The sequence below is a fragment of the Myripristis murdjan genome, chromosome 13 (genome assembly GCF_902150065.1).
Source record: "Myripristis murdjan chromosome 13, fMyrMur1.1, whole genome shotgun sequence".
In the NCBI taxonomy this organism is placed as follows: domain Eukaryota; kingdom Metazoa; phylum Chordata; class Actinopteri; order Holocentriformes; family Holocentridae; genus Myripristis; species Myripristis murdjan.
This window is the reverse complement of record NC_043992.1, coordinates 39,025,891-39,097,258: the sequence shown is the minus strand read 5'-3', so window position 1 is coordinate 39,097,258 and position 71,368 is coordinate 39,025,891. Positions and strand designations below refer to the sequence as shown.

The following is a 71,368-nucleotide window of genomic DNA, read 5'->3' as shown; positions in this document are numbered from 1 at the left end:
TAAGACCACAGAAGTGCGACCTAAATAGGGGCACCTCACCAAGAAGACGTAGACAAGAAACCACAGAACTGTCTGCAAAGATGAGATTGGTACATGGAGCACAAGTATGCACTTGTTGTCATAGTTACTGAGGTACGTCAATGAGGGTGTAACAAGGTGTATAAATGTGTTCACTGAAGACAGAGGTCTTCAGTGAGAGGAAGCTGATCATTGTATTAAGCTGCTCACTCCTTGCAAGTAAAAGAAATATTACTCATCAAGCTGGGTGTCCATCTCATTGATTTAAACTACAAAGGGTCTCGAGAAGTTTCGTAACAATTATGGCTGTCAATAACTGTGATACTGATACTGATGGATGTTATGATAACACCCATCAGTATGACAGTTTCATTCATCCTCTTTGTCAATATGAAACATAGCACCATGGCAGCTCTGTCCGTTATAACTCATTAGTGCACTTCTGCAGGTATTATTTGGCATTCTGTACACCATTTAACTCTTTATTTAATCATTTAACTGTGCAATAATTTATACCTGTAAATAGTTTGTTTACTATTGTGATCAAAAACATTGATCTGAAGCTTCTGAGGCTGTTCTGTAAATACCAGTTAAGCCCCACCCATTTCCGGTCAAATCACACAAACATCTGGTTTAAGCCCCACCCACTTCCGCTTCCGACCTCGCCCTCTCCAAGTACGGATACGGATATGGATAATGTAGATGGTTAAACAGATACAGATACAGATAGTGGTGTACTCGCTCATCCCATATATATATATACTTTATATATTCCCTGCAGCCTTTTCTCCATTCCCTGGGAATGTCTTTGTCATACATGATGTTGCTAACGTAACATATTAACATGTTGTGTAATACTGTCTTTGGCCCTCCTTACTGTTGGTTGCTTATCATTTTGTTGGCCTATAGGAATTAGATTTTTGTTGTTGTTGTTGTTCTTACTATTACACTCATTATAGATTGCTCTGGTCACGTGTGTCAAATTGTAAAATGTAAATGTGCTTAGATACAAAACACCTAACCGATTCCACGCATAGTAAGGATTAACATAAACACTATTAACATCAACACTTAACACCAGGTAAACTGTAAAAAGGAATAGGCAGACAACAAAATATCAGTTTAGTGAATCTTTTATTACAAATCACTGGCATTGGTAAATAAAAACAATCTTCTGATATTGCAAATGAATACAGATGCTCATAAAATGCTCAACTAATATGGAAATAGTTTGCACATCACAAACTGTGCAAATTTCCTTCCATCATAGTTCTTCCTGACAGTGAATATCCTTACACAGCTTAGATTGGCTTCATGCACAGGAAAAGGTTAGATTTGATACAAGCTTCTCATTGTGTCACTTTCAAAAAATGAGACATAATTTCACCAATTCATGGCACTCTCTGAGGCTCACAATGCAGAACGATTACCTTGGACAGAGTAAAATAATTTACAATCTTTTTCAGAAGAATTTGCCTCTCAAACATAGGCTCGGCTGCTGACTGCAGACTTGGGCTGGGAGTACTTGACCGGGTAGTCGTCGTCTTTGGGCGGGCAGGAGCTGCAGAGGAGGCCGCCACCCAAGATGAGAAGGCCTGCAGTGCCCCAGCCGATGTACAGCGCCGCTCCCAGCTCCCTTCTCTGGGTGTTGGTGAGGATGGGATTGTTGAAGTCCCTGCTGATTGTGTTGGCTGCACAGCAGACAGGGATGAGGATGAGGACACCAGCACAGATGAAGATGATTCCAGCTGCGATGGCCACCCTGGCTTTGGCGCGCTCTTCCTCCACAAAGTTGGTACACTTGCCCCCAGCGATGCCCAGGAGAATCCCAAAGGCGGACACTATGATTGCGATGACTACCAGAGCTCGGGCAGCCTGCAGGTCTTGGGGCAGTGCCAGCACAGGGTCATAGATCTTGCAGTGCATCTGGCCTGTACTCTGTACCACGCAGTTCATCCACAAACCTTCCCAGATGACTTGGGCTGCCACAATGTTGGCCCCAATGAAGGCTGTGACTTTCCACATGGGCAGAGCACACACAATGATAGTCCCCAGGAAGCCAATGGTGGCCAAGGCAAAGCCCAGCATCTGTCGTCCCATTGACACCATGTTGAAGTCTTGTTTTGGTCACTTGTGGTTGCAGTAGTAAAGAAGCAAAAATGAAGCTGAAGGTCTCAGAATCAGCTCAGCTGTAAAAGTGGGTAATGACAGTGTCACATATGCTCCAGTTATAAACCTTTCTTTTTTAAGGGGTGGAGTCAGCGTCCTCTCTCTGACCAGAAACTAGTACACAGGGTAATTTTCCAGTAAATTTCTGTCCTGTCAACACTGTCAGAAAATCTGATATAAATGCGTACTTATAAATATCTGACTGTGACAAAAACCTGGGACACATTTTTGGCGAGCACCAATTTAAAGTAAATCTAATTAAAAATCAATGGATTTTAATTTTAAATGCTCTTTTCAATTCACTCTTTCATCTCATATATTTATTATGCATTTTAAATATTTTTTCACTGTTTCACATTAAATTCAAATGATAACATCTTGTCAGAGGACACATGCTTTTATGGGTTCTGGCCTTATACATAATCAAATAATTAATACAATTATAAACAAACATATGAAAAATGTGTTATATTTGTGCAGAACATCCTCAGATGATCAACCCTGATTATTTAAAAGAACTAAATGTAGGGAATTGGCACTATTCTTAGTGGGACATGTTTTTGCCAAAGTCTTAAGAATCAGTGAAGTGTATTCAACAGTGTCTCAGTGAACTGATCATTCACTGACTGGGCCAGTTGCTTGGGACGTATGTGCCATACAAACTGACTGGCTGTTGTAAAAAGGGGTAGATATTCGGCAGTGTCTCAGTATTGAATAACATACAATTGGCAACCTAATGGTGGTAACAAGATTGTCTGGCTGTGGAAACCTAACGGTGACAACTGAAACAGTTTTCTTGCTGACTGGACTAGTTGCTCGGAACGTATGCGTCATACAAACTGGTTGGCTGCTGAAGGGGAATAGAAAATTAGAAAATGGGAAGTAACTGTTGTAAATCAGAACCTGAAAGCAGTGGGGATGCAAAATATATGCAACAAAAAGATCCAAAGAACATACAAAATCTAAAAATATGGAGGAAAAAGTTTGGATTTAATGGCAAACTAGCACCAGAAACATGTTCAAAACTTGTGAAAGACAGAAAAGGTCAGACAGGGAAAATGAAAGCTAAATGATAAATATAGCCTGCCCCAGGCTAGAGAATGGTTAGCAGAAACTAATAGAAGAAAAAAGAAAACAGAAACCCTAGTAAAGACTGACAGCAGTTAGTTACAGAGTTATAAAACTTATTTATGTAATTATTAATTTATTATTTTTGTTTATTATATTTATTATTCAGTTGCTGTTTTGGACGGAAAAAGACAACGGCATCACTGACAAATAGACAAAACCTTATGACAATAAAACATGAAGTAGTGCAAAAGAGAAAAATACAGCAAAAACACAAACCTAACGAAATAGAGAAAGGGACAGGCTTTTCTCCTCAGTGATGAAGGAGCTAGAAGAAGAACACAAAGGCAAAGGAAGGGGGGCATTTAGAGGCAAGGGTTGAAGATGTGTAGGAAGAGGAGGAGCAAGCAGAGATGAAGTATGCTATGTGTGTGGAAAGCAAGGACATTGGGCCAGAGATTGCAGACAGAAGAAAAGTAGGCCACAGGTAGAAGAAGAAGATGCATAATGAGTCAGAGCAGGTGCAAAAGAGGTTGAAGGGAAAGAGGGAGTTGAAAAAGGACCTGAGGAAGAGGAAGTGTTAAACTTAACCGAAGTGGAGCTCATGTTGCTAAATGAAGAGCAACCAGAAATTCAGATTCAGATAACTTCATTTTTCTCATACAGGCAATTCAGTTGACCGCTTCCAGTTCAATAAATGAAAGAACAACAAATCCAACAATCATTCATTAGACATACAACTCTTAACACTCAACTTTCAATTGTCAGTGAATCAGTTGAAGTAAAGGTTTCCCAGCAGCGATACCTTATACATATGCAAATCTGTGAGAATAAGTATTCGAACAAGAAAAAAACAAAATAAAATAAATAGGATATAAATAAATAAATAAAGCGACAAAGCACAAACCTACTCATTAAAATTGGCATTCATCAGCCTGATAACTGAAGGGAAGTCAGTACTGCCAAGTAACCTTTTTAGATATGCTGCAATATTAAGCCATGGGCTGAGCCATGTCTCAACAGGAGCCAGGTATGGTAACAGTCATACAAAAAGTATTCATGGCATATGGCTTCTAAAAATGTTTTGTTTGGCCTGCCCTACCTTTGCAAAACATAACCCCCAAGGGAACGTGCGGCCCAAAAGAGGGCAATTTCCAAAGCCCCAATATCCATTCCAACATATATGCATGGACTTCATTGAGCTAAACAAATGCGAAGGAAAGAGATATTGTCTAGTCATCACTGACATGTTTACCAAATGGGTAGAAGTATTCCCAACGATAGCCCCAGATGCACAAACAGTAGCAAAAGCACTGGTAAAAGAAGTAATTCCACGATTTGGCATCCCTGAGAGAATCTACAGTGACAATGGGAGCGTTTTTTTTTTTTACAAAATCATATCACTGATAGCCCAGAATTTAAGAATCTGCCTGTAGAACCACTGTGCATATCACCCCCAGCCCACAGGCTTAGTGGAAAGATACAATGGCATCCTAAAAAGTAAACTAAAGAAAACTATGGAGGAAACTGTAAGAAACTGGATATATTGTCTACCGCTAGTGACCCTCAATATGAGAATAACGCCAACAGCAAAAGGATTGACACAGTTTGAGATGTTATATGGCAGACCCTATATTATACCCCAACTCAGACCCTATATTATACCCCAACTAAAACTTTTTAGTAGAATAGAATCATCTTGCAAACCAAAACACTGTAATCCCCTCGCTCTGGCTCAAGGCCACAGCAATCCGACACTGGAGTGTATGTACTTGGTGCATACGAAAGTGGTAAGGATCCGCTTGGTCAGTTCATAATTGTTCATAATGTTGTCAAGAAGGCCACAACGACCTCACGAGTTCAAATGACCAATGGCACTGAACCTTTAGTTCCCCAATTTGTGAAGTATCTAACAAACCTCACTTATGAGGACAAAGTGGCAATAGAAACTGCTCAGAGCAGGATATTACAGTTTTTTTCGATTGCTTACACACTAAGAACATACTCTTAAACCAATGTGACAAAACTTGAAGTCATTGGAACTAAACCTTAAACACAGCGTGGCCATACCTTAGACACATGTGCTGCTTTAAACTGTGTTTGCAATTCTGCAACACACTTCCTCCTGAACACTAGGCACTATTTCCTAAAGAAGACACCTCGCTCAAAAATGAAAGCATGTGGTTACAACTGGGAAAACACTTATGTTCAAAATATAAAACACATCAGGTTATAAGAAAACCTGAGACACACACATGAAAGCACTTACTTAGAAAACTGAACACCAATCATTCAGGGCCTAAGCTCTACAAACAGACCCCAGGTCAGCCATGTTGAGTACTTTGCGTGGAAGCGGTGAGAGAAAGAGGCACAGGAAGACATCGTATGCGATGTGGATGAGATTTTGTAGCTGTACGTACTTTGATTTTGTTGTACTGTTTTATTTTTGCTTTACATATTATGTATGTATGTTTATTTATGTTTGTCAACTCACAAACCCTGGTTTCAAAACAGTAAATCCATCGGCCTAATGAGAGGCGCTCTGCCCAAAATAACACATTTTGTTTGCAAAAGACTCTTACCATGACAAAACATTTCAAACATGCAGCAAAATCACATTTTGTCACCGTCCAATACAACTAATCCACTCACTCACTCACTTCATACTCAACACCAAAATGCAACACAGCCTTTTCAGTCTGAGCAGGTTCAACCTTACTTTTTCCTGCGTGTACGGTAGTCATATTTTTTTGACGATTTACATAGTAACATATTGTAAAGCAAGTAGCAAAAGCCAATATTTCCCTCAAACAACTCAACTTCTGTCCAAATGAGTAGATTCCTTCAGTCAGCTCTACTGTACTGTAACACAGCTGACAGCAGAATACAAAATACAGCTATCAGTTTGAACAAGGTTCTCCTGTGAGCTGCACATTCAAATGTGAACTTACAGTAAAGAACTGCATCCAAACTCAGAAAGACTTTGAAGTGAAATTTTACTGTGTTGATGGAAAAACTGAAATACTGTAATCCACATACAGTATTACACAGAAAAACTCAAAGGAGTTGAAAAAATACAGAATACAATTTATAGGCCCTTTTTTTGTATGTGCACACTGACTGATTGGTGATTGGTGGAAAGGGCAGTGATGCAGGTGAACTAGTGATTTCATAGAGATGCAGGTGCAAAAGAGCGTGAAAAATGTGTGAATCCAATGAAAAGGTATGAACACATTTGCAAAAGAAAACCTCTGCTGTGGTTTGGAGGTGAAGATGACGACAAAGTGGATCCCAGTTTCATTAGACTGGAAAAAGTGATTGAAAAAACTGTACTGTAAAGTACAATATACTGTATACTGTATACAGTTGACAGAGTTTACACCTTTCTTATTTATTTTTATTTTTTTGGTTATTTTGGAAACAGCTGTTACTGTGAAAAGATGCTTAATTTCTGTTTTGAGCTTTGCAGAATTCTTTTTGAAGAAATAAATGAAAAGCAGTAAAAACTGCAGTGTTTTGTGTTAAGTATGTTATTGTGTTGCTTGCTGCTGTGAAAGTGTGTTCATATTATAGAAGATAGATAGATAGATAGATAGATTATAGAGTTGCATTTTGACAAAGGATTTTTAAGTTTTGATGACAGAGTTTCAGTTTGCCATAAATGTGTATGGTTTATTTCCAGGTGTTGTGTCTTATTTGCGTTGTGTTTAGAGTTTTGGCACAGTGAGCAAAACATCTGCAAAATGAGTTCAAGCAATCAAAAAAAACTGTAGTTTCAATGGATCATTAATAATAGGGGCACTGCAAAAGATAAGATAAGATAAGATAAGATATACTTTATTGTCCCACAAAGGGAAATTTGTCTTGGGCAAAAGTGCACTTATTCCACATCAACATTTAAAACACAGACAGACAACACACAATAGCAGCATACAGTACAGGCCAAAAGTTTGGACACACCTTCTCATTCAATGCGTTTTCTTTATTTTCATGACTATTTACATTGTAGATTCTCAATGAAGGCATCAAAACTATGAATGAACACATGTGGAGTTATGTACTTAACAAAAAAAGGTGAAATAACTGAAAACATGTTTTATATTCTAGTTTCTTCAAAATAGCCACCCTTTGCTCTGATTACTGCTTTGCACACTCTTGGCATTCTCTCAATGAGCTTCATGATGTTGTCACCTGAAATGGTTTTCACTTCACAGGTGTGCCTTATCAGGGTTAATTAGTGGAATTTCTTGCTTTATCAATGGGGTTGGGACCATCAGTTGTGTTGTGCAGAAGTCAGGTTACTACACAGCCGACAGCCCTATTGGACAACTGTTAAAATTCATATTATGGCAAGAACCAATCAGCTAACTAAAGAAAAACGAGTGGCCATCATTACTTTAAGAAATGAAGGTCAGTCAGTCCGGAAAATTGCAAAAACTTTAAAAGTGTCCCCAAGTGGAGTGGCAAAAACCATCAAGCGCTACAACGAAACTGGCACACATGAGGACCGACCCAGGAAAGGAAGACCAAGAGTCACCTCTGCTTCTGAGGACAAGTTCATCCGAGTCACCAGCCTCAGAAATCGCAAGTTAACAGCAGCTCAGATCAGAGAGCAGATAAATGCCACACAGAGTTCTAGCAGCAGACCCATCTCTAGAACAACTGTTAAGAGGAGACTGCGCCAATCAGGCCTTCATGGTCAAATAGCTGCTAGGAAACCACTGCTAAGGAGAGGCAACAAGCAGAAGAGATTTGTTTGGGCCAAGAAACACAAGGAATGGACATTAGACCAGTGGAAATCTGTGCTTTGGTCTGATGAGTCCAAATTTGAGATCTTTGGTTCCAACCGCCGTGTCTTTGTGAGTGTTGCCAGTAAAAATCACTCCTAAAACCTCTTTTAGACCACATGTTAGACAATATCCCCTAAGACCAGATGCAGAAAAGGGCATAGAACCTACAATTATGGCCCTGATATAAGGAGGAGTTATAGTTCCTTGTCCAGATTCACCTGTAAATACCCCACTGTTTCCAGTAAGTAAGGCAGCTCCCTCGATTGGCTGGCGAATGGTGCAAGATTTGCAAGCAGTGAACGACGCCGTAGTACAGAGAGCTCCTATTGTTCCTGATCCACATACACTACTGAATGATTTGTGACCAAAAGATCAGATATTCTCAGTAATTGACATATCTAATGCCTTTTTCTCAATCCCAGTACATCCTGATAGTCAGTTTTGGTTTGCCTTTACATTTAAAGGACAAAGGTGGACGTTTACCCATCTAGCCCAGGGCTACTGTGAATCCCTGACTATATTTTCTCAATGCATGGCTTCCAACTTAGCCAAATTTAACCCTCCCAGAGGCAGTCAACTTTTGTTATATGTAGATGATATCCTAGTAGCCTCCAAAATAAAAGAAGACTGTCAGATAAATACTAAAGCGTTACTGGCATTTTTGGTATCAAATTGCAGAGGTGGCAAAAGTACTGACATTCTGTACTTAAGTAGAAATAAAGATACTTGTGTGAGAAAAGACTCTGGTAAAAGTAAAGTACCAATTCAACTTCTTTACTCAAGTAAAAGTAAGAAAGTACAGGCTCTGAAATTTACTTAAGTACAAAAGTAAAAAGTAAAAATGATTTTTTTTTTTTTTTTTTTAACATTAATGATACATATACCTTTTTGATAACTTTTTGACGAAAAAAAAGTTCAGGGCACACAAAACAGGAACATTTCCTCTTTTATTAACAACCTGCAAAGTGCAGAGAGAATGAAAATCACGCAACATTCTAGTTTTGCTGCAAGCCCAGTTTCACACAATAATCAAGACTGAACTGACCAGAGGTCTTGAATGAGTACCTTGATAACAGCTTTGGTACTCTCAATACTTAATATACTTAACGTATATGACTTTTAACAGATTTTTTCTTGCTTCTCCAACTCTGTTTTGTTGTCGGCTAACGTTATCTTCCCTGGCAACTGTCTTCCTCCATGGCTCCAGATTTCTCTCTATATATGGAAAGTTTCTCTGCCTTTTGTTCTCGTACGGTGCTGGTGCAGGTGTTGTAATGTTTTTCTTGGTGGTAACGAGCCCGCCCGCACAACAAATGATGTCTTTCCTGGGAATGACAAATTTCTGCAGATCTTGGGTACCAGGATATGCAGAAAGGGTTAAGCCTCTATCTGATTTAATCTATGATGTTCCTAAAACTATGCAACAATCATTGACATGGAACGTTGAGGCAGAGAAAGCTTTTGATAAGATTATACAATTGCTAGTAGGAGGTGCAGTTTTGGCACTGCCTGATTACAAGAAACACTTCACCCAGATGGTAAATTGCAAAAATGGGCACATAACTTCGGTTCTGTTACAACCGTGTGGAGATAAATTAAGACCCCTAGCCTACTCATCCTCTAAATTAGATGCAGTTGCTTTGGCGCTACCGCCATGGGTGCAGGCCGTCGTCGCTGCATCCATGGCAATACAGGCTTCTGCTACTGTAGTACTTTTTCATCCGTTGACCTTGAAGGTTCCGCACGCCGTCGCAATGCTGTTATTACAAAATAAGATGTCGTTCCTCTCCCCTGCTTTCCATTTGTCATGCATGACCACCCTGTTATCACAGCCACATTTAACAATAGAACGCTGTAACACACTCAATGCAGCGACACTGTTACCAACGGCCTCAGACGGCGATCCACATAACTGTCTGGAAGAGGCCTGCAAAACTAATTTACCACGACCTGATTTAACAGATACTCCTATTCCACATGCAATTACATATTATGTTGATGGCTCCTCTAAGAAAAACCCTGATGGAACGAATGCTACGGGTTTTGCTGTAGTAGATGACCATAAAACTATTGTCTGGCAAACTCCCCAGTAATATGTCTGCTCAAGGGGCTGAAATTGTTGCCCTGACTGAAGCATGTAAATTGGCCGAGGGGAACGTGGTTAACATCTATACTGATAGCTAATATACTTTCTCCAGTCTGCACGTATTTGCCCAACAATGGCACAATAGAGGTATGGTCACCTCTACGGGCAAACCTGTCAACCATGTAGCCCTTTTAACTGCTCTGTTGAAAGCAGTTCAATTGCCCAAGAGACTTGCGGTTTGCAAATGTGCTGCACATACAAGAGGAACTGATACTATCCCACTAAGCGACGCCCGGGCTGATGAAGTGGCAAAACATGCTGCTGTGGCAGGCCAGAAACATTTTGCTCTCAGACGATGCCCCCATAGATTACACAATTTTACAAGACATGGAAAAAAGGTTTCCCATCATCTGAATGATCTGGACGGCTTTCTCTTGGGGCCACTCTGAAAGACGGTATCTATTATTCCCCGGAAGGAAAACCCATCTTACCAAGGAGTCTTTACAGATGGGCATGCATTTTGAGCCATGGGCCTTGCCATTGCTTAACAGGAGGGATGAATAGCCTAATATTACACCACTTTACAGCATATGGATTTACAAATTATTCACAAAACTTTGTTTTGAGGTGAGAGATATGTGCAAAATATAATAGTCAAGGACGTCTTAATGTCACACCGGTTCCATGATTCAACACTGCTACCCCCAATTTGTGTGCATAGACCCCACTTTGTAGGGGACCTTTACCTAGAAAATTCGACTAGGTGCCGGGTCACCCTAATGGCTGCTTGTGACAACAGCAGCGGATGCCCAGGTAACGAGACGCAGTGGATGAACAGACAAGCCAGCATTGTTCCTGATTTGATTAATGCAAATTTAACAGTAATAAGTGAGACGCTTAATGTCTCCCTAATTGGCACCAATGACATGACCAATGTGACTACGCGTGTACCAGGAGAACAGGGATACGCATGCCCTAGTTCCATGGTCTGGACGTGTGGACACAGGTCTTACCTATATTTACCAACCGGCTGGTCTGGCACCTGTTACCTCTCTTACCTGGTTCCATCTGTTCGCATGTATTCGCAAATTGAACATCATCATCGCCCCACAACAAGTCTGAAACGGACAAGACGGGGACAGCGTATCTCAGACGTCAAAGGAGTCCTGGGAACTATATTCCCTAATTACGGTGTGGCCAACGTAGCACACAGACTAAATGAAGTAGCATGGGAATTAGAAAACCTAACTGCACTGGTAGACAGTACTGTTGAAAGTCTCACTCCAGAGCTTAAGGCTCTCCACATGCTGGCTCTGCTAAACAGAATGGCCCTAGACCTACTGCTGGCTGAGAAGGGTGGTGTGTAAGACACGTATGAAATCCTTAGATAGTGATGAACGCCCATTTAACCTGTGGAGCTGGTTGACATCAGGCTCACTTGGTTTTGTGATAATGAAGTTCCTGTCTCCTGTATTGGCCTTGCTTGTTCTGTTTTTCTTCTGTGTTGTCTGTCTCTTCCCCTGTCTACAGGCTCTGGTTCGCCGGCTGGTGAATGGAATGGTTCGAGACACCCTGTACGCTGAACATGGCAAATTGGATGCTAACTTGCTTATTGGTGAAGAGGACAAGGAAGCCACCGTGTGATCTTGACAGATATTCAACCCTGTATGATGTAGTTACAGAAAATCGAAAGAAGTTGTAACATACTGATAAAGACATGTGGTTGATAACGATAGATCATTGAATGCATATGCAATGTAAATAATGATAAACAGGAGGGAAATGTTCTAAAAATGTCATATGTAGGTACAGAATAGCTGTGCACTGTTGTATAAGCAGAAGAGGATGTGTAGTAAGAGATAAGACCACAGAAGTGCGACCTAAATAGGGGCACCTCACCAAGAAGACGTAGACAAGAAACCACAGAACTGTCTGCAAAGATGAGATTGGTACATGGAGCACAAGTATGCACTTGTTGTCATAGTTACTGAGGTACGTCAATGAGGGTGTAACAAGGTGTATAAATGTGTTCACTGAAGACAGAGGTCTTCAGTGAGAGGAAGCTGATCATTGTATTAAGCTGCTCACTCCTTGCAAGTAAAAGAAATATTACTCATCAAGCTGGGTGTCCGTCTCATTGATTTAAACTACAAAGGGTCTCGAGAAGTTTCGTAACAATTATGGCTGTCAATAACTGTGATACTGATACTGATGGATGTTATGATAACACCCATCAGTATGACAGTTTCATTCATCCTCTTTGTCAATATGAAACATAGCACCATGGCAGCTCTGTCCGTTATAACTCATTAGTGCACTTCTGCAGGTATTATTTGGCATTCTGTACACCATTTAACTCTTTATTTAATCATTTAACTGTGCAATAATTTATACCTGTAAATAGTTTGTTTACTATTGTGATCAAAAACATTGATCTGAAGCTTCTGAGGCTGTTCTGTAAATACCAGTTAAGCCCCACCCATTTCCGGTCAAATCACACAAACATCTGGTTTAAGCCCCACCCACTTCCGCTTCCGACCTCGCCCTCTCCAAGTACGGATACGGATATGGATAATGTAGATGGTTAAACAGATACAGATACAGATAGTGGTGTACTCGCTCATCCCAAATATATATATACTTTATATATTCCATGCAGCCTTTTCTCCATTCCCTGGGAATGTCTTTGTCATACATGATTTTGCTAACATAACATATTAACATGTTGTGTAATACTGTCTTTGGCCCTCCTTACTGTTGGTTGCTTATCATTTTGTTGGCCTACAGGAATTAGATTTTTGTTGTTGTTGTTGTTCTTACTATTACACTCATTATAGATTGCTCTGGTCACGTGTGTCAAATTGTAAAATGTAAATGTGCTTAGATACAAAACACCTAACCGATTCCACGCATAGTAAGGATTAACATAAACACTATTAACATCAACACTTAACACCAGGTAAACTGTAAAAAGGAATAGGCAGACAACAAAATATCAGTTTAGTGAATCTTTTATTACAAATCACTGGCATTGGTAAATAAAAACAATCTTCTGATATTGCAAATGAATACAGATGCTCATAAAATGCTCAACTAATATGGAAATAGTTTGCACATCACAAACTGTGCAAATTTCCTTCCATCATAGTTCTTCCTGACGGTGAATATCCTTACACAGCTTAGATTGGCTTCATGCACAGAAAAAGGTTAGATTTGATACAAGCTTCTCATTGTGTCACTTTCAAAAAATGAGACATAATTTCACCAAATCATTGCACTCTCTGAGGCTCACAATGCAGAACGATTACTTTGGACAGTCTTTTTCAGAAGAATTTGCCTCTCAAACATAGGCTCGGCTGCTGACTGCAGACTTGGGCTGGGAGTACTTCACTGGGTAGTCGTCGTCTTTGGGCGGGCAGGAGCTGCAGAGGAGGCCGCCACCCAAGATGAGAAGGCCTGCAGTGCCCCAGCCGATGTACAGCGCCGCTCCCAGCTCCCTTCTCTGGGTGTTGATGAGGAAGGGATTGTTGAAGTCCCCGATGATCGTGTTGGCTGTCCAGCAGACAGGGATGAGGATGAGGACACCAGCACAGATGAAGACAATTCCAGCTGCGATGGCCACCCTGGCTTTGGCGCGCTCTTCCTTCACAAAGTTGGTACACTTGCCCCCAGCGATGCCCAGGAGAATCCCAAAGGCGGACACTATGATTGCGATGACTACCAGAGCTCGGGCAGCCTCCAGGTCTTGGGACAGTGCCAGCATAGAGTCATAGGTCTTGCACTGCATCTGGCCTGTACTCTGTGTCACGCAGCTCTTCCACAAGCCTTCCCAGGTGCTTAGGGCTGTCACAATGGTGAATCCATTGAAGGTTGTGACTTTCCACATGGGCAGAGCACACACAATGATAGTGCCCAGGAAGCCGATGATAGCCAAGGCAAAGCCCAGCATCTGTCGTCCCATTGACACCATGGTGAAATCTTGTTTTGGTCACTTGTAGTTGCAGTAGTAAAGAAGCAAAAATGAAGCTGAAGGTCTCAGAATCAGCTCAGCTGTAAAAGTGGGTAATGACAGTGTCACATATGCTCCAGTTATAAACCTTTCTTTTTTAAGGGGTGGAGACAGCGTCCTCTCTCTGACCAGAAACTAGTACACAGGGTAATTTTCCAGTAATTTACTGTCCTGTCATACTATATGTCAACAATGTCAGACAGAGAATCTGATTTAAATGCGTTTTTATAAATATCTGACTGTGACAAAAACCTGGGACGCATTTTTGGCGAGCGCGAATTTAAAGTAAATCTAATTAAAAATCAGTGGATTTTAATTTTAAATGCTCTTTTCAATTCCCTCTTTCATCTCATATATTTATTAGGAATTTTTAATATTTTTTCACAGTTTCATATTAAATTGAAATGATAACATCTTGTCAGAGGACACATGCTTTTATGGGTACACACCTCATACATAATTAAATAATTAATATAATTATAAACAAACATATGAAAAATGTGTTATATTTGTGCAGAACATCCTCAGATGATCAACCCTGATTATTTAAAAGAACAAAATGTAAGGAATTGGCACTGTTCTTAGTGGGACATGTTTTCGGCAAAGTCTCAAGAATCAGTGAAGTGTATTCAACAGTGTCTCAGTGAACTGATCATTCACTGACTGGGTCAGTTGTTTGGGATGTATGCCATACAAACTGACTGGCTGTTGTAAAAAGGGGTAGATATTAAGCAGTGTCTCAGTATTGAATAACAGACAATTGGAAACCTAACAGTAGTAACAAGATTGTCTGGCTGTGGAAACCTAACGGTGACAAGTGAAACAGTTTTCTTGCTGACTGGACTAGTTGCTCGGAACGTATGCGTCATACAAACAGGTTGGCTGCTGAAGGGGAATAGAAAATTAGAAAATGGGAAGTAACTGTTGTAAATCAGAACCTGAAAGCAGTGGGGATGCAAAATATATGCAACAAAAAGATCCAAAGAACATACAAAATCTAAAAATATGGAGGAAAAAGTTTGGATTTAATGGCAAACTAGCACCAGAAACATGTTCAAAACTTGTGAAAGACAGAAAAGGTCGGACAGGGAAAATGAAAGCTAAATGATAAATATAGCCTGCCCCAGGCTAGAGAATGGTTAGAAGAAACTAATCGAAGAAAAAAGAAAACAGAAACCCTAGTTTTAGAAGACCAAATAAAGACTGACAGCAGTTAGTTACAGAGTTATAAAACTTATTTATGTAATTATTAATTTATTATTTTTGTTTATTATATTTATTATTCAGTTGCTGTTTTGGACGGAAAAAGACAACGGCATCACTGACAAATAGACAAAGCATTATGACAATAAAGCATGAAGTAGTGCAAAAGAGAAAAATACAGCAAAAACACAAACCTAACGAAATAGAAAAAGGGACAGGCTTTTCTCCTCAGTGATGAAGGAGCTGTGGTATTTTTGCTAGAAGGAGAACACAAAGGCAAAGGAAGAGGGACATTTAGAGACAAGGGTTGAAGATGTGTAGGAAGAGGAGGAGCAAGCAGAGATGAAGGATGCTATGTATGTGGAAAGCAAGGACATTGGGCCAGAGATTGCAGACAGAAGAAAAGTAGGCCACAGGTAGAAGAAGAAGATGCATAATGAGTCAGAGCAGGTGCAAAAGAGGTTGAAGGGAAAGAGGGAGTTGAAAAGGGACCTGAGGAAGAGGAAGTGTTAAACTTAGCCAAAGTGGAGCTCATGTTGCTAAATGAAGGTATCCTGGAAGAGGCCTGGGAGTGTGCTCATCCAGTCTACATGTGTTTTTGTGGATCTGGAGAAGGCGTACGACCGGCTCCCTGGGATATTCTGTGGGAGGTGCTGCGGGAGTATGGGTTGAGGGGTGCACTTCTCAGGGCCATCCAATCACTGTACGCCCAAAGCGAGAGCTGTGTCCGGATTCTTGGCAATAAGTCGGACCTGTTCCCTGTTGGTGTTGGTCTCCACCAGGGCTGCGCTTTGTCACCAATCGTGTTTGTGATTTTCATGGACAGGATATCGAGGCGTAGTCGTGGAAGAGAGGGTCTGCAGTTCAGTGGGCTGAGGATCGCGTCGCTGCTTTTTGCAGATGATGTGGTCCTAATGGCATCATCAGTCTGTGACCTTCAGCACTTACTGGACCTTCAGCACTTACTGGACCTGAAGATCAGCACCTCTAAATCTGAGGCCATGGTTCTCAGCAGGAAACCGGTGGAATGCCCACTGCAGGTCGGGAATGAGTTCTTGCCCCAAGTAAAGGAGTTTAAGTATCTCGGGGTCTTGTTCACGAGTGAGGGAACATTGGAACGTGAGATTTGCCGGAGAATCGGAGCAGCAGGGGCGGTACTACGTTCGCTGTACCGCACTGTTGTGACGAAAAGAGAGCTGAGCCAGAAGGCAAAGCTCTCGATCTACTGGTTAATCTTCGTTCCTACCCTCACCTATGGTCATGGGCGATGGGTCACGACCGAAAGAACAAAGTCGCGGATACAAGCGGCCGAAATGGGTTTTCTCAGGAGGGTGGCTGGCCTCTCTCTTAGGGATAAGGTGAGGAGTTCAGTTATCTGTGAGAGACTCGAAGTAGAGCCGCTGCTCCTTTGCGTAGAAAGGAGCCAGATGAGGTGGTTCAGGCATCTGGTAAGGATGCCACCAGGGCACCTCCCAAGGAAGGTTTTTCCTGGCACGTCCAGCTGGGAGGAGGCCACGGGGCAGGCCTAGGACCAGGTGGAGAGATTATATCTCCACACTGGCCTGGGAGCGCCTCGGTATCCCCCAGTCAGATCTAGTTGATGATGCTAGGGAAAGGGAAGTTTGGGGTCCCCTGCTGAAACTGCTTCCTCCGCGACTCGACTTCGGATAAGCGGTTGAGGATGAGATGAGATGAGATTCAGATAACTTCATTTATCCCATACAGGCAATTCAGTTGACCACTCCCAGTTCAATAAATGAAAGAACAACAAATCCAGCAATCATTCATTAGATATTCAACTCTTAACACTCAACTTTCAATTGTCAGTGAATCAGTTGAAGTAATGGTTTCCCAGCAGCGATACCTTATACCTATGCAAATCTGTGAGAATAAATATTCGAACAAGAAAAAAACAAAATAAAATAAATAGGATATAAATAAATAAATAAAGCGACAAAGCACAAACCTACTCATTAAAATTGGCATTCATCAGCCTGATAACCGAAGGGAAGTCAGTACTGCCAAGTAACCTTTTTAGATATGCTGCAATATTAAGCCATGGGCTGAGCCATGTCTCAACAGGAGCCAGGTATGGTAACAGTCATACAAAAAGTATTCATGGCATATGGCTTCTAAAAATGTTTTGTTTGGCCTGCCCTGCCTTTGCAAAACATAACCCCCAAGGGAACGTGCGGCCCAAAAGAGGGCAATTTCCAAAGCCCCAATATCCATTCCAACATATATGCATGGACTTCATTGAGCTAAACAAATGCGAAGGAAAGAAATATTGTCTAGTCATCACTGACATGTTTACCAAATGGGTAGAAGTATTCCCAACGATAGCCCCAGATGCACAAACAGTAGCAAAAGCACTGGTAAAAGAAGTAATTCCACGATTTGGCATCCCCGAGAGAATCTACAGTGACAATGGGAGCCATTTTTTTTTTTAACAAAATCATATCACTGATAGCCCAGAATTTAAGAATCTGCCTGTAGAACCACTGTGCATATCACCCCAAGTCCACAGGCTTAGTGGAAAGACACAATGGCATCCTAAAAAGTAAACTAAAGAAAACTATGGAGGAAACTGTAAGAAACTGGATATATTGTCTACCGCTAGTGACCCTCAATATGAGAATAACGCCAACAGCAAAAGGATTGACACAGTTTGAGATGTTATATGGCAGACCCTATATTATACCCCAACTCAGACCCTATATTATACCCCAACTAAAACTTTTTAGTAGAATAGAATCATCTTGCAAACCAAAACACTGTAATCCCCTCGCTCTGGCTCAAGGCCACAGCAATCCGACACTGGAGTGTATGTACTTGGTGCATACAAAAGTGGTAAGGATCCGCTAGGTCAGTTCATAATTGTTCATAATGTTGTCAAGAAGGCCACAACAACCTCACGAGTTCAAATGACCAACGGCACTGAACCTTTAGTTCACCAATTTGTGAAGTATCTAACAAACCTCACTTATGAGGACAAAGTGGCAATAGAAACTGCTGAGAGCAGGGCATTAGTTTCAATGGATCATTAATAATAGGGGCACTGCAAAAGACCCCTGACATCACTGCCACTGCTTTGGCGATCAGACGCAGGAGGAGACCTCCAGCCCGTGTCAGTGGTTATGTGGCAACAGGAGTTCCTGACTACACTGACCCGACTTTTGTCGCTCATTTTAGGATGAGAAGAGAAACATCTCATGTGACGGATCTGCTCTATTCTGCTGTGTTTATGAACCTCCTGTGAGCTGAACTATCACTGAGACGTAGACTTACCAACCACTGTTTATAAAATGGAATAAAAAATGGAGTAAAACCACCGTGTTTTAAGTTTTAAGTTGAACAAAAGTTGCCTTATTATTGAAGAAAAACAATAATCTATGTCTGATCTATCATCATACTTAGCACATACGTGTGCTTTTACCTCTTCAAATGATGGGTAAGATTTTAAACATAGGCTACACTGATATAGCAACTTGGAAGCCATAATGGAGCACTATTGTTTTAAATCACGGAGGCTTAAATACAGGCTGATGCTGACTGGATAACACCTCTGACACGCCCACAGAATGGAGGAAAAGTATGCCCCAGGTATGACAGCTCATGTGGCGTCTCTCTTCAGTAGCGGTCAGGTCTTTTTCAGCTCGCTCTTCCCTCGGTCAGTGATCACTGACAGTCAGTAGAGTTTCTGCTAGACTTGGTTGGTAACAGACGTGCTGCTTTTGAGCAGAGTTAGGGTTAGGGGTTGGAGGTCAGGGGTTAGGGCTGAATGAGACTCACATTACATCTCTCACTGCCGACAGACCAGGGTTTTTTTTTTTTTTTTTTTTTTTTTTTACCATCTGCTCGCTCTTACCGGCTGGTTTTTGATATAAAGTCAGTTGGAAAACTTTGCTCATAGCGGACGCGGTGCAGAGTCACAGTCTTAACACACACACACACCACTTACACACACACATGAGCTGAACACACAAAGTACTTTATTATTTTTATTTTATTTTGGCTGCATGCACTGAGAGTCTGATACTATATATATATATATATATATATATATATATATATACAGTACAGGCCAAAAGTTTGGACACACCTTCTCATTCAATGCGTTTTCTTTATTTTCATGACTATTTACATTGTAGATTCTCAATGAAGGCATCAAAACTATGAATGAACACATGTGGAGTTATGTACTTAACAAAAAAAGGTGAAATAACTGAAAACATGTTTTATATTCTAGTTTCTTCAAAATAGCCACCCTTTGCTCTGATTACTGCTTTGCACACTCTTGGCATTCTCTCCATGAGCTTCAAGAGGTAGTCACCTGAAATGGTTTTCACTTCACAGGTGTGCCTTATCAGGGTTAATTAGTAGAATTTCTTGCTTTATCAATGGGGTTGGGACCATCAGTTGTGTTGTGCAGAAGTCAGGTTACTACACAGCCGACAGCCCTATTGGACAACTGTTAAAATTCATATTATGGCAAGAACCAATCAGCTAACTAAAGAAAAACGTGTGGCCATCATTACTTTAAGAAATGATGGTTAGTCAGTCTGGAAAATTGCAAAAACTTTAAATGTGTCCCCAAGTGGAGTCGCAAAAACCATCAAGCGCTACAACGAAACTGGCACACATGAGGACCGACCCAGGAAAGGAAGACCAAGAGTCACCTCTGCTTCTGAGGACAAGTTCATCCGAGTCACCAGCCTCAGAAATCGCAAGTTAACAGCAGCTCAGATCAGAGACCAGATAAATGCCACACAGAGTTCTAGCAGCAGACCCATCTCTAGAACAACTGTTAAGAGGAGACTGCGCCAATCAGGCCTTCATGGTCAAATAGCTGCTAGGAAACCACTGCTAAGGAGAGGCAACAAGCAGAAGAGATTTGTTTGGGCCAAGAAACACAAGGAATGGACATTAGACCAGTGGAAATCTGTGCTTTGGTCTGATGAGTCCAAATTTGAGATCTTTGGTTCCAACCGCCGTGTCTTTGTGAGACGCAGAAAAGGTGAACGGATGGATTCCACATGCCTGGTTCCCACTGTGAAGCATGGAGGAGGAGGTGTGATGGTGTGGGGGTGTTTTGCTGGTGACACTGTTGGGGTTTTATTCAAAATTGAAGGCACACTGAACTAGCATGGCTACCACAGCATCCTGCAGCGACATGCCATCCCATCCGGTTTGCGTTTAGTTGGACGATCATTTATTTTTCAACAGGACAATGAGCCCAAACACACCTCCAGGCTGTGTAAGGGCTATTTGACCAAGAAGGAGAGTGATGGAGTGCTGCGGCAGATGACCTGGCCTCCACAGTCACCGGACCTGAACCCAATCCAGATGGTTTGGGGTGAGCTGGACCGCAGAGTGAAGGCAAAGGGGCCAACAAGTGTTAAACACCTCTGGGAACTCCTTCAAGACTGTTGGAAAACCATTTCAGGTGACTACCTCTTGAAGCTCATTGAGAGAATGCCAAGAGTGTGCAAAGCAGTAATCAGCGCAAAGGGTGGCTATTTTGAAGAAAAAAAAAAAATATATATATATATACTTTCTCTCTAGTACTTCATAATTGCCTACTGCATGTGTTGTATTCATTGATGCATTTAAGAATTCATGTTTATAAAAAAAAAACTTGTTCTGTAAATAATTTGTTTAAAATCATTGATCTGAAGCTTCTGAGGCTGTTCGGTAAATAGTTTTCCAATAAACAATAAATAAAGCAACTTCTGATCAATCCGTATCAATTTCAGGCTTAAAATAACATACCAGTTAAGCCCCACCCATTTCCGACCAAATCACACAAGCTTCCTGTTTAAGCCACACCCACTTCCGGTTTCAGCCCCGCCCACTCCACGTATGGATATGGATAATGTACACACACACACACACACACACACACACACACACACACACACACACACACAAAGCTGCTCAATGCTGCATTTTATGAAAACAGTGACTGCCCTTCAACACTGTAAAACAGGTTAAACTAGCTTTTGCAAGGTTTGCACAGTAGGACTCAAACAAGCTGTAGTTGTGTTGCCTTGTCCTCTGTTCACTTGTACTTTCTTCTCTTTGAATGAAGGCAGTTTATTCTCAGCATTATTTCTTATGGAAGTGATCAGCAACATGCACCTAATACGGTTTCCACTCCCCAAAATTTTTGATTAGATCATCATTGCATTCTTTAACCACTCTGACAAGACGTTCAGAAGTTTTCTATCTGACATGATCAGAATTTGCAACGTGGTTTTATCAAATGTTGTGGAATATTTAAGAAATTTCTTAGAGGGTCTACAGGAATTAGATTTGTTGTTGTTGTTGTTGTTGTTGTTGTTACTATTGCACTCATTACATTTTGCTCTTGTCATGTGTGTCAAATTGTAAAATGTAAATGTGCTTAGATACAAAACACCTAACCGATTCCACGCATAGTAAGGATTAACATAAACACTATTAACATCAACACTTAACACCAGGTAAACTGTTAAAAGGAACAGGCAGACAACAAAATATCACTTAAGTGAATCTTTTATTACAAATCACTGGCATTGGTAAATAAAAACAATCTTTTGCAAATGAATACAGATGCTCATAAAATGCTCAGCTAATATAGAAATAGTTTGCACATCACAAACTGTGCAAAGTTTGTTCCATCATAGTTCTTCCTGACGGTGAATATCTTTACACAGCTTAGATTGGCTTCATGCACAGAAAAAGGTTAGATTTGATAGAAGCTTCTAATGGATTGGTTTTCCTTCAGCCCAGTCGTCATCACATGTCATTATAAGGTTTTCTTCCCTTTACCGTGGGTAAACACCACATCTTTGCACTGTATTTCTCATTCCTTAAGAAAACACACTGCCTTTCCTCACTGATGGGTTTCTGAAATACTCAGAAATCCTGTTTTAAAAGACTCCATTCTCATTGTGTCACTTTCAAAAAAAAATGAGACATAATTTTACCAATTCATGGCACTCTCTGAGGCTCACAATGCAGAAGGATTACCTTGGACAGAGTAAAATAATTTACAGTCTTTTTCAGAAGAATTTGCCTCTCAAACATAGGCTCGGCTGCCGACTGCAGACTTGGGCTGGGAGTACTTGACTGGGTGGTCGTCGTCTTTGGGCGGGCAGGAGCTGCAGAGGAGGCCGCCACCCAAGATGAGAAGGCCTGCAGTGCCCCAGCCGATGTACAGCGCAGCTCCCAGCTCCCTTCTCTGGGAGTTGGTGAGGATGGGATTGTAGAAGTCCCTGATGATGGTGTTGGCTGACCAGCAGACAGGGATGAGGATGAGGACGCCAGCACAGATGAAGATGATTCCAGCTGCGATGGCCACCCTGGCTTTGGCGCGCTCTTCCTCCACAAAGTTGGTACACTTGCCCCCAGCGATGCCCAGGAGAATCCCAAAGGCGGACACTATGATTGCGATGACTACCAGAGCTCGGGCAGCCTGCAGGTCTTGGGGCAGTGCCAGCAGAGAGTCATAGATCTTGCACTGCATCTGGCCTGTACTCTGTGTCACGCAGTTCATCCACAAGCCTTCCCAGATGACTTGGGCTGTCACAATGTTGGCTCCAATGAAGGCTGTGACTTTCCACATGGGCAGAGCACACACAATGATAGTCCCCAGGAAGCCGATGACGGCCAAGGCAAAGCCCAGCATCTGTCGTCCCATTGACACCATGGTGAAGTCTTGTTTTGGTCACTTGTAGTTGCAGTAGTAAAGAAGCAAAAATGAAGCTGAAGGTCTCAGAATCAGCTCAGCTGTAAAAGTGGGTAATGAGTGGGTAGTGTCACATATGCTCCAGTTATAAGCCTTTCTTGTTTGAAGGGTGGAGTCAGCATCCTCTCTCTGACCAGAAACTAGTGCACAGGGTAATTTTCCAGTAATTTTCCCGTCCTGTCCTGTCTTGTCAGACTATGTGCCAACACTGTCAGAGAATCTGATTTAAATGTGTTTTTATAAATATCTGACTGTGTAGACACAAACCTGGGACACATTTTTGGTGAGCACAAATTTAAAGTAAATATACTTAAAAATCAATGGATTTTAGTTTTAAATGCTCCTTTCAATTCACTCTTTCATCTCATATATTTGTTATGCATTTTAAATATTTTTTCACTGTTTCACATTAAATTCAAATGATAACATCTTGTCAGAGGACACATGCTTTTATGGATACTGGCCTTATACATAATCAAATAATTAATACAATTATAAACAAACATGAAAGATGTGTTATATTTGTGCAGAACATCCTCAGATGATTGTTTAAAAGAACAAAATGTAAGGAATTGGCACTATTCTTAGTGGGACATGTTTTTGCCAAAGTCTCAAGAATCAGTGAAGTGTATTCAACAGCAGGGCCGGCCCGTGGCATAGGCAGTATAGGCAAATGCTAAGGGCGCCATCTGCTGGAGGTGCGCCGCTAGCGGCCAGAGGGACGCTAGCACCGGTTGTTCTACCGCATAGGCGGCGCCATTTTGAGCCAGGCCCACCCAATCAGAACAATATGTTTTCGGGATTAAAATGTTCATCCAGCCGGCCATGCCAGCCTTAGCAGAGCTCATGTGAAACTAGCTTCTCAGTCAATCAGCAGCTTTCTATCATACGTGAGTGCCCGCCCCCAGGCTGCGTCATCAGCATGTGACCCAATCAAATGAATGAGTTAGTTTGCACGCAAACGGTCCCTCCCCGACTCAGGAAGAAAGAAATATGTACAGGTAAGAGAAAAAAGAGAGACAGAGACGGAGTTTATTATGGCGAAACAGAGCAGTTTACTTGGCTTTTTCACCAAACGACTCCGGGTTGAGCAGGAGGAAACTCCTGCGGCCATTCCACCACTTGATTTAAATGTTACGAGTGCGAGTTCTAGTTTACCGGTGAGCTCAGCCGTCCGGCCCCGCTCCCAAAGCAACGCCAGTCCTCCTCCTCCTCCTTCATCCCTTCAGTCATGTCAGCAAGCCAAGCCACAGTAACAAAAATAACTGGGACCATTTCTGCTGCACTTAATAGCCTATGATAGATTTATTATTCTGAATAAGCTGTAACCAAAATAACTTGGACCTTTTTATGCTGTGTGTGCGTTTTATCCGTTGTTTATTAAACAGGTGCTTCCCATCCTTAAATGTGATTGGCTGAGCCGCGTTCCATGCCGTTGTAAAATCAGTGTAACCCTCTGGCAGACCGCAGCACAAAATATCCCTGCGCCAGTGTAAACGGAAATGCGTTGCCTAGCAACCAACTACTCTGCACTCAGCTTACTCGTTAGGTCACATTTGTTTCAAGACTTTTGTAAACAAAATGTCAGACTTTGTGGTGAATTTTGATTTGCTGGGTGGCCTGAGCCTGGATGAGTGGTTGGAGGAGCTGCTTGGTGTCTGTTAAAAGACGCTGAATTCACCACCAGCAACAATGTTTTCGCCGGTGTGGTAAAGAAACTCTGCCGAGAAGGACGTGACAAATCTTCCCACCACCAAGCCATAACCGAGGCAGACTGCCAGAAGATGAAGCACTTTCAGGCACGAAGTTCAGACACACCTTGGGGGCTTGACTGTAAAGTCTGGTTTGACGTGCAGCTTCATATGGGATGCAGGGTGAACGAGGGCAACCGTAAAGCCCGACTCTTTCAGCATATGCCAAGACGAAAATGGCCCAAAATATGTCACGCTGAGTGCACAAAAAATCACAAAGATGCTGCCGAAAAAAACATAGAAAGTCTGTGGGGATTCATATATGAGCAGCCGGGTAACCCACTGTGTCCGGTGGCCTCCCTGGAGAAATAGCCTACCTCTCCCTGCTGCCTCCTGATCCACCTGCCTTTTATCTCCACCCAAAGCGGACACAGTGTGACAGATGTAGCCTACCGATGGCCGATGTATGGTAAGTTAACAGTATACTTTTATTATTATTGTTATTGTTACAACCGACGTTAGGCATACGTCTGCGCAAAAACGCACCTGTTGCAAAACGCACGCCACCGTCCCTGCAAAGAGGAGTCCAAACATAATTGAACACTATTTTAACAATTGCACCATTAATGGAAATATCCAATTCAACATTAACGAGCCCAAATAGCCTGATGTGACATGATGATGGCGCTAGATGAAAAAGTGATCTTAGCGGTGGAGGGGCGCAAGAGAGTAATTTCGCCTAGGGCGCCAACATAGGAAGGGCCGGCCCTGTTCAACAGTGTCTCAGTGAACTGATCATTCACTGACTGGGTCAGTTGCTTGGGACGTATGTGCCATACAAACTGACTGGCTGTTGTAAAAAGGGGTAGATATTCGGCAGTGTCTCAGTATTGAATAACAGACAATTGGCAACGTAATGGTGGTAACAAGATTGTCTGGCTGTGGAAACCTAATGGTGACAAGTGAAACAGTTTTCTTGCTGACTGGACTAGTTGCTCGGAACGTATGCATCATACAAACAGGTTGGCTGCTGAAGGGGAATAGAAAATTAGAAAATGGGAAGTAACTGTTGTAAATCAGAACCTGAAAGCAGTGGGGATGCAAAATATATGCAACAAAAAGATCCAAAGAACATACAAAATCTAAAAATTTGGAGGAAAACGTTTGGATTTAACGGCAAACTAGCACCAGAAACATGTTCAAAACTTGTGAAAGACAGAAAAGGTCAGACAGGGAAAATGAAAGCTAAATGATAAATATAGCCTGCCCCAGGCTAGAGAATGGTTAGAAGAAACTAATCGAAGAAAAAAGTAAACAGAAACCCTAGTTTTAGAAGACCAAATAAAGACTGACAGCAGTTAGTTACAGAGTTATAAAACTTATTTATGTAATTATTAATGTATTATTTTTGTTTATTATATTTATTATTCAGTTGCTGTTTTGGACGGAAAAAGACAACGGCATCACTGACAAATAGACAAAGCATTATAACAATGAAGCATGAAGTAGTGCAAAAGAGAAAAATACAGCAAAAACACAAACCTAATGAAATAGAAAAAGGGACAGGCTTTTCTCCTCAGTGACGAAGGAGCTGTGGTATTTTTGCTAGAAGGAGAACACAAAGGCAAAGGAAGAGGGACATTTAGAGAAAAGGGTTGAAGATGTGTAGGAAGAGGAGGAGCAAGCAGAGATGAAGGATGCTATGTATGTGGAAAGCAAGGACATTGGGCCAGAGATTGCAGACAGAAGAAAAGTAGGCCACAGGTAGAAGAAGAAGATGCATAATGAGTCAGAGCAGGTGCAAAAGAGGTTGAAGGGAAAGAGGAAGTTGAAAAGGGACCTGAGGAAGAGGAAGTGTTAAATGAAGGTATCCTGGAAGGGGCCTGGGAGTATGCTCATCCAGTCTACATGTGTTTTTGTGGATCTGGAGAAGGCGTACGACCGGCTCCCTGGGATATTCTGTGGGAGGTGCTGCGGGAGTATGGGTTGACGGGTGCACTTCTCAGGGTCATCCAATCCCTGTACGCCCAAAGCGAGAGCTGTGTCCGGATTCTCGGCAGTAAGTCGGACCTGTTCCCTGTTGGTGTTGGCCTCCACCAGGGCTGCGCTTTGTCACCAATCCTGTTTGTGATATTCATGGACAGGGTATCGAGGCATAGTCGTGGAGGAGAGGGGCTGCAGTTTGGTGGGCTGAGGATCGCGTTGCTGCTTTTTGCAGATGATGTGGTCCTAATGGCATCATCAGTCTGTGACCTTCAGCACTTACTGGACCGGTTCGCAGCTGAGTGTGAAGCGGCTGGGATGAAGATCAGCACCTCTCAGCAGGAAACCGGTGGAATGCCCACTGCAGGTCAGGAATGAGTTCTTGCCCCAAGTGAAGGAGTTTAAGTATCTCGGGGTCTTGTTCACGAGCGAGGGAATGTTGCAGCGTGAGATTTGCCGGAGAATCGGAGCAGCAGGGGCGGTGCTGCGTTCACTGTACCACACTGCTGTGATGAAAAGAGAGCTGAGCCAGAAAGCAAAGCTCTCGATCTACTGGTCAATCTTTGTTCCTACCCTCACCTATGGTCATGGGCGATGGGTCACGACCGAAAAAACAAAGTCGCGGATACAAGCGGCCGAAATGGGTTTTCTCAGGAGGGTGGCTGGCCTCTCTCTTATGGATAAGGTGAGGAGTTCAGTTATTCGTGAGAGACTCTAAGTAGAGCCGCTGCTCCTTTGCGTGGAAAGGAGCCAGATGAGGTGGTTCAGGCATCTGGTAAGGATGCCACCAGGGCGCCTCCCAAGGGAGGTTTTCCTGGCACATCCAGCTGGGAGGAGGCCACGGGGCAGGCCTAGGACCAGGTGGAGAGAATGGGCCCTATCTTGCGCCAGAGTCTCTAAACCCATTATTTGGGGATTTAGCATTGCGCAAAAGGCGTTCCCCTGCAAAAGTTGCTATCTTGCGCACCTGCCGTTATCCGTAAAACACTTGCGCTACCCGCTATATTATGCATAGGCGTGTTTTGGGTGTGCCAGGTGCCATTGCCTTTAAGGGCAGGCTGCACTATCCTAAATCCTAAATCCTAAACCCGAAATGGAGAGAGGAAGATAGATTTTCTCAGGGGTTGAACTGAGGCTAAAGCAAGGTGGCTTTATATATATACATATTATATATTATAGGCCAGTTAATTCGGGAGGTGGAGCCACATGTGTTCAAGTGGACGTGTCACAAGGTTGTACTGATTGAGTAAAATCCCCGGGTCACACCACAGACACACAAGAGGCAGAGGTGGAACTATGTGTAAACTAATTTATTGACAAGGTAGATTGGGCAAATAAAATATTAAAAATAAAAATATAGTACAGCTGCTGGCTTATGATAAAACAATAAAACGTGCTGGTGTAAGCGTCCAATTAAAACAGTCTTTCCTCTAAACAGTCTATATGAGTAATATACTCAGTCCATTCCGGCGGCGTCCCGGTATCAGTCCGACCGTGTGCGTGGCGAGGCTCCGTCGGGGTGCGCATTTAAGCCGCCTGGGCGCGCTCTCGTAACAGCCCAACCCTAAAGTGTGTGCGCAAGATAGCAATTTTAGGGATTAGGGATTAGCGCATGAAACACGCCCACGGACACACCTCCAGGCGCAAATGATGGAGTCGGCATAATGGATAGCGGGTAGCGTGGGCACAAGATACCGTTTAGGGATAGCGGAAGCTCCTAAATCCGCAATTCACAGATAGCAGGTAGTGGCAGCGGGTAGCGGGTGGCACAAGACAGGGCCCTATATCTCCGCACTGGCCTGGGAGCACTTCGGTATCCCCCAGTCAGATCTAGTTGATGTTGCTAGGGAAAGGGAAGTTTGGGGTCCCCTACTGAAACTGCTTCCTCCGCGAGCCGATTTCGGATAAGCGGTTGAGGATGAGATGAGATGAGATTCAAATAACTTCATTTATCCCACACAGACAATCCAGTTGACCACTCCCAGTTCAATAAATGGAAAAACAACAAATCCAACAATCATTCATTACACATTCAACTCTTAACACTCAACTTTCAATTGTCAGTGAATCCGTTGAAGTAAAGGTTTCCCAGCAGCGATACCTTATACATGTGCAAATCTATGAGAATAAGTATTCGAACAAGAAAAAAACAAAATAAAATAAATAGGATATAAATAAATAAATAAAGCGACAAAGCACAAACCTACTCATTAAAATTGGCATTCATCAGCCTGATAACCGAAGGGAAGTCAGTACTGCCGAGTAACCTTTTTAGATATGCTGCAATATTAAGCCATGGGCTGAGCCATGTCTCAACAGGAGCCAGGTATGGTAACAGTCATACAAAAAGTATTCATGGCATATGGCTTCTAAAAATGTTTTGTTTGGCCTACCCTACCTGTGCAAAACATAACCCCCAAGGGAACGTGCGGCCCAAAAGAGGGCAATTTCCAAAGCCCCAATATCCATTCCAACATATATGCATGGACTTCATTGAGCTAAACAAATGCAAAGGAAAGAAATATTGTCTAGTCATCACTGACATGTTTACCAAATGGGTAGAAGTATTCCCAACGATAGCCCCAGATGCACAAACAGTAGCAAAAGCACTGGTAAAAGAAGTAATTCCACGATTTGGCATCCCCGAGAGAATCTACAGTGACAATGGGAGCGTTTTTTTTTTTTTTTAACAAAATCATATCACTGATAGCCCAGAATTTAAGAATCTGCCTGTAGAGCCACTGTGCATATCACCCCAAGTCCACAGGCTTAGTGGAAAGACACAATGGCATCCTAAAAAGTAAACTAAAGAAAACTATAGAAGAAACTGTAAGAAACTGGATATATTGTCTACCGCTAGTGACCCTCAATATGAGAATAGCACCAACAGCAAAAGGATTGACACCGTTTGAGATGTTATATGGCAGACCCTATATTATACCCCAACTCAGACCCTATATTATACCCCAACTAAAACTTTTTAGTAGAATAGAGTCATCTTGCAAACCGAAACGCTGTAATCCCCTCGCTCTGGCTCTTAAAAGGCCACAGCAATCCGACACTGGAGTGTATGTACTTGGTGCATACGAAAGTGGTAAGGATCTGCTTGGTCAGTTCATAATTGTTCATAATGTTGTCAAGAAGGCCACAACGACCTCACGAGTTCAAATGACCAATGGCACTGAACCTTTAGTTCCCCAATTTGTGAAGTATCTAACTAACCTCACTTATGAGGACAAAGTGACAATAGAAACTGCTGAGAGCAGGACATTAGTTTCAATAGATCATTAATAATAGGGGCACTGCAAAAGATAAGATAAGATAAGATATACTTTATTGTCCCACAAAGGGAAATTTGTCTTGGGCAAAAGTGCACTTATTCCACATCAACATTTAAAACACAGACAGACAACACACAACAGCAGCATATGTACAACATTATAGGTAGGCAGACAACCCAGGCCCTTCAATTTACGCCGTCCATATAACAAATGTATAGTAAGTAATGTAAGAGTAGTAAAAGTTAAAATAAGAAATAAAAAATATACAGTACAAGGAGAACTGTATTCAGCCATAATAAATAATGATCCATAATAAATAAATAACAAGCAGTCAAAAGAGTCAAGAGATCCCACCGCACTCAGGGCTATGAACTATGTGCCGATTGTTTAATAGAGCAATTGAAGTGGGGAGGAAATAGTTTTTAAAGCGATTGCTCTTACAACAGCACGCACTGTAACATCTACCTGAAGGTAACAGCACATACTCTGTGGCTAGAATATGTGAAGGATCGGACAGCACTCTAGATGCCGGACTAAGCACCGTTTTCACCTTCCTACCGATTAACTTCATGGCTGTTTTAACAATTTTTGCTATTCTTGTTCTGAGCTGGATAGAGAGTGCACCAAACCAAGCTGCCATGCCATATCTAATACTGCTACCAAGTACCCCATCATAGAAGGTTGACATACCGTATTTCACCAATTAATCGCCCGGCCGCAAATAGCCGCCTGGTTCTTATAAACGCCTGGGGTCTGCACCCATTTTGCGTATTAAACGCCCACCCGAATAACCGCCGGGGCGATTATTTGCATTATATTGAGGTAACCCAAAATAAGGCTATTCACCTTATTTTTGCAGAAGTAAACAGTTAGCCGCACAATAACTGTGCGGCACTTCTGTTTTCTGTCAAAATAAGAGAGCTAGCTAACGTTAGAAAACAAGGGTGTACTGTAAACCTAAATCGACCGACTGTAAATATGTTGGACGATAACTGTCATCACAATAATGGCCTGGTGCAGGTCTGTGCAAAAATAAATAAAGGCCTGCAGCGAATAGCCGCCTGGTTCTTTTAAACGCCCGGGGTCCAAGTTGATTTTGCGTTAATTGGGGAAATACGGTAACTTCCATGCTCACACCAAAAAGTCTGAGCCTGCGGAGGAAGTGCAAGCGTTGTGACAGTTTGGCACACAGGTAGTCCACATGGACATTCCATTTGAGCTGGTTGTCCATTTGGATCCCCAGATATTTGTAAGATACCACCTGCTCAATTTGTGTCCCCCATGATTACAGGGTCATGGATGCAGACGCCTTTAGGGTCGAAGATCATCTCTTTAGCTTTAGTGGCATTTAAAAGAAGATGATTGTTCTTACACCACTCTTTATAATTATTGATCTCCCCAAAATAACCCTCTGGACGTTCATCACCCCACAACAGACTTAAGATTACAGTGTCGTCAGAGAATTTCAAGATGAAGTTGTAATTCTCTGACGACACTGTAATCTTAAGTCTGTTGTGGGGAGATGAACATCCAGAGGGTTAAAAGACCTCTGACATCACTGCCACTGCTTTGGCGATCAGACGTAGGAGGAGACCTCCAGCCCATGTCAGTGGTTATGTGGCAACAGGAGTTCCTGACTACACTGACCCGACTTTTGTCTCTCATTTTAGGATAAGAAGAGAAACATTTCAGGTGCCGGTTCTGCTCTGCTCTGCTGTGTTTATGCACCTCCTGTGAGCTGAACTATCACTGAGACGTAGACTTACCAAGTACTGTTTATAAAATGGAATAAAACCACCGTGTTTTAAGTTTTAAGTTGAAAAAAGTTGCCTTATTATTGAAGAAAAACAATCATCTACTGTATGTCTGATCTATCATCATACTTAGCACATACATGTGCTTTTACCTCTTCAAATGATGGGTAACATTTTAAACACTGGCTCCACTGATACAGCAACTTGGAAGCCATAATGGAGCAGTATCGTTTTAAGTCACGGAGGCTTAAATACAGGCTGATGCTGATTGGATAACACCTGTGACACACCAACAAAATGGAGGAAAAGTATGCCCCAGGTGTGACAGCTCACGTGACGTCTCTCTTCAGTAGCGGTCAGGTGTTTTCCAGTTCGCTCTTCCCTCAGTCTGTAATCACTGACAGTCAGTAGAGTTTCTGCTAAACTTGGTTGGTAACAGACGTGCTGCTTTTGAGCAGAGTTAGGGTTAGGGGTTGGAGGTCAGGGGTTAGGGCTGAATGAGACTCGCGTTGTGTCTCTCACTGCCGACACACCAGGTGTTGTTTTTTTGTTTTTTTGTTTTGTTTGTTTGTTTGTTTTTTTTACCATCTGCTCGCTCTTACCGGCTGGTTTTAGATATAAAGTCAGTTGGAAAACTTTGCTCGTACTGGACGCGGTACAGAGTCACAGTCTTAAAACACACACCACTTACACACACACATTAGCTGAACACACAAAGTGCTTTATTATTTTGATTTTATTTTGGCTGCATACACTGAGAGTCTGACACTTTCTCACTGTAGTTCATAAAAATAAATATAGTAGTAGTATAAATATTACAAACTAATTAACTAAGCTTTTATATATACTCTCTCTCTACTACTTCATAATTGCCTACCGAATGTGTTGTATTCATTGATGCATTTAAGAATATTCATGTTTATAAAAAAAAGCTTGTTCTGTAAATAGTTTGTTTACTATTGTGATCCAAAACATTGATCTGAAGCTTCTGAGGCTGTTCTGTAAATAGTTTTCCATTAAACAATAAATATAGCAACTTCTGATCAACCCTTATCAATTTCAGGCTTAAAATAACAGTTAAGCCCCGCCCATTTCCGACCAAATCACACAAACTTCTGGTTTAAGCCACACCCACTTCCGGTTTCACCCCCGCCCACTCCAAGTATGGATATGGATAATGTACACACACACACACACACACACACACACACACACACACACACAAAGCTGCTCAGTGCTGCATTTTATGAAAACAGTGACTGCCCTTCAACACTGTAAAACAGGTTAAACTAGCTTTTGCAAGGTTTGCACAGTAGAACTCAAACAAGCTGTAGTTGTGTTGCCTTGTCCTCTGTTCACTTGCACTTTCTTCTCTTTGAATGAAGGCAGTTTATTCTCAGCATTATTTCTTATGGAAATGATCAGCAACATGCACCTCATACGGTTTACACTCCCTGAAATTTGTAATTAGATCATCATTGCATTCTTTAACCCCTCTGACAAAATGTTCAGAAGTTTTCTATCTGGCATGATCAGAATTTGCAACGTGGTTTTATCAAATGTTGTGGAATATTTAAGAAATTTCTTAGAGGCATGTTACTATTGCACTCATTATAGATTGCTCTGGTCACGTGAGTCAAATTGTAAAATGTAACTGTGCTTAGATACAAAACACCTAACCGATTCCACGCATAGTAAGGATTAACATAAACACTATTAACATCAACACTTAACACCAGGTAAACTGTAAAAAGGAATAGGCAGACAACAAAATATCAGTTTAGTGAATCTTTTATTACAAATCACTGGCATTGGTAAATAAAAACAATCTTTTGTAAATGAATACAGATGCTCATAAAATGCTGAGCTAATATAGAAATAGTTTGCACATCACAAACTGTGCAAATTTCCTTCCATCCTAGTTCTTCCTGACAGTGAATATCTTTACACAGCTTAGATTAGCTTCATGCACAGAAAAAGGTTAGATTTGATACAAGCTTCTAATAGATTGGTTTTCCTTCAGCCCAGTCGTCATCACATGTCATTATCAGGTTTTCTTCCCTTTACCGTGGGTAAACACCACATCTTTGCACTGTGTTTCTCATTCCTTAAGAAAACACGCTGCCTTTCCTCTCTGATGGGTTTCTGAAATACTCAGAAAATCCTGTGTTAAAAGACTCCATTCTCATTGTGTCACTTTCAAAAAAATGAGACATAATTTCACCAATTCATGGCACTCTCTGAGGCTCACAATGCAGAAGGATTACCTTGGACAGAGTAAAATAATTTACAGTCTTTTTCAGAAGAATTTGCCTCTCAAACATAGGCTCGGCTGCTGACTGCAGACTTGGGCTGGGAGTACTTCACTGGGTAGTCGTCGTCTTTGGGCGGGCAGGAGCTGCAGAGGAGGCCGCCACCCAAGATGAGAAGGCCTGCAGTGCCCCAGCCGATGTACAGCGCCGCTCCCAGCTCCCTTCTCTGGGCGTTGGTGAGCATGGGATTGTAGAAGTCCCTGATGATGGTGTTGGCTGACCAGCAGACAGGGATGAGGATGAGGACACCAGCACAGATGAAGACAATTCCAGCTGCGATGGCCACCCTGGCTTTGGCGCGCTCTTCCTCTACAAAGTTGGTACACTTGCCCCCAGCGATGCCCAGGAGAATCCCAAAGGCGGACACTATGATTGCGATGACTACCAGAGCTCGGGCAGCCTGCAGGTCTTGGGGCAGTGCCAGCAGAGAGTCATAGATCTTGCACTGCATCTGGCCTGTACTCTGTGTCACGCAGTTCATCCATAAGCCTTCCCAGATGACTTGAGCTGTCACAATGTTAGCTCCAATGAAGGCTGTGACTTTCCACATGGGCAGAGCACACACAATGATAGTCCCCAGGAAGCCGATGACGGCCAAGGCAAAGCCCAGCATCTGTCGTCCCATTGACACCATGGTGAAGTCTTGTTTTGGTCACTTGTAGTTGCAGTAGTAAAGAAGCAAAAATGAAGCTGAAGGTCTCAGAATCAGCTCAGCTCAGCTCAGCTGTAAAAGTGGGTAATGACAGTGTCACATATCCTCCAGTTATATGCCTTTCTTGTTTGAGGGGTGGAGTCAGCGTCCTCTGTCTGACCAGAAACTAGTACACAGGGTAATTTTCCAGCCCGACCAGATTCTTTGCATTATCAGTATGCGGACGGGGAGCAGTTTCGATGAGATGAGCATCCGTGTAACACAACAGGTTTTTATAGAGGCGCAAAGTGCCTCATTCAAACAATGCTTTGCTAGTGACCAGGCTTTGATTGGGCAGATTAGTGGAGGAGCAGGTCTGACCGCTGGTTTCAGGGTAGAAACAATGAGCATCAGAATGAGTCATCACCGGATGTCGGGAGTTTTCAGAAAAGAACTTCCTTCAGTTATTCCCAGTTTCATGGTTTTTTATTGAGTCCCTTTGATGTATCTGAGTTTATTTTGCCCCAGATAATTTACATTTTATGTCAATATTTTATTCAGGGCAAAATTGTTCACCATGATGTTTATTATGATTATTATTGTTATTGTTGTTATAGATAAATTGCATAAATGGATAATAAAATTGACTTAAACAAATTCATATTAGTAATAAAATCAACTAATTTTCATATGGAACTTTAATGGGCTAAAATTTCTGCTCAGTTTATGGTGAAATGAAACTACTATTGATTGAGATACCTCTTTGTTCTAATTTAATGATTTTAATGATTCTACTGACAAATTTAAAAAAAAGGGGGTGGGGGACGGCGTGGGGGTGGGTGGGTGGGGGTGAAAGGTCATAGCTCAGAAACACATACCTGTATTTTTTTCATTGCATTGTATGAAAACATTACCAATATGCTATGGAAATTGACTACACAAAAACATACTTAGGCAACAAAAATATTTTATTGAAATTCATTTGAATTATTGCAAAAGAAAAGGTGCTATTTACAGGGAACATATACAACACAAGTCATTAATTTGAACCAAACAATCTTCTGTGTACAGTGAGGAAACTCCTCGTAAAAAAAAAAAAAAAAAAAAAAAAAAAAGTACAAACAACACATTGCCATGTCAACCTAATCTTCCTTTCAAGACTTTACAAGGTCTTCTCCTTGTGGTCCAGGGCAGATTTTAACTCCTTGAGCACAAATAAATCAAGAAGAGCACAATATTACCAATGATTCACAATAATTAAAAGTACTGTAGAATAATTATTCACAATAATTACAAGTCACAGTGATGCCGTGAGCAGGGTTTTATCTCAGCAGTGCAATAGAATACATACCAACCAAAAGAAATTGTTTATTTTGGGTGCAATATAAATACTTTAGAGTAGCAGAATCATGCAAAACAACTTCTTGATGGCATTAGGGCAGCGTTCTCAGTCTCTATACATGAAGAGTGTCACTCTGTCCGTTCAGTTGTCCTAAAGGTACTGCCTGGCAGAGTATGTTGTTGGAGCTGCGTACTGTTTGCTGGGTACATACGACCCTGTTCCTGTGTAGGGCTGGCTGGGTGCCGGGGCATACACAGGGCCGTATACTGCCGGTTTGGCAACGGGCCCCATGTAAGGGTACGCAGGTGGTGGTCCATAGCCTGGGTATCCATACATGGGTTGTTGAGGCGGGCAGGAGGTGGTTAGGATGATCCCGCCGATCAGGAGAAGCCCAGCAGAGGCCCAGCCAATGTAGATAGAGGCTCCAATCTCCCTCCTCTGTGCCTCCACAGTAATGGGATTCTGGAAGTCTGTGATGGTGATGGTTGCTGACCAGCAGACAGGAATGAGGACCAGAATACCGGCAAAAATAATTAGACAGCCGGCTGTGATTACCACCTTTGCCATGTTCGATTCTTTCTTCAGGCAGCTGGTGCACTTGGCTCCGATGAAGGTGATCATGAAGCCGATGGCCCCGAACACAATGGAGATGATGACCAGGGCCCGGGCGGCCTGCAGGTCCCTACTGAGCCTCATCACAGACTCATTCATTTTGCACTGCATCTGACCGGTGCTCTGCATCACGCAGTTCATCCACAGGCCGTCCCATACAATCTGACCTGTCACGATGTTGGCTCCGATGTAGGATGTCACTCTCCACATGGGGATCCCGCACGTCACCGCCACCCCCACCAGGCCTATGAAACTTATGATCTGACCTGCGACCTCCTTGCCAATCCTCCCCATGGTGAAGAGGCTTCGTCTGCAACAGGAGAGAGAAGGCTTTCAGCTCACAGGTCCGGCTTGATGCTGTCAAAATGACACGGCGTTTCAGCTGCTGTTTGTCAGAGAATGAGCAGGCGGAGCTTTGCCTTGCCGTTGGGTGAGTTCTTCTGGACAAGCAAGATTCCTATCTCGGTCACGTCGTAGATACTCAGAGACAGACAACAAGGAGTGGCACTCATTTTTAAATAATGCACTGCTTTCGTCCTGACAGAAAAGATGCTTTCATATGCAAAGGATTCGTTGAGTTGTCTTTCAACCAGCGAGCAGCATCAACGGTCCTTAAAACCAGCCCTGCTGACCACCTAATGCAAATACTGCCAACTGATAGACGAAGAAATGAATTGTTTGCTGTAGCAATTTGGATGTAGACAAAAACTATATTGTACACATTTACTTAGCAACTGACAACCAAATAAACTAAAAAGTTAATCTCCCCACCACCTCACTCTTTTTAATGCAAACCAGAGAAAAACGTCATTAAAAAAAATCTAAAAACAATATTTATTCTTAGTTTCAACAAAACAACTCATGTAAGGGTGAATCTCATTGGATTCCCAATAGGGACACTTATTGAAAATGATTTGAATTATATTGGAAAATATTTTTGTGTTAAAATGCCTATCACAAACATTTAAATACAAAAAATCTGACATCAATCCAGCCTCACTGATGTGACCTTTAAATATGTCATTTTAGTAATTATAATATAGTCTTCTTCTTATTTTTTATTTATTTATTTATTTTTTTTTTTTTTATTTTTGCTGATTGGTTAGGGTTAGGGTTAGGTAGGTAATTTTCTTTTTTGGTCTCATTTCAACCCAGTGATTTTTTTTTTTTTTTTTTTTTATTGCTAATTTGATAATGGCCTTTTCCGCATGTTTTTGAAAGAAATCTAGGGGATTTGCTCAGGTTTCAAAGGGTTAAATAGTTTTCAGTGTCATATTTGAACACTTGTGGTGAGATTAAACCACAAAGACAAAAATGTTAAAATGATCCTTCATACACTGTCTCTGTTCTAACAATTTAAATTTAAATTACAGTGAAATTAAACTGTTCTTCATTTTTGCTAAGGACCCCCTGGAGGCTCCCTAAGGACTCCTGTGGGTCTCTAAACGTCACTTTGAAAACCACTCAACTGTATCATTGCTGTGAGCTACATTATACTTCCTACAAAGAAATAAAATTATGTGAGGGCACATATCTGAGGCACAGGCTTTTAATGCATAGAAAACATAAAGCTAATTATTAAAATCAAAACAAATTAGGCACTTTAATGATCTGATTATTTAAAAGAAATACAAACCGAGCAAATGGGATGTTTTTCATGTCCAACGTATATACTGTGTGTCATCAACAGGTAAATTTGTGTTTTACAGGAAGTGCACTCTGTCACAGTAAAATATGGAGCCTTACGACAGGGCGATCAGCAGCATCACAGAGTAGAAAGCTTTTGGAACTGGTCGTGGTGGTCAGGCTTTGCTGGAACACGGGCTCCACCGCTTGCTCTTGACCCTGATGATAACTGTGTCTGACAGTTTCTTGATTTGCTGAGGGAGACGACAAGGTGCTTGAGCAGGAAGTACAACTCATCAGGACACCAGACGTGACCAAGGTGAGGTAGAATGACAGTGACATGTTGGACAGCAGATATGGGTCACCGTGTTCAGAGTGGACAAACACTTTGATGAAGAAAACAACGAGGCAAAGGATCCCAGCTGAAATAAAGGCAACTGATACAGCCACACTGACCACCTTGTTCTCCGCAAGGCTGACAAAGCTGAATGTGATAAAGCCCAGAGTGATGCCAACGAGAGCTGCAAAGATGTATATGATTAACAAGGCTCATGCTGCACGTGCATCTGAAGACGTCTCTGTTAGAGAAGCAGGCTGTTTGCACCCCATCACTCCGCTTTCTTGCACCACACACCTCGTCCACAAGCCCTCAAAAGTCATTTGATGTGTTGCTATATTGTAAATAACTTTCCACAAAGGAAGCAAGCAACTGGTAACTGTTCCAAGAAATCCGATCACAGCCATGTGCAAGGGCGCGGGAAGGGTGGTGCTGAGGGCGCTGCAGCACCCCCTGCTGAGGAGGGGTGGAATAAATGCCAATTAATTTTACCACAACAATGACACAAGCTGGCAGCTTGCTTCTTTTGAAGATGACTTGATTGTGGCTGTCACTTAGGGTGTGGACGGGGAGAAAGTAAAATGTGTATTAATCTACTGCACCTAATGCAAGGAAAACAAAAAACCGAGACGCATCACCAGACGCCGCGCCCACAAAACCACAGTGCCCCTGTGGCAGTGTGTCCCTGTGTGATCGCCTCATAATCCTCATGTGCACACATTCCCTTGTAGGACCCAAGGAGAGTAAAACGATGGAGAGGTCACTGAATCACTGAATCTCACTTTGGTGCCAGTTGTATTGGAGTCAATGGAGGGTGTATGAAGAAACTAATTACAGTTCAACACATCTCAGTCACACTGCTTTCATAGTAAAACGGACAGGTGTGAGTAGAGATAGAACCTGCCTGCAAAATGCCTTGTTATAAAGGTTACTGTGCACCCATTGTTTCCACTGCATTCATCTAAGAGTGTCAACACAGCAAAGAAATTACAGCCACTGTAAGAAAAAAATTTAAATTAAAATGCATCATTTGCTCAAATCAGTGGCTTAATTTCTGTTCTCCTGTGCAGATGAGCCCAAAACAAGCTTGAGATAAACAGCTGAATACTGCAGTTTGAAAATGCGGCACATCAAGACAGTCAAAACTTCATAACTATCCTGCTTCTTGCAACTGTGAAACTCACCCGATTTAACAAACTATTGTAGTGTCTGGAAAAGCAAAATTATTTAAAATGCTGCAAATAATTTCCATACCTTCCCCTATGATAGCCTGTAAATTTCATGACCTTGTCCACTTCATGAATCTGCTAATTACACCATAGGCATAGTGTTAGGAAAATGCAGTGATATTCCATTATCATACAACTATGAAGACTGCTAAGCTGATAGCCAAACTCATGGTAAAACTGGGAGTGTGTTAAAACGTTGCATTGTATTTCAGAGGCATTTCAACAGTTGTCATCCAATAAGATAATGGTTTATTTACAGTAACACATCATTACAAGCATTGGAAAAGCACAAAAATATAAAGGATTCTGAAGAAGTGACTCAAATACACAAACATGAAAGAGATAATATATCAACATGTTTAACCAAAAATGCATAGGTGCCTTCTTGTTTTCATCTCAGCAATAATCCCAGTGAAGCAATGCAACTCTTCTTTAAAACAAGCAGAATTCAGTTTGTGAGGTATCATCACAAAAACCTCTGAATGATCTGAGCTATAGGTGAATGATAATAAAAACAGTGATATCCCTCTGAATCCTTGCAATCTCACCAAGTATTATAAATAGACGACACAGACAGTCATTCAGCATGTGGCAAGTGCCAGTTCCTAGCCATGATTATATTTTCACAAAAAGTAAGCATATGTTGCCAAAGTTATTAAGTCTCATAAGTCGCCTTAAAATCTAGTTTTCACAGTTTTCTTGAATTAAGTGTCATTTCCTGTGTGAGCCGCCTCATTCTGCCTTGAATCATTTTTTTTTTTAAATACTTCTTCCTTGTCAAAAAATACTAAAACATGTGAAAATGCATTGGAAACAGGTGGAATTATCCCATCATACTGGCACATTTTTTCTTTCTTTCTTTTTTTTTTTTTTAAGGAAAAACAAGATTTTAGCTCTCATTATCACACTAAATGACTTAAAATGGAAAATATTTGGCAGTGTTCAATATCAGTGTTGCTTCCTTGCTGCTAATTGGAGACGTTTCCAGTCCTGTGATATCAAAAGTCCATATAGGAGATGCAAAACATTTTAGACGTATTCTCTTGATGTGGAAGTTGACCTTACAGGTGTAAATTTGGGCACATAGTGGGGGTGGTCATGTTTTGGAGGGCAGTTCCAGCACAGAATCCCCCCTCCTATCAGCAGCAGTGTAGCTGCTCCCCAGCCAATATACAAAGCTGCCCCAAGCTCCCGTCTCTGGGCTTCGATCAACATCGGGTTGTAGAAATTAGTGATGACAGTGTTGGCAGACCAGGAGACCGGAATGAGACAGAGGAGCCCTGAGATGATGAAGAAAACCCCAGCCACGATGCACGCCTTAGCCTTGGATCGCTCCTCCTCGATGCAGTTAGTGCATTTCCCGCCAGCGATTGACAAGACCACGCCGAAGATCCCGGTCAAGATGGAGATGATGATCATGGCGCGAGCGGCTTGCAGGTCCCGAGGCAGAGCCAACATGGAGTCGTAGACTTTGCACTGCATTTGGCCCGTACTCTGGACGACACAGTTCATCCACATTCCCTCCCAGATGGTCTGAGCGGTGACAATGTTGGCCCCAACAAAAGCTGTGACTTTCCACATGGGCAGGGCGCACACCACAATCACCATGACCCAGCCGATCAAAGCCGTTGAGATGCCGATGATCTGAATCCCCTGAGAAACCATCTCGTCCAATTTGTCCGTCACACACTCCCATTAAAATCCACCAATTTCAGAGAGAGAAAAGATGAGTAGAACAGAGGATAACAGCATTTATAGACTGTGCTGTGAGAGGAGGGGACTCAGACATGACGGTATGTGACACCAGTTAGTTTACACACAAACAGAGACCCAGTGACCTTCAGTAGTGCTGACCTACCAGAAAACCGACAAGGTCAGAGACAAGAAAGGTGGCCTCCTGGTTCATTTGGCTGTTTTTCTCCATTCTCTGGAATAATGGGATTTCACAGTAATAAAGATGGACTATATGTACATACAAGCATGATGAAAAAACTGAGAAATGATTTGTGTAAATGCAGACCATTTGAAACCTTCCATTAAACCACTGGGTCAGTAAATTGGGTTACTGGTTCATTAAAATGAACCAATAACCCAATTTATAAATCTAAAGGCTTTCTAGTACTGAACATAGAATGTAGGAAATGTCTCATCGGCTCAAGAGGACAACTGGATAATAAGCTGCAGGTCTAAACGAAGTTAGATATAAGCCAGTGGTAAAAGTACTAGACTATGGATCCTTTTTCTATATTTTTCATGTAATTTGCATTCCTGATTAAAGGACAGGGTAAGGTGTGGCAAGATAAAAATGTACTTATCTATCCTTTATTTAAATTATTAATAAATATACTATCGACTACTTTCAGGAGGATAAACTACAAGGTGCATTAGTGTCACTGTCTGTACTGCAGGTGGCAGTGTTGGACAACTTATGACTCCAACAGTGAGGTCCCTTTACAACAACTGATCCTTAAAAACATAACAACGTTTAAAGCTGACCCTTTCCGGAAGTTTATGTTTCCATTAACACACACTTCTTAGGTTTCAAGGTGATTTCACTGGGGAAATTTAACTGCATAAATATAACTAAATAAATCAATAAATAAATAAAAACTACACACATCTCAACATTGATAAGAACAAAAAGTCAGTGACTAATTTCCACAGTTATTTTTTGCATTTTTGGATATTCTAAGAAAAGTGTATTTCTTTTGGATCTTAAACATAATATTCCATTGCGTGTACTTTTGTTGACTCTGTAAAGATGAACACAATATTAGAAGAAAAGATTTCATATCAGGAGATAAGTGAAAAGAAGGTGTAATTTTCTACATAATGAGGAAATCTTTGTTGTTCGGATGAATGTAATGGCACAAGTTGATAAGAACAAATTTATTCACTATTATGTGTTATCTATTAGTCTTGCTAAATTCTTATCAGCTCAGATGTGGGATTTGAGAACAATTGAACAGTCATTTGTTTGTTTGTTTGTTGTTTTTTTTATTTCAGGGTAAAATCTTAAAATAACATGTTAAAAAATGTAAAAGAACTTACAAAACATAGTAATGAAACTTTGAAAAAACATTTATTTACAGTTTTGTGTACTGGCATGCATAAAATGTACAATGAAATGATATGTAAAAAAAAAAAAAGCTGAAATGAAATGTTTCAAAGTGAACAAAAGAAAAAAATGAATTGTATTAATGCAATATCTTGATGTTGTTCCAATAATTATGCCATGCATTTCCAATCCCAATGATCAAGCCTTTCCTCACTCAGTCCATATGCAGTGAACTGTTGTTTGAGTGGGTTCAACATCTCATCATCGCAGTGCTGCAGCCTCACCTCAACATTAAAGCATCAACAAAACAGTGAAATCAAAATCCAACCATACATTCCACAAACCATACAAGCATTTAAGTCAGTTCTGCACAAGTCTATGTCAGTCTCTTGTTTCTTTCCGTTTGTCTTCTTGGCGTCTTGGTGTCTTCTCAGACGTAGTCCTTTGGTCCAGAGGAACGGGCGGCAGAGTACTTGGCAGAGTAGTTATCCTTGGGAGGGCAGTTGGCACAGAGGAGTCCACCACCCAGGATGAGCAGGGCCGAGGCCCCCCAGCCGATGAACAGGGCAGCACCCAGCTCCCTCTTCTGAGATCCCACCAACAAAGGGTTGTGGAAGTCCCTTATGACAGAGTGCGCCGTCCAGCACACGGGGACGAGGCACATGACGCCAGCGATGATAAAGAGCACGCCAGACGCCACAGAGATCTTGGCTTTTGCACTCTCGTCCTCCACACAGTTGGTACACTTACCCCCGGCCACAGCCAGGAGGAGGGCCACGATGCCGACCAGGATGGAGATGATGATGAGGGCGCGGGCCGCTTGGAGGTCCTGGGACAGGGCAAGCATGGAGTCATAAACCTTGCACTGCATCTGGCCTGTGCTCTGGACCACACAGCTCATCCATATGCCTTCCCAAGTGGTTTGGGCAGTGACGATGTTCTGGCCGATGAAGGCTGTCACCTTCCACTGGGGAATGGCGCAGACAACGATGGCCCCAATCCAGCCAATAATGCACAGGGCAATGCCCAAGATCTGAAACCCAGCAGATACCATGTCTCCTCAGAGGGTTCTTGTACAGTCGTCCAAAACAAAATCCAAAAGATGTGTCTCTGAAAGTCAGCTGAGTCTTGCTTGAGAGATCCCCAAGAGTGAATGTTGAGGCAAAGTTGGAGCAGGTCTTTTATATACTTTATTCAGAGGGGGCTGGGTATATACATGAACACACACATACAACACACACACTGTCATGGACACCTGTGACGTCGGTGCCCCCACCCACCATTCGCACCCCAAGGCATGTGTCGTCTTGTCAGTTTTTGTCTTGTCAGTAATCGTTACAGGTGAAACAGCCACATTGTGACTCATATACACATTCAAGAAGACCATCAGCCACTCCCATTTTTTAATTTGTTTGGTGTGCCTTGTTTTCCTTGTCACACATTCCCCCCCAGTACTTTGCTGTTGTTGATTGAAAATCATGTATCTCCAAAATGTCAGCTTTTCAAGAATTATGGGGAAAAACACCCTTGTTTTTATGTTTTTTTTTTTTTTTTTTTTTTTTTTATCTGATTAGTTTTTTAAAATGTTTTCATCAGGCTATGGGTTGTGTAATCCTTCAAACCATAGAGGAGCACATTATCTTTCACTTGAGGTTAAAAATCACTACAATTAGCCACACTATATTTTCACCCAACTGTGTATGTGAGTTAATGAGTGAATACTGCGTACTTTTTATGTCAGCACAAGACATCAAAGGTGGTCTGATGATTGTAAAGTAATCTGTTTTTTCCCAGGGTTCCATACTTGTGAAGTGAATAAAAGGCTCTTATAACACAAGATGTAAGAACATCTTGAGACTTTGTATTTATTTTTTTCTTCTTCATGTCAGGACGTGCCTACTTATGTTGTCTGTTAACCTTTGACCTTAGGCATCCGATCTGCCCAGCTCTGGGATTTCCCACAAACAAAGGTAGAATACACAAACCACTATTGTCTATGACATCTGCCTATTCATGCCTGTGATATGATACACTAAATCACAGAACGAAATACTGCATAAAAAAGTAAACATTTAAATGCTTTCCATTAATCATGCTGAGGTTGATTATTGCTACGGAGTATTCAAACTAAATCTGAATACATTTTGAATTTGAGTGAGAATAGAAATTTGAATGAGAAAGTTTGATGAGAATGTGAAAATATAAATTGTTGGCTAATGCAAGTCAAGCTATTTTCTTATTTGAGCTTCACTGGTTTCACCAAACATTTGTGACTTCACGGCCCTCCTCGGGGTTGTGAAAGGAAGTCTCGTGACTCTGAAACAAAGTGCGGTTGAATGTAGAATTTCACCAAGCAAATCCTCCTCGAAACTTCAATAAAAGTCTTTTTTATTATCTGCTAAATGAGTGTTTAAAGTAATGAAGTATAGGAACACAGCTACCTGGGGGGACATGCTCAGACCATCCTAGCTCCAATCAGATCCACATTGGTTCCTTCAAGAAGTCATATTAGCAGAAGTATAAATAACTACATCCATATTGTGTCCCAAGCACAATTCAGTAATCCTATTCACAAAATAAAAGTATGGAAACTTTTGCACGGCTGTAGAATGACCATGAAAACACACTTTCAAACTGCCATTACAACAAAAGCAAGGGCCTCGAGGTTTTTTCTTTAAACTGTATGAAGCAAACAGAGAGAAATAATTGAACTCACAAGCGATGAAGTGACATACTGACAGATTTTTTTTTTTTTTTTAACCATAGTGATACAGTGATTGAGAGACACTTTCAGGAAAAAGAAGATGAGAGCTGACCTTGCAGTGATGTGGTGTCAGTCCTCGAGGAGCGGAGGGTTGCAGCCTTCTCCTGTAGTCTCTCTTGAGGGGAAAGTGTGTGCTCCTCCGTCCAGGGGCCTCGCTTGCTCTATCGACAGTTTTCCACAGCAGTGAGGAGACATCAGGAAGACATGGGGGAAATGACTAACAAAACGCAAAGTGATTCCAGTTGTTGCAAGAAAGAAAAAAAAGGGGGAATAGTGAGAGGGGCAAAGAGAGGCAGTAAGAGAATCAGATTGTTTAGGAAATGAATGGAGGCAGTGTTTGAGAGCCAAAACTGCCGTTAGGACTATAATGCCTCTATTTTACCCGAGGTAGGATCATTAAAGCCACTCTCGCCTGGCTATGGAGATTGGGTTCCGCATGCATGTAAGCAGGGAGGAATTTCCACAATTAGGACTCTGAGGAGAGATGGTTTTAAGGCATATCGGCTTCTTGTTGAGATTAGTCCTTGTGCGTAGGCTGTGGCAGGCCTCAGTGCGGCATCAAATGTCTCTTACAAAATCACATACAGTAGTAAACACACTCAAACACACGTAGGCAGAGCTGCTTCAGTGGAATACCCCCAGAATACACTGAATCAATTAGTGGTGCATAGCTTATCATGTATAATATCGACAATTTTATTATCAGAAAGCTAATAAAGTTTGTTTTAGTTTGTGAGAGACAGAAAGACAGAAATTTTGTAAGTGCTCAACTGTTATTGCATCTAATTTACCATATGCATCACACCGCCATTCTCCTGTAAATAAATTTGCATTTATCAGTGTCAGAAAGCTGCAGCATAGGGCTCATGCTCTGTGACAGAAAACAGTAACAACAGGTGTAAGACCTAACTCCAGCAGCCATGAGAAAAGGCTTTAGGGAGCCGGAGTGACAAGTGTCAGCAGGTAGATGCCGGGCAGGCCTGGGCTTCGCACACTGCTCCTGGCTTTGGCTCTCAATCAAGTGTCCTGCCCTTTTGTTCAAGTGGATCATTCACTATGCATATCATGTAAAGAGAAGAAAGATGAGCAGTTAACAAGGCCGGTCATATCAGACAGGTAAATAGAGAGTGCAGACAACAAGGTGTTTGGATTTATGCCCCATACATACTGTAGCACATGTTTGGCAGATGTGTGCTTTTTATTTAAAGGGGATTTTAGCCATGCTGCACCTTCTTAGTTATACAGCAGACGACCTCACACTAACTTTATCTCAGTGCCATTAAACACTTGTGGTGGGAAACTGTGAAGAAAAACCCAGTGGATTCTAATCAGAGTGGAAAAGAGTTGGGCTGCAGTCTGGTTTGGACATGAGCTCACATCCAATCATAACTCAAGATTGGTTATCATTTAACATTTCAGCTGTTAAAAATCTAAAAATCTAAATCTATCTATCTATCTATCTAGCTATCTAGCTATACATCTATCTACATAGATAGATAGATAGATAGATAGATAGATAGATAAACAGATGTATAGATAGATAGATAGATAGATAGATAGATAGATAGATAAACAGATGTATAGTAGCGTATTTAAGTTGTGATTGCACTATAGCAACAACAACAACAACAATATATAGTTAGGCTACAACAGAACTCAGTGGTAAAGTGCAAACCTGTAGAGACATGACCAGGAATTCTCTTGTGAAACTGCTGTGGTGTAGTGTGTGTGTGTGTGTGTGTGTGTGTGTGCACTTTCCTACTCTAATAGCATTACGCTGCGTTCATGTGCGACTGACATGAGGAAGCCATCATCAGGTTCTCCTGTGCTAGCCTACTTAGCCAACAGCCAAATATTATGGCACTTTAAGAAAAATTAGGCTGCAAAATAAGGAAAAAAATAAACCTTACAGCAACACTGAAGCTGTCTTATTCACACAGTGGATTATGTGTGTTTGAAATACATGTCTTGGAATGGAAGAGTATCCTTCTACCTACTGCAGTGATCCACACACTTTTGGAGGTGTAGGAGGATCCAGCATAAATTCACTTTTCCTAAAATGACTTTTTTTTTTTTTTTTTTTTAAAGGTAGGATAATGGCTTCCGTCACCTTAAAGTCTTTATGCTAAGCTAACATGACATGCTCCCCATAGGAACCAATGAACCAAACCACTGGATGGAAGTTGGAAAAAGGGTATTTTGCCCAAAACATTTTATTATTCCTTTGAACATTTTTCAGTGCGATAAGACAACATAAAACACTGAAGTGTTTAAGTTGTGACTTTTGTTGATGACAGAAATAGTTTTGGAATTTAAAAAAAAAAATTAAATCATAATTTTGTTCATATTGTAGGCTACTGTGTTTCATTTACACATTTTATAGCATATTTTTATTTGTACAAAGCCATCAGGACCATGAAGAATTAAACATGAAGATGGACATGCATATGACATTAAGAAATCTTTTGTGACACAGCAGGAAAACTACCTGGCTGTTACGTAGTTTCCATGTTTGGATCACTTTGCTGATTAATGAAACTCTGACACAAGCAGTTTTGTGTATCTGAGTGGGAAGTGGGATCTATACAGTGTCTGTATATAGTTTGTGATGTCATCATCATGAGCCCCAAGGCCATTGTGCGGGGACACTGTCACAGTTTCAGTGGGTAATTTGAGCGTGCCTATTTTCGGTGAGTCATGCGTGTTCAGGCATGACACAACATCACATGACACAAACACGGACACAAACATGAGCCAGGTTCCTCTGAGGTGATTAAAAGGTTAGTGAAATCTCCTTTCAGAGAAGACACAATGCATTTCTACATTTCAAACTACGGTGCATCCCTTTTCATTTACTGTGATAAATTATTTTGTCAGGACACCATATGCATCTATTGGATGTGGCTCTCTATAAGGGGGCCAGGAAAATTTGTAAAATGTAAGGTATACAGTATGTAAATATAGATATAGTATATAGGCTAATATAATTCACACAAACAATGTGCTGTGCAGCTCAGGACACAAGCCCTCCTGGTTATGAAACAGGGAGTGCCACAGTTGGAAAACCAGTTTGTGTTTTGGCCTGCGGGAACTTTCAGTTACTCATTTGTGTGAACTGTTGGGCTCGGAGCCATAAGAGACGGCCAACAGGTGCAACTTTTTTAAGGGTTCAAGCCCACAGGACTGAATCCCTATTGTTTTTGTGCTGGTTTCTTATTTTAAATATTATAACAACAACCATAATAATAATAACAATAATAACAATAACAACAACAATAACAACAATAATAATAATCCTTCTTAATTCCTTCTTCAGAAATGTTTTTGTAAATTCCCATGAGATGGTAAATGGTAGAGACATAAAATTTTGCACATTTGTTGGAAGTTCAACCCCAGTCTTCCTCATGTGGGTGCTATAATTACAGAAAAACAATTTTCACTGGAAAAATTCAGAACTCCTACGCCCTAAGTTCAATATATACACAAAACTTGGCGCAGACATTCCTTGATCCAGACTCCACCACATGAATCCACAAGGTCACATGGTCACCCATATTGGATTTTCCACCATTTTGAATTTTTTGAAAAACACATCTTTGACATCTCCTCCTGGGCATAGATCCAGTTGTTTTGAAATTCGCTGTGGATCATCGTTGGACCAAGCTGATCAAAAGGCTTGTTGATTTCTTATTTTGTTTTCAAGACATATGAACAATGATCTTCAGTAGGGGCGTGGCTTAGCACATAAAGGTCAACAACCATTGGGCCAGTCATCATGAAACGTGCAGGATACATTTAACGAAGTTCCCGAAGTATACACTAAAAATTTCATATGAATCATCCACAAGGGGGTGCTATAAATGTAAAAAAAAAAAAATGGAAGTGGCATAACACAAATCAGACTATAAATCAGAAATTGTTTGTCCTACTGCCACGAAACTCACAGGATATCTCAACGTAAGTACCTGAAACATACCCTGTCAAACTGACCACTAGGGGCACTAAAAATTAAAAAAGTGTGGTATAATACAAATATGACTATAAATCAGAAATTGTTTTTTCCAATCATTACAAACCCGGCAAGATATGTCCACATCTGTACCTGAAATATACCCTTAAAGTTATTTATGGTCTTTGTTGGCTTGAGCCCCAGAACTGCTGCTTGCGGCTATATTTTTCATAAATGTCATGGGTACAATTATAATCTGAATAAATTCACTCAAAAATAATTGACAATGAAACAAACAACAGCAGAACATAATTAACCCTCCTGTTATGTTCAAATTTGAGAACATCTTTTATGTTTGGGCTCAATTTGAGCCCAGCAGTTTAAACCTCCACAAAATTATTATCATTAAAATTGTTGCCAAAGTTTATGTGCCAGGTACTTTATGTTTCTTTGTTGACAACCTAAATAACCTTTTAAATAAAACATAAGTCCCCCCCACCCCCACTTATACATCCAGTTTTCCTATTATGCCACAATGGAAAAATATGCAAATCACCATAAAATCTCACTGATTGACCTAAAATTGGAAATAAATATTAATTTTTTGGTGTTTCAATGGCTTTATATTATTTCTAAGTACAGATTTTTGTTATTTATAACCGATGCGTTACAAAGTGTGTACAGGTCATTGAAAACATATCATTGTGTGAATGTCATGTTTACCCGGTAGTGCCCATTACATTAAGAAAACTCATTAAATATGAAGCAAAAAAAATGATGTTAATCATTTATTTAGAGACGTTAAACATTGACTGGGGACAAATTGACCCCAAACATAAGAGGAGGGTAAAAAACATTTCAGCATTCAAGAGTTGCACAGTTTGTGATCACAGGTTTAAACTGACCAATCGGTAACAAGAATGGTGGCAGAGGTGTGTCTATAGATGACATCACCATAATGCAAAACAGAGAAATGGAGGTTTGAATTAAATACAGACATATGGAGAAGGTCATGAAGGATGCATGCTCTTTGTAGCAAGACCATCCTCTGGTATCTGATCACTTGGTGCTTTGAGTTGATCTCATGGATAATCTGCTTAACCATTCCTCACTCCCAAGTGCTAAATCAACCAACATTCTCTCTGTCTGTCTGTCTGTCTGTCTGTCTGCCTGTCTGTCTGCCTGTCTGTCTGTCTGTCTCTCAGCCATGTCTCAGCTTGTTAGTTATTAATGGAAGCTGTCTGTGTGCATGCCTGGAGACGACGGCAGCTGAATCACCTGCAGCTCATGGAAACTGGACAGACTTGCTTCTGTTCCCACGACAGGTGAATAGGTAGGAAGGTGCTCTGCAAGCAGCAACATGTATCTACAGGGGCAAAACTATAATCAAATACTGCACCTGTGTTGTTGTGAACTTCCTAAATAAGATCCATATTTAGTGTGGATCACAGCTAAAAAACCTAAACATATTTACATGATTTACATGAACAGCAGATGTGTGAATTTGGCATGTGGACCTGCATGAATTTCAATGGGTACAAAGCTAAGTACAATGAAATTCACTGTATTATTAAATATCTCACACAGATATTCAAGGTATTTGGTCTATCTTATTTAAAGTATGAAGTGTTTCCTTTTCAAGGTAGATGTTCATTTTATAACAAAGTGAAAATATTTGTAGTGCAGCAACTTTTCTCACTCTTTGGAATAGATTGACCTATATTTCATAGACCATTTGGGAGTTTTTCTAATGGCAAAAAGGTTGAACCACATCCTCATAGAGGGTATTTCTGGGGTGGACCATCATACTATAATACACTTTTTGGCAAGATATATGAAAATGTCTAACAAGCAAACAGAGTCAGAATCAAGAACAACACTCATGTCATGATGCAATGAGTATAAACTGGGTGTGAGGTCAAATTCCCTACCCAATATTTTCTGAATGTCCTCCCAGAATGATCAAATTTGGTCACATTGCCTGAAGACATGCATAATAATCCTCATATCTGACCAGAATATGACAATAACACTACCAGGGTTGTGACCATGGCGATGTCAAAGAAATTTATATGCATGCTCAGCAAACTGCCCTTGCATAAATAAGGGTTAAAAACTAAGATCAACTCTGGAATGACACTTTCCCACCCTCCACCAAATCCTGCAGGCATTTAATTCAGGACGTACAAACCAATGAGATCTGCTGTTATGATTCATCTTTATCTGAGTTGCCTTGTGGGATATAGGTGTTCCAAAACCATGTGTTTTTCCCCCTCAAGATTAGATTTTCTTAGGAAGCAGCGATAACATCTCTGACACTGTCTCCAACTGGTGCACAGTTGTGGCCAACTCTTGCAGCAGTACACAACTCCCTGACACTGTCTTCAACTGGTACAGAGTTGCGGCCAAGTCTTGTCAATGTTTTTCATGTAAAAAATTAACTATAGTCAGCCATTCCTGCATACAGTTAGGCCAATAAATATTTGGACACTGACAGAAAATTCATAATTTTGCCCTTGTACACCAACACAGTGGACTTGAAATGGAGTCATCAAGACATGACTGAAGTACAGACTTTTAGCTTTAATTTAGGGGACTGAACAAAAATATGGCACTAACCATTTATGAATTGCAGCCAGTTTTATACATCGTCACCCCATTTTCAGAGGCTCAAAAATAATTTGAAAAATTATACATAACATACATAACTAGAATTATAAGGATTTAATTTAATATTTGGAGGAAAATCCCTTGCAGTCTATAGGCCCATTTATGCTCAATGTTAAATACGGATCCGGATACGGACAGAACCTTCTGTCCGTGCTCTGTGTTCGTTTCGTCCAATTTCTGTACGTTTCCTTAAAGCTTACGGATACGGGCCAAACGGAGCAGCACCACCGGAAACCGTGGGGGCAGTGTTGCGATACGTAGCTCTAGTGAGACACAAAGAAGAGATAAGAATGGCGGAACTTTTTGAGGAAAGGTTGTGCGGGTTGGTTAGAAACTATAAACATCTCTATGATGTTATGTCAATTTCTCTCATCGGCAGTACCAGAGAAAAGAATTCTCTGTCCTCTAGTCGCGATGTATTTAACAGCCTCACCGACCACCGCCTCCTATAATGTTGCCTCAGTTTTTGTCTTTTATGCAAGAGGTACATTATCAATATCTCCTCCAGTCACCATGTTTGTTTTTGAGTTTGTTGTCATAAACGTTTAACTCTGGGCTGCCCCGTGGTGGATTATGGTTAACATCCATGCCATCGTAAAGGACGCATGGAAGTATGTGGGCAGTGACAGTAACATTGTTGGAAACGAACGTATACATTTTTGTGCGTAAAGGGAGCAGAAATGGGCCTTATGCCTGCCCAAAGCCTCAAACCCATGGACAAACTCACCATTTGGTGAGTTTGTCCTGCAGTAAAGGCAGTAAAGGCTCTGCCAAGCCTTTACTGCAGCTCCTTCAGGTGCTGCTGGTCTGTGGGACTTTCGGCCTTCAAGCTGGTCTTCAACAAGTGAAAAGCAGCTCAGTTGGGTTGAGGTCTGGAGACTGACCTGAAGAATATTGTATATTGAAGAATATTCAACTTCTTTGCTTTCAGTAACTCTTGGGTTGCTTTCACAGTATATTTTGTCCATCTGCACTGTGAACACTGTCCCATCAGTTTTGTGGCATTGAGCCTAATCTGAGCAGATAGTAGAGCCCTATAAACACCAGAATTCATCCTGCTACTTCCATCAGCAGTCACATCATCAGTGAACACTTGTGATCCAGCTCCACTGGCAGCCATACATGCCCATGCCATAACACTGCCTCCACCATGCTGGACAGATGATGTGCTCTGCTTTGGGTCCTGAGCTGTTCCTTTCATTCTTCACACTTTTCTCTTCCCATCATTCTGTTACACATTAATCTTAGTCTCATCTGTCCAAAGAACCTTGTTCCAAAATTGGGCAGGCTTTTTTTTTTTTTTTAGATGTTTTTTGAAGTTATTGCTATCTGTCTGATAGATTTTTTTTTTTTTTAAGCCTAAAGATGGCCTCTTTCACCAGCATAGACACCTCTTTGGATCACATATTGAGGGTTCTGATAAACCAAATGCAAATGCAAATACTTGGGATGAACTCCAGACCTTTAATTTTCTTAATTTGTCATGGAATAATGAGGGGAAAGGCCACACCTGGCCATGAAACTGCTTTTTAGTCAAGTGTCCAATGACTTTTGAGCCTCTGAAAATGGGGTCAGTGTGTATAAAACTGGCTGTAATTCATAAAAGGCTAATGCCATATTTTTGATCAGCCCCTTAAATTAAAGCTGAAAGTCTGCTCTTCAATCCCATCTTGATTACTCCATTTCAAGTCCACTGTGGTGGTTTACAAGCACAAAATTATGAATTTTGTGTCACTGTCCAAATACTTATGGACCTAACTGTATACAAGGGTTAAAAATGAGAACACCTTGGGAGTGACACCTTACCCCCTCCACCAAACCCTACAGGCATCCAGTTCAGGATGTGCCAACCAGTGAGATTCGCTGTTATGATTCAAACTTTACCACTGCCTTGCCAGATAGGCATTCCAAGACAATGTTGTATTTCTTTTCCAAATTTCTTAGGAAACAGCAGGATCGACTCCCTGGCACTGCCCGCAACCTGTTATGAAGTTGCTGCCAACTCTTGTCATTTTTTTTTTATGTAAAAAGAAAATAATAATGATAATGCATGCTCAGCCAACTGTCCTTAAATAAATATGGGTTAAAAAATAAGATGGCCACTGGAATGACACTTTCCCACCCTCCACCAAATCCTGCAGGCATTTAATTCAGAAACCAAACCAATGAGATCTGTTATGATTCATCTTTATCTGAGTTGCCCTGTGGGATAGGTGTTCCAAAACCATGTTTTTCCCCCCTCAAGATTAGAGTTTCTTAGGAAGCAGCAATAACATCTCTGACACTGTCTCCAACTGGTGCACACTTGTGGCCAACTCTTGCCAACGCTTTTCATGTAAAAAATAATAATAATATAAATAATAATGAAAAAAAAATCTGATTAATAGTTGAAAAAAAAAAAAATGTTAAAAAAAGGTTTATTGGGCAGTAGCAATGAGCCATCAGAATATGTTGGGATTTTATTAAAATGACAGTATCCATGACTGATATGTGCATGCAGCCCATGCAATATGTTTTCCCTTGTAAATCATCTAAAATTCATTAATCAGAAATACACATAATACTTCATTCTAGTCTTTGTACAACATAATCTCTGTCTCTTATCGTTCAAGAGTACAAACTAAATTGTGATCGATAAGGCAATTTAAGGTGTTTTTCTGCAAGGGAAGGCAGTAGGGAATACCACAGTCACAGGATGCAGTAATGGCTCCACCTGCTTGTAAAACTATAAACCTGTAAAACACACATGAAGGAACGCAGGTCAGAACGAGTGTGGCTTCTGATTTGAAGGCATTCATTCCTGTCAGCCTGTCCCAGACTGCAACACCTAACTTATATTTCCTGTTTAATTTTTCTTCTCAGCCCGTATTTCTTTACTCCTCACATTTCTGTCATGAATGAACCTCCTGTGGACACTGATATTTTTGGGTAGCCTGATATACTATATATTAGTGAACGTCCTCCAAAAATATTGCGGGTAGTTACTCGATGATGTCAAAACAGCCATCTTTTGGCATCTATTGACATTACACATCTAATGGCTTCCTCTCCTACTCAGACTATAATAGCAGCAAAAACTTGTGAGTGAGGAATTAGTGGGAATCTCAGCCTCACTCAAGTACAAATAGATAATTTAGAAACTGTAACCAATGATGTTCTGTACCAGGTCAGCCAGTTGAAGGTCTGCCCTGGTTTAGAAGCTCAAGTCTATTTCTGACCAGGAGACAGGCTATTTTTGTCTCACAGTAACACATTGAAACTGATGGAAAACATTACCCTTTGGCACACAGTGTATAAATAATCTAGGAAGGAGCTTATTTTTATTAATGATGTTTTGCCAAGCCCTCTAGTGACCGCCTATTTAGGCTGCAGATGTTTAGGTCCCTGTCAGGTGGGGGTAGGAGACATCAGTGACACTCATCCTGATCCCTGAACCAAGATGACCTTTGTTAATAAGAGTCAGACGAGTAATGACGCAGAGCGCACCTGCCAGCCAACTTCCACATCTCTAACTATCATTTTGAAGGCTGAACAGAAACAAAGCTCATTCTCTTTGAGAGCTCTGGCTGTGTTTGATTCTCAGTGAGTTTTCCAGTGCTTCTTGAATGTAGGCATCTTCGCTCGAAACAGCATCGGAGTAAACGTGATCACTTCATAAAATCACTGGCAATTCACTTTAAATTAAGCTGTCCAGTTGTCCAGTTCGGCTGGCCTGCACTGAAGCCCTGTTAAGCTCCGTTCTTTTGAAATAAGGATCAAATGCAAAGGGAATATTCGCAGGAGGGAATAGCTCCCCAAAAGACTTACCATTACATCCCTGCTGTGTGTTTTTGGTTTGACTTTTGCCATGGAGTGACCTTTAAGGAGTCCAGAAATCTTACCAATGTTGAATGACTTTTTATCACCAGGGTTTTTATCTTGTAGAAATCTTATTCTTTGTTTATGTCTCCATCCCCTTTTTTATTTGTCTTTTGTGATGAATGCACAACACTGTTTACCTTTTATCTAACTGTGCTTTGAGGACGAATAAAGTGCCTTGATTTGATTTATGTTAATTCATAGACTACCTGGCAATATCTATAATGTATCTTATTCATTTGAATAGTTTAACCATGTGCTCTCTATTTTGAAGGCAATAACCCCAGACATGCCAGGTGACAGTGAAGCCTCCTGAGCTAAATCCAGTATTTTTTTCTCTCCCAGGAGGGATTATGTGGCTGACTAATGCAGAAAACAAGGCCTGTCATTGTATGTCATTACCTTGCATGGGGATCTCATTCAGAGGGTGATTCAGCATTTTCCTTCAAGATTGTGACATGTAACAGATACACAAGGTCTCTCTCCCAAATCTGACAAAGGCATTTAAAGAGTATTTTTGTATGCTCACATCTATGTGAGCATACAAAAATACGCTAGATTCAGAAATTACTTTATAAAGGCTCATTTAATCTGCAGTATTCTGACACTGAAATGATGTATTAGGTTTGGATTAGAGACACTGGTATCTTACTAAATAACTAAATAAATACACACACACACACACACACATATATATATGTATATATATATATATATATATGCTGTTATCAATGCATTAATAACCTCAACAAATATGTTTTCATAAGTTCTACTAAGTCGCAGGGTGTATCTGACGACACACCAACTCCTGTTGTTTGACACGCTCTCAGAAATAACAAAGTACCCACAAATGCAAGTACAATTTAAAAGTAAACATGATGCCACCTTAAGCTGACTCCACCTTCAGTCTTCTTAGCTGTATAAAGAAGGTAGAATCTGTTTCTCCCTCTCTTTTTCTCCCTCACTAAAACCCTTACACTGGACGTTGAGCCAACGAGATCTGATATCGCCTTCATCTCAAGAGGGTTGAGCCTGCGGACACAGAGGGCCTTCTATCCCACAGTGCCCAGGAAGAGAGCCTCGTTCAGCTCCAGCTCCATCTCCAGTCCCGGCCGGCTCCAGCGACAACAATGTACTCGGCAGGCTTGGAGATCCTGGGGATGATCCTGGCCGTGGCCGGCTGGCTCGGGGTGATGGTGGCCTGCGGCTTGCCCATGTGGAGGGTGGCCGCCTACATCGGACAGAACATCGTCATCTCCCAGGTGATCTGGGAGGGCTTGTGGATGAACTGCTCGGTGCAGAGCACGGGTCAGATGCACTGCAAGGTGCACGACTCCATGCTGGGGCTGCCGGTGGACCTGCAGGCGGCCCGCGCCCTGGTCATCGTCTCCATGGTGCTGTGCATTGTGGGTATCGGCCTGTCTGTGGCCGGCGCAAAGTGCACCAATTGTAGCCCGGATGTGAGCAGCAAGCCACGGATCGTGCTGGCAGCCGGGGTGACCTTCATGGTGGCGGGACTGCTGCTGCTGGTGGCCGTGTCCTGGACAGCCAACGCCATCGTCTTGGACTTCTACGACCCGCTGCTGGAGGAGACGGGGAAGAGGGAGTTTGGGAACGCTCTGTACTTTGGCTGGGCTGCCTCCTGCCTGCTCATCTTAGGGGGAGCCCTGCTCTGCTGCTCCTGCCCCCCCAGTGCAGCTGCAGCACCCGGCAGCGGAGGCTCCATGCCCCCCAGAGTGGACTACTCAGCCATCAAGACCATGTCAGTCAATGGATACCCCAGGAGAGACTACGTATGAACATCTGAGGGTTCTGGTGAAAATGTGACAACCAGTGTTAGCAAATGTGTCCTGCTGAGGATTTGCAGTAGATGAGGTGTCCTGTGGATTGATTTGGTGGTGTGGATGTCAAGGCATCACTGTGGATTTAGAGATGAAGTACAAATGACTCATGCATGCTTCATGCTTTGTGGTTTTTGTTATGACCATTTTACTGAAAGGGTGGGAATCAGTGTTGTTTGTACTGTATTTTATTTCAAGGATTAATTATTTTTACTTAGACCTAGATGTAGTATTTTTTGTCTTTTGAATGTAAAACATCTATATTTTTTATGTTCTTGAAAAAAAAATCACAAAGTGACAATCTACATAGTTTTGTTTTGCTTGAAGAAGATTCTACGAAAAATCTGAATAAAATCATGCAACATCCTCATCTGTCATGTGTTATGCTTGGAGCCTTTACACATGCAGCAAAGCCAGAAACATATGGTGAAAGGAGTGTGCTACAGTGAGGTACAGCTATATGGTGTACCTGCTATACAATGACATAGGTGCAAGTTATGTAGTATGAAAAACTGGTCAAAATATGGAGAAATCTTATCAAATAAGAGTCTGACAGGTGCCCTCACAAATTAGTTTTTTTTTTCCCCCAGTGGAAATGGGAGCAGAAACAATGGGTGACTTGTTTCAGAGAGGCACCGTCTGCCTTCTATTGTATCCTGTCCTCCATTTGTGAGATTGAAACTGAGTCAGAGATAAAAGGGGAAGTAACCCACACTGTAATAGTGTCCACAAGGTCCACAAAGTCCCCATTGTCCAGTTGGTTTGGGACTGGTTACCTTCCTCCACATGTGAGAGAGTTACTAGAGAAAAACTAGATCTGAATCCTCAAAAGGTCCACTGAAGTTATGGGACAAACGAAAGAAGTTTCCTGAAAAACAAACAAACAAGCAAAAAAAAAAAAAAAAAAAAAAAAAAAACTCTGGATTTATTTTGAAAGGTTGATAACCCCAACACGTGTAGCAGCTAACAGCAACACCCACGCACCATTTCTCAACAATTTGCCACATAATAGATTGAAAATATACGAGTGCCTCAAGGTCCCTCAAGTCCACATTTTAGAGCCTCAACACCAGCACAGAGAAATACAGAGTGAGTTAGTGGGGAATTAAAAGATCAGAATACTAATGAGACTCCTCAAAAGCCTGTGCAAGTCATTTCAGTTTTATAACATCTTGTTACTATTCACCGCATTAGAAATGAGACGTTTCTGACAATCACAAGTTAGAAGCGTTTTCCCTGTTTTGCAGACTTGCCTTGGCTTGATTCATGAGATCCGCGATCAAAAGGACACATTTCTTACTGTCCTGTAACTTTTCCCCTTAAGTCAGCCCATGTCTTATAGGCAGGATTGTGTCCCTGAGCACACCCGTCTGCGTGCTCGTGTTATCTGCACGACACTCTGTTGAGCAATGAACACAAACCACAGAGCAAGAGCACTGGCTCCCTCTTAATGGGGGAGCATAACATCTCAAAACACATTTGAAACAGACAGATAGATAGATAGATAGATATACTTTATTGATCCCAACCAGGGAAATTCTGGAAAATTTTTTTTTTAACAATGACTGGTAGAAAAGTACAGGTGGCAGTACAAAAATTACAATAGAAAAATACAAAAAAACTAAGACGCACAGGGGTGCCACCAGGAATTTTGGGCCCCATGAAAAAAAAAAACCAAAAACATATATATATTTACTCGATGATGGTTTAATAATTTTATATTAGGCCTAGTTTTTACCTATTTTTGGGGGCCCCTGTCAGGCAAGAGCCCTTGGAATTGTCCTAACTTTTCCCCCATTTACGGCGCCCCTGGAAACAGATCACATGAACCTAAAGTCAAGTGTGCAAAAATACAGACATAATCATCTCATAGTAAGAGACTATAATGTTAAGCTGATCACTGGCCTATCGCTCTTACGTAGGTTGTCATGAAATGCTTTGAGAGATTGTTGCTAACACATATCATGGCCTGCAACCCCCCCAACCATGACCAGCACCTGCAAGGCTAACAGATCCACTAATGATACCATTGCTTTCCCACTGCTAGCACTTCACACAGCTCCACTCACCTGGAAAATCCCAACAACTATGTGAGGACACCGTTTGTTGACTTCAGTTCAGCTTTTAACCCCATAAGACCCACACGAACCGGTCAACAAAGCGAGAGCGCTCGGCAGACGACATGACCGCTGTGGGTTTCATTAGCAGCAATAATGAGGCAGCACACAGGGAAGAGGCTCGGACACGGTCTGCATGGTGCTGCTGAACCTCAACACCAACAAAACAAAACAAAACAAAACAAAGAAATAGTAATAGAATTCAGGAAAAAACAAACAAAAAAAAAACAACAAAAAAAAACACAACAGCACATATTCAGTGACTTCACCTGGAGCCTTAACACCACATGCCTTATTAAGAAGGCCCAGGTGCATCTCTTTGACCTGAGGACGCTGAAACATAACAGACTCCAACAAAACCTGCTCACTTTCTACCGCTGCACCAGTCAGAGCGTCCTGACTTACAGCTGCACCACAGCACAGAGAAAGGACTTGGGTCGGGTGGTAAAACCTGCTCAGTGGACTGTGGGCTCTCTGCTCCCTCACCTGAGTGACACCTGCTTCAGCCACCTCCACAGCTGGGCCTCCAACAAGCATCCAAGCCAAAAGACTCAAACACACACTGCTGAACTCACAACCCCCTCCACCTCCAACATTCACATCCTCATGGACCAAGTGCAACATATATTTATTAGTATGCTCAGCCATGACATGTTTTTATCAACTGACTTTTTATAATAACTATTTATTATTTATTATCGTCCTTTTTGCACACATTCTGTATGTATATGTCATGCTGCTATTTGGAGTGGATTGCTTACAAATGAAGTTTCGTTGTGTTTTTATGCAATGACAAATAATATAAATAACTGTATATCTGTATCTATATATAAGAGCTTTTTTGTTATCAGTGGTGAAATTTAAAAACCTGCAAATGTCAGGTAAATGAAGGATCTGAAGTAATGATGCTGTCTTTTTCTGCACAGCACAGAGCTCAAACTGAGCCTTTGAATGCAGTCACCACATGCCAGTGTTTCAACAGCCTGGCGTGATCTCACTCTTAGAGCGTGCTGTAGGCTATCGCAAGTAAGATTGTGATTGGACGATGTGTCATTTCCACTCCAGATGTTGGCAAAAAAACCCTACATCACATCTCAAATCTACACGTGAGATAATCCCACTTTATGACAATGCAAATCAACATTTTTCCAGAATTTTCCTGAATCAAGTGTCATTTTCTTGAACCTGATCTGCCGTTTTCTGCCTGGTTTCAACATATTTATAGATACTGACATTTTTTTTTTTTTTACCATGTAAATGAATCAGGAATCCCACAATTTATTATGAAAATACTGACAAATAGTGATCAGTTGAAACATGGAGTATGAAGTCAGCATAACCGAGTTCAGGCTGTCGGCGACACTGGAGACTAGTGCCAGTCATCAGGGCCAGCATCGAAGCTCTCCTTATGAAAATGTGAATGCTTTAGCTGTAATTCTCTCTGAAACAGTGCTCATGGGTTCCGCTCTGAACATCCAGAAACTGCTGGATGTTCAGACTGCAGAGTTAGGAGGGTCAGGGTTAGGGTTAGGGTCCTTTGGTGGCACGTGCAACAGCTGAACTGAGGTTGAGGTTTCCAAGACAACAGTTCAATATCTATCAGTATCGTTCTTTCTCTGTCTGAATGACAGGAAACCTGTCTGTTGTCTTACAATGACAGAAAGGTTCTTTTCTTTTATGTTGTGTTTTGTTATTGTTAAGTCCTTTTGTCTTTGTCCTTCTCTATAAATGTAAATGGATTAATTGGTGTATATTTATAAATGATATTCATAGTTATTATTATTATTATTATTATTATTATTATTATTATTATTATTATTATCATGATTATTCTTATTCTTATTCTTATTATTCTTATTATTGTTGTTGTTACTGGTGGTAGTAGTGATAGTACAAGTTGCAGTATTATTATTATTATTATTATTATGGCTATTGGTAGTAGTAACTCTCAAGAAGCAGGATAAGTTCATCAATAATTTGTGCAGGGAGAAGGGGTGGGAGTACATAAGTTTCGACTTCTTCCCACTCCTTTTTGAACACACTTTTCATTTTCTGTTGTTATTCTTGTTGTTTTTGTTTTGTTGTTGTTCAAAATAAAATTTTCAAATCAAAATCAAATCAAATAGGGCCTTTTAACATATGTACGTCTCTTTTAATGTCAGTCACTGACCAGGACACTGTACCTGAGACGTCATTCAGTTCACTTCCTGGAAATGAGACAGTGAAACAAAAGAGGAAATCCCATCAGTGCTTTTCATCAACAAGGGTGACATGCCTAAAATGCCAAGAATAAATAAATAAATGAATAAATAAATAGTGCTAATAATAATCCAATTTAGAAAGATGACACTGGTTAAATCAGGTAGAGATAAAGAGTTTCAGGTATCATCTGTCACAGCTGTAAAAGCATTGCACTGAAAGAAAAGAGAGTTGGTTTGTAAAGTGGCCAGTGTTGTTTGCATTGCGGCACAGCAGGTGGTCTCAGGGAGTAAATTCCCAGAGTTATCAGTGAGACAGAGAGGGGTCAGCCGGGCAGCCCCCGACAGCAGCAGCCAAAGCTTTATCTCTTGACTTACTAAACGCATAAACTTTGAATGTTTTGTCTGAGATCTGCAAAAATCATCTCAGACAAAGTTTATGTGAATGTTGTCGTTTCAAATAACAGCATTCAGCCCAAAGCCCTGCAACAACAAGCTCAAGAACATGTTAATGTTTCTGTATCAAATCTTTACACAGCTGGTATTTGAATTGCACACATCCACAGCGGTTTATGGATTTTCTTTTCCACACCGACTGAAACGAATTCTGTAAATGTAAGATTTAAAAAAATAAATAAATAAAATAGTGAATACATGTTGAAATGATTTTCAGTGTGCTCAGCCGAGGTCAGGAAAAGGAGCACAGTGAAAACCCCACAGGAGTTGATGTTGTGCCTTCCACTTTTAATCATTCATCCACCCATCCTTCATCACGTCTGTTATCCTTTAACCACTCCAAACCTGACTTACTGGCCTTGTGTTTGCTTTCACCCTCAACCTAACAACGTGTGGCGCTACCGAGGCCGAGGAGGTTGAATGATTAAGCCGAGGCCATTTACATAGAAAGGCTTCGTCTCGGGCATTCAAACAAGGTGGGACACAAAATGATTTGAATTCCCTCCTGGCCAATAACCAAGTGACTCCACCTTCTGCTGTGAAGACATCTGTGGTTATATGAGCTATGAGAAGTCTAGAGCAACTCTCTGCTGCAGGTGAATCTGCTTTTGACCACTGAGACACAAAGGACCTCTGCAGCCTCTCAGTCTCAGAAAAGGGTTCAAAAAATGCCTGCGATCGGACTGGAGATACTCGGAGTGGCTCTGGCCGTCCTGGGATGGATCTCTGCCATCGTGTCCTGCGCCTTGCCCATGTGGAGGGTGTCGGCTTTCATCGGGGTGAACATCGTCACAGCTCAGACCATCTGGGAAGGAATCTGGATGAGCTGCGTGGTGCAGAGCACGGGCCAGATGCAGTGTAAGGTCTATGACTCCATGCTGGCTCTGAGCGCCGACCTCCAGGCCGCGCGCGCTCTCACCGTTATTTCCATTGTGGTGGGCATCGTGGGGGTGCTGGTGGCCGTCGTCGGGGCGAAGTGCACCAACTGTGTGGAGGACAAGGCGGCCAAGGCGCGGGTGATGATCGCCGCCGGGGTGGCCTTTATCCTGGCCTCTCTGACCCAGCTGATCCCGGTGTCCTGGTCGGCCCACAGCATCGTCATGGAGTTCTACAGCGTGGTGACCCCCGAGGCGCAGAAGAGGGAGATAGGTGCTGCTTTGTACCTGGGCTGGGCAGCAGCTGCCTTTCTGTTGATAGGAGGGTGCATCCTCTGCTGCAGCTGCCCCCCGCAAGCTGAAAAGAGGTACGGCCCCCCGTCGAGGATGGTGTACTCCCCGACGAGGTCGCTGGCCCCAAGCGGCTACGACAAGAGAGACTATGTCTGACCTCGCAGCTGTTCTCTGCTCACACGTGTTAAAAGTTGGAGGGCATGGCTCAGAGAGAAGTGAAGGGGACACAAACCTTTTTTTTTAACAACCTATCGTTAACAAGGACCACCAAGCGGAGCATTTTCATGCTGCCCTTTTGACTGAAATCAAACTTGACTCACTGCTCAAACTATGGTGTGTAACCCGGAGGCTGTTTGAAGCACGAGGCCAAGGACAGCCTGTCCATGACATGGAATGCCTTATATATCATTCTGTATCCAATTCACTGTAGATGTACTCCAGATTTTTCAGAATGTTTGCATTTACTGCATAGACTTACTAAGTAAACTGATGGTTATGTGTATAGTGTGTTCTGTGTATGATCGAGAGGTGCAGAGACGCTCGTGAAGTTAAGAAACTTGATCACTCAAAAGTTCAAATTTTCTGTACTATTAATAGATTTTAGCACATTTTTCTTCCAAAATGGCAGAACCAAAGACTATTGTTGATGTGATGTGTGATGTCTGCTATTATATTTTTGATGTTTTTTTTTTATATGCATAATTCCTACAATAAAAAGGTCTCATCTTTTGTACTTAAGTTTGCCTTCACTGATTGTTTAAATTGGTTACCATTGCATACAATTCAGCCATATGTAACACAACTGATCCCCATACAACAGTCAGAGCAATACATTCCAACATAGATTAAAGGAGATATTCAGTCTCTAAAGCCTTTATATGAAAAAAAAAAAAAAAAATGGCTGATCTTGTGCACATGGACATTGAGCTGATGACTCTGAGTCTGTTTCACAGCAGCCGTCCACCTGCATGTCTCCCATGTGTCTGTTGGCTCTAAGGATAACAAGAACCTCTACTTTGTCAGCTTCTCTGTGCTCAACCATCCGAACAGCCCTCCTAAACAATGGGCCTGTTTCATGCTGGAGGCGGGTGGGGTGGGGGGGGGTGGGGGGGGGGGGGGGGGGGGGGGGGGGGGGTGCTTGTCAACACTGGGACACAGAATGCTTGGGGAGGGGTTGGGGGGTGGGGGAGCTGGAGGGTTGACAATTAGTCTGGTTTCTGGGGTATATCTAGGGAGACTGTCCCAACCCTGAAGAATTTGAAGGGCGACCTCGTGACAGACAGACAGAGCTATTAGAGCACATCAGACACAGTCGTGGTGTGAAATGAAAACCTCATAACTCCAGTCTTGATGATGGTTGTGTTTTCAGATCAGTGTAAGGATCACACACACTCATCCGTGCGTTCTAAACACTATATTCCACTTGCCTCGTCCTTATGGAAACCTTTCAAAATCCGCTGGATAATCTCAAAAAGCGCTCAGTGTTCAAGCTCACGGTGTTTGCCTTTACTGAGTTCCTGAGATGTTTTTGAGGTGTGATGTTTTCAGCAGAGTGCAGCTCGTCACTGAGGACCAGAGGTGATGCACTCCTCTCTCACGGAGCTGCAGAGAGGAGCTCGGGAGGTCTGTGACAAACAAGTTCATAAACGCTGACACATGCTGACGGTGGAAGCTGTGCAATGCAGTAGTATTATTTTATACAGTAGTATTTTATTTTATATCAAAGACATGACAATAATCAGAAAGAGTCATAAAAATACATAAGATAGACATACTGTACAGAAAATAAACATAACAGACATAACATAAAGCAAGTAAATTAATGTATGTGTGTTGATATTGTGAGGGTTGTGTGTGTGTGTGTGTGTGTATGTTTGGATGTTGTATTATTATTTTTATTATAACAATATTATTGTATAATATTATTACAATAACAACAGAGATTTTTTAGAGATATTTTAAGACACAAAAGCCACACTGGTCAGATTTTTTTTTTTTTTTTTTTTTTTTTTTTTTTTTTGTAGCTTATACACTGCAAAATATCCACCTTGATAAGTCGTTTAGTTGCATATTCAGGGTAAATATCTTGTTTTTCTCAAATCAAGTGAAAAGAAATGTTCCAGTGGGCTGAGATAGCCCCATTTGTTTCCAGTGCTAAACTTGTTTCATAATTTTCTCAAAACAAACATCATTTTATTGATTCTATTCAGCAGCCTGCCTTAGTCTGCCTTGTTTCAACATATTTATTCTTGTTCCCACAAAAGTTCCTGGAACATATGAAACTGCACTGAGAACCTTTTGCGATGTAATACTCGTTATCTCTGTTATATTATGAACTTAATCCTTCAAGGAACTGCTACAGTGACTGTAAAACACATGTGTGCCCTTTCAACTGTAAAATAACTTCTTTGTAGCCGGAGCCATTGTGAAGCCGGCCCTGTAAGCTGATAGCAGAGAGCCTGTCTGTAATCCTGAGAGCGCAGAGCTCCTTCCTCCCCTCGGTGATGTCAGCTCCTCCAAGGACTCCTCCCCTCCACCTGATCTGCCTTATAAAGGATACTTGTGAAGCCAGGGCACCAGATCATCACACACTCACATTTGCAAGGGCTGAAATTACCTTAATTATTAGGTGGCTGTCTGGTCGACTCTCCCCCCCCCGGCAGATCTGCTCTCTGATCCCCTCTCAGGTATAACACATTTTCAGCTGGAGAAGGAGAAGAAGAAGAAAACGTTTCAGCATGTCTATAGGGCTGGAGCTGATAGGGATCTCCCTGTGCATCTTGGGATGGATTATTGCCATCGTGGCTTGTGCCCTCCCCATGTGGAGGGTGACGGCCTTCATCGGCAGCAACATTGTGACAGCCCAAATCATCTGGGAGGGCCTTTGGATGACCTGCGTGGTCCAGAGCACGGGCCAAATGCAATGCAAAGTCTATGACTCCATGCTCGCCCTGTCCCAGGACCTCCAGGCGGCCCGCGCCCTCACCGTCATCTCCATCCTGCTGGCCATACTGGCTGTGCTCATCGCCATCGCCGGGGCCAAGTGCACCAACTGCATAGAGGACGAGGCGTCCAAGGCCAAGGTGATGATCATCTCTGGCGTCTTTTTCATCGTGTCGGGGGTCATGCAGCTTATCCCCGTCTCCTGGTCGGCCAACACGATAATCAGGGACTTCTACAACCCGTTGCTGACTGACGCTCAGCGGAGGGAGCTGGGGGCTGCGCTCTACATCGGCTGGGCGGCAGCTGCCCTCCTGGTTCTGGGTGGCGGGCTCCTCTGCTGCTCCTGCCCGCCACGTGAGAAGAGATACAACCCCTCACGGATGGCTTATTCTGCCCCGCGGTCCGCAGGTGGTCCAGGGTTCGAGAGGAAAGACTATGTATGAGTATTAAAAAAAAAAACAAAGACAGTTTTTGAATGACAAACCTGCCCTGTACACCGGGGTGACAGTGTGCTGAAGAAAGGGCTCAAGGAGTCTAAGACTCCACAATGAAGGAGGTGTTTGATTTGGCTTTTACTGTTTGATCTCTGTAATTGCCTCTATGCTTGTCAGCGACTAATACAAGGTGATTTGATTGGACTGTCCCTTTAACGATGTTTTAAAAAGGCGATGGAATGATGGTTTTTTTTGTGTTTCGGCTGCTTGTTAACAGAATGGAGTTCTCTGCTTCACGTAAAAGGGCTAGATGTTATCGTCACATTCTTTTGATACAATCAGTGCTTGTTCATATTTCACCACGGAACAGTCAAACTTTTATGGATGTTGTCATGACAACTGGTCAAACGTCACCTTCATAATGAGGCCCCAGTCCGTCAATTCCCCTGCATATTTAAATACATGTGGAGGCTTTTAGCAGTTTGTTTTGATTGAGATGTTATATCAGCAGGTTTATGCGATGTTAATAATGTTTTTATTTTTATAACTCCATTTATTACCTGATAAGTGTGTTCAGCAATTTAGGTGGGGGTGGGGGGTTACAGGTATGCAAAAGACTGTTAATGCCTCTCTGTGTGCACTGAGGCAGCACAGAGGCACCTGTGTCCACAACACTGATCATCTTTGTTTAATACGGCGTTACACATTTCTCATCAGCTTTTTTTTTTTTTTTTAAATAAAGATCCCTGTGTTTTTTTTAAGATCTGTGTTGTCCTGTTTTATTTCAAACAATATGATTCCCTTAATGTGGTTATATCTAATAATATTCTCCAATAAAGATTGTCATGCTTTTTCATAGTAACACAGCATGAATCCAAAGAAAGGTGGAAAAAAAAATATGTTGGCACCAGGATCTGCACAGGTGACGTTGTAAAAGTAGCCTGATATTCAATCCTAGGGGCTATGTTACCACCAGCCGGCAACTTAACCACACACGCTAGAGAACAATTAGCCACCTGATCACTTAACAGGCAGAGGTGCTAAGTATGAACAGAGAGGAGTGAACAAAGCAGGTTACAGGACTGATTCTCTGTATGAACCTTCAGATATCGCTGGAGGTTTTGGCTTTTGGAGTTTGCCTGCTGTTTTCTCAGCAGTGCCCCGCTTCACACTTAAAGCCTCTGCCGCTGGCCACTGAGCAGCTGCACAGGAGACATGCTGCTGTTTTGTGTTTTCACCACACAAAACACATTCATATATCATGGACATTTGAATTTAGCTTGTAAAACAATCTTTTCTTTAGGGGCTGTTTTATGACAAAGACATGACAGGCATGAGGAAAGGTGCACTCACATCCTATATTCAAATTGTAAAAATGACTAAAAAAAAAATGACTAAAATGACATATATACATACATATATATACATATATATATATATATATATATATATATATATATATATATATTTAAAGCAGAATAAGCCAAATCCACAATATTCTTTTCACAGTGCCCATGTCTGTTGATTGTTTGTCTTTAGGGTTTAATTTTCAGACCAAATAGCACAAGCATGCAATATAGAAAATTTGTCCCATATGTCATCGCACCAGAAGACATTAGATTTGTCTGTTCCATTTTCCATATTCAGTGATCAAGTAATTTTAACACAAAATAAGCCCAGAGGCCATGCTCACTATGATGGATTATGGCTAAATTTGAATGGCAAGAGACATGTACATGAAATTTCTAGACTACGTATATGCTTTTACTGTCAGTTCTTATTGTCTCGCTAATAATGACATAATGTATAACAATAGTGTATTATTTCTACCGTCACTGTCCTGTGTACACGAGATGGCGATTTAAAATGCTGACATTCATTAGACCAGCCTGTATAAATAAAAGTTAATGAATGAATAAATTAATTGCTGCCTGGGTGATTGGGGAAAAAAATGACAAAGAAGAAGAGGTTTATATTGTTATAATTTAGAAGCATGTTTAAAATGGCTGACCGGCCAAAAGGTCCATGATGGTTGTGAGCTAAACCTTCCAGTGTGAAATACATCCATACTTCAAACAGGCAGCCACTTGAAATATTAACGAGCATCTTATGGTAAATATGGGAGAGGTCCCTCAAGACTGGATCACCTTACCAGCCAATTGTTGTCTCTTTCTCCCATATCCATGTCACCTCTGACAGAGGCTGTTTTAACTGGCTGACACCTCGTCATGATTATAGCAACTATAGGTTACATCACATCCAAAATACAAGAAGCATTTTAGACATTCACATTGTATTCATTTTACTTATTATTCTTCCCAGTGGTAATTATGATGAGAGAGAAGGAGTCTTGAGCAAGGCACCATATTTACCAGAATATAGTATTAATTTTTGATTTGAGCAGCCAGCTAACTGACATGTTCAGCCTGATATTATGTCACGACAAATCTCAGTAAAAGTCAGGCCTTAAAGTCAAACCTATTTGTTTTGTTAAATAAGGTGAGAGTATGAGCTTTTTAACAAGAGCCAGACTGCGGAATAGTGTGTGTGTGTGTGTGTGTGTGTGTGTGTGTGTGTGTGTGTGTGTGTATGTGTGTACGTGTGTGTGTATGTGTGTGAACATGTGGAAGAATCATATATATGGAGGACTTTTTGCTTCTCATTTATCCCTTTTATCCACATGATGCATGTCAATAAAACAAAAATGTAAATGAACCACAAAGGAAATCAAAACTAAATTTACATTTTAGATTTTTCTCTCAGTAATGAGACTGGTATATTTGTCCCTCAGCCCCCTTAAAATGAGTTAAATCCAAAAAAATGAATGCTGTGCTGCAACACAGCATTAAACACAGAGGTAGCTCAAAAACCAAAATCTTGGATGGTAGATGCTCAGCCCTCATAATTCAAATGTATTTGTGTCGGTGTAGGTTTTACAATTTAAGCAGATGCTTAAACAGGAGCCTACACTAAAAGAGCATCTGTTGTAGTACAAAGAACAAATTGAGCAGATGATCAAAAGAAACTGAGCCATGATGGAGAGCAACACACAGTTTGAGTGAAGATCTTCCTGAGCCCCCTGTTATTTCTTTTAGATGTGCCCCCCCAATCTTAGGAAGGGACTCATGCACTCACACTTTCCAGCAGATCAAAAGGACCAAACCAGTTGGTACTTACAAATGTAGCATGTGTTTAAATTTCAAATGGAACAGAACTTCTAAACAAAAATCATTTCATTAACTGCAACCCTACTTTTGTTACATCCCGTCTGTCTCGTCTATGTGTAGAAGGTTTTAAACATGCCAACAACAAACAAGCCATTCGAATTCAAAATCGTGATTAGCCCATAGCTTGGCACTTAAGTGCATTTCACAGTGCCAGTGACTCCTTATGGTTTATGAGGGCATAGAGCACATCAACTCTGCCAAAGGGAAGTTTTGGATGTGTTAAAGTATCCTGGTCTCAATCTGTAAGTATCTCTGTATAGGTATAGGCTCTCTCTTTTTATTCTCAAAGCCTATGTAAAACCTATATATGGGCGCATATTTTTTTTTCCATTTGTGATGTTCATGCTTGTGTATATTTCTCTGTAATCTCATCTCTATTTTTCTTTATTTTGTATGTATTTATTACCAAATGCAAGGCCTGGATTTTACTGTTACGCCCTTTTCATCAACTTAAATCTGTGAAAATACACATACCTTTTGTATTTGTCCAGTATCTAAATGACTAATGATGAGTGCTGTAAACAGCTCTGTGCAGAATATTGCACAACTAACAGCACAGCATAACCCAAGCCTGACAGCAAAGTCTGCAGCAAAACACACTGTGGAGGCAGAGGAGCTGTTTCTGCACAAGCATGACACAGCTGCTGCACGGTGGCTGTGAGCTGCACGCCGGTCAGAGCGGCTTTTCTTTACGGCTCTGAAGCAGGTTGGGAAGTGGTCGAGCTAATCATTGATTCTTACACTGTTGTACTTCACAGTCATTCAGATTACCATAAGCTAGAGAGGCAGAGCTCTCAGTTTAACTGCTTCA

The 71,368-nt window shown here is 41.5% G+C and overlaps 10 protein-coding genes across 10 annotated transcripts; 3 read left to right on the top strand and 7 right to left on the bottom strand.

Moving 5' to 3' along the window:
- Window positions 1-1,135: 1,135 nt before the first annotated feature.
- LOC115370466 (claudin-4-like) lies at window positions 1,136-2,203 on the bottom strand. The gene has a single exon (XM_030067492.1). The coding sequence runs from the start codon at window positions 2,125-2,127 to the stop codon at window positions 1,498-1,500; it is 630 nt and encodes a 209-aa protein (XP_029923352.1). The 5' UTR covers window positions 2,128-2,203; the 3' UTR covers window positions 1,136-1,497.
- An 11,248-nt stretch (window positions 2,204-13,451) lies between these two features.
- Window positions 13,452-14,177, bottom strand: LOC115370729 (claudin-4-like). The gene has a single exon (XM_030067884.1). It carries the CDS (start codon window positions 14,099-14,101, stop codon window positions 13,472-13,474), a length of 630 nt encoding a protein of 209 aa, XP_029923744.1. The 5' UTR covers window positions 14,102-14,177; the 3' UTR covers window positions 13,452-13,471.
- A 7,728-nt stretch (window positions 14,178-21,905) lies between these two features.
- LOC115370619 (claudin-4-like) lies at window positions 21,906-23,112 on the bottom strand. Its single transcript, XM_030067722.1, has one exon. It carries the CDS (start codon window positions 23,034-23,036, stop codon window positions 22,407-22,409), a length of 630 nt encoding a protein of 209 aa, XP_029923582.1. The 5' UTR covers window positions 23,037-23,112; the 3' UTR covers window positions 21,906-22,406.
- A 10,843-nt stretch (window positions 23,113-33,955) lies between these two features.
- LOC115369978 (claudin-4-like) lies at window positions 33,956-34,849 on the bottom strand. Its single transcript, XM_030066742.1, has one exon. It carries the CDS (start codon window positions 34,728-34,730, stop codon window positions 34,101-34,103), a length of 630 nt encoding a protein of 209 aa, XP_029922602.1. The 5' UTR covers window positions 34,731-34,849; the 3' UTR covers window positions 33,956-34,100.
- Window positions 34,850-35,692: 843 nt separating this feature from the next.
- On the bottom strand, window positions 35,693-37,069 carry cldnf (claudin f). The gene has a single exon (XM_030066739.1). The coding sequence runs from the start codon at window positions 36,973-36,975 to the stop codon at window positions 36,220-36,222; it is 756 nt and encodes a 251-aa protein (XP_029922599.1). The 5' UTR covers window positions 36,976-37,069; the 3' UTR covers window positions 35,693-36,219.
- A 3,739-nt stretch (window positions 37,070-40,808) lies between these two features.
- On the bottom strand, window positions 40,809-41,581 carry LOC115369977 (claudin-4-like). Its single transcript, XM_030066740.1, has one exon. The coding sequence runs from the start codon at window positions 41,536-41,538 to the stop codon at window positions 40,903-40,905; it is 636 nt and encodes a 211-aa protein (XP_029922600.1). The 5' UTR covers window positions 41,539-41,581; the 3' UTR covers window positions 40,809-40,902.
- A 1,399-nt stretch (window positions 41,582-42,980) lies between these two features.
- On the bottom strand, window positions 42,981-44,095 carry cldna (claudin a). The gene has a single exon (XM_030067745.1). It carries the CDS (start codon window positions 43,983-43,985, stop codon window positions 43,362-43,364), a length of 624 nt encoding a protein of 207 aa, XP_029923605.1. The 5' UTR covers window positions 43,986-44,095; the 3' UTR covers window positions 42,981-43,361.
- Window positions 44,096-57,299: 13,204 nt separating this feature from the next.
- LOC115370063 (claudin-4) lies at window positions 57,300-57,971 on the top strand. Its single transcript, XM_030066874.1, has one exon. It carries the CDS (start codon window positions 57,303-57,305, stop codon window positions 57,969-57,971), a length of 669 nt encoding a protein of 222 aa, XP_029922734.1. The 5' UTR covers window positions 57,300-57,302.
- A 5,481-nt stretch (window positions 57,972-63,452) lies between these two features.
- LOC115370040 (claudin-4-like) lies at window positions 63,453-64,109 on the top strand. Its single transcript, XM_030066831.1, has one exon. It carries the CDS (start codon window positions 63,453-63,455, stop codon window positions 64,107-64,109), a length of 657 nt encoding a protein of 218 aa, XP_029922691.1.
- A 2,436-nt stretch (window positions 64,110-66,545) lies between these two features.
- On the top strand, window positions 66,546-68,092 carry LOC115370646 (claudin-3-like). The gene has a single exon (XM_030067754.1). The coding sequence runs from the start codon at window positions 66,692-66,694 to the stop codon at window positions 67,337-67,339; it is 648 nt and encodes a 215-aa protein (XP_029923614.1). The 5' UTR covers window positions 66,546-66,691; the 3' UTR covers window positions 67,340-68,092.
- Window positions 68,093-71,368: the final 3,276 nt, after the last annotated feature.

Coding starts and splice junctions, on each gene's coding strand:
- cldnf (XM_030066739.1), bottom strand. CDS start 36,975: ATGGGGAGGATTGGCAAGGAGGTCGCAGGTCAGATCATAAGTTTCATA.
- LOC115370466 (XM_030067492.1), bottom strand. CDS start 2,127: ATGGTGTCAATGGGACGACAGATGCTGGGCTTTGCCTTGGCCACCATT.
- LOC115370619 (XM_030067722.1), bottom strand. CDS start 23,036: ATGGTGTCAATGGGACGACAGATGCTGGGCTTTGCCTTGGCCGTCATC.
- LOC115370646 (XM_030067754.1), top strand. CDS start 66,692: ATGTCTATAGGGCTGGAGCTGATAGGGATCTCCCTGTGCATCTTGGGA.
- LOC115369978 (XM_030066742.1), bottom strand. CDS start 34,730: ATGGTGTCAATGGGACGACAGATGCTGGGCTTTGCCTTGGCCGTCATC.
- LOC115370040 (XM_030066831.1), top strand. CDS start 63,453: ATGCCTGCGATCGGACTGGAGATACTCGGAGTGGCTCTGGCCGTCCTG.
- LOC115370063 (XM_030066874.1), top strand. CDS start 57,303: ATGTACTCGGCAGGCTTGGAGATCCTGGGGATGATCCTGGCCGTGGCC.
- LOC115369977 (XM_030066740.1), bottom strand. CDS start 41,538: ATGGTTTCTCAGGGGATTCAGATCATCGGCATCTCAACGGCTTTGATC.
- LOC115370729 (XM_030067884.1), bottom strand. CDS start 14,101: ATGGTGTCAATGGGACGACAGATGCTGGGCTTTGCCTTGGCTATCATC.
- cldna (XM_030067745.1), bottom strand. CDS start 43,985: ATGGTATCTGCTGGGTTTCAGATCTTGGGCATTGCCCTGTGCATTATT.